Below are 72089 nucleotides of genomic sequence, written 5' to 3' on the forward strand. Positions count from 1 at the left end.
ACTATTATTATTATTATTGAGATTATTATTATTATTATTATTATTGAGATGATTATTATTATTTTTACTATTATTAATAATCGTTTCCTTAATAATAACAATAATAAAATTTATAATATTAATAATAGTTTCAATAATTACAATAATAATCTCTGAGAAGATCCCTCTCTATATATTAGGGATTTAAGTCTGTGTCGCAGTGTAACAGTGGCTTAGTTACCAAAAATCCTTAGATATATATAGCTCAGTGGATTGAGGCTCCTGTCTCTAGTGCAGAGGGTCCCAGGTTCAAATACTCAGCCTGGGCAAAAGTTTATTTAATTTAATAAAGAGCTTGTGTCTGGGGAAGCCCTGGAGACCATATATGGGCAGATACTGATCTGAAGCTGATGACGTGGTCCCTGCTCTCTCTGCTAAGCCGACACTTCTCTGAAAAGGATTCCCTGCCCGATGTCTGCTCTGGGGAACCCTAGGAGATGCAGTGACCATATATGGACAGATACAGATCTGACCTGATGACGGGGTCCCTGCTCTCTCCGCTAAGCCGACACTTCTCTGAAAAGGATTCCCTGCCCGATGTGTGTAGAAGCCATTCTTTACTTTCAGTTCTGGCTTTGAAAGTATTTACTATGCGGACACAACAGCGGGACCTGGGGGGAAAATCCGTGACAATCTCATAGCTGCCCGTGACGCGGGGCAGAGGTAAGAAAAACGGGACTTTCCCGGCAAAATCGGTACAGTTGGGAGCTATGAATGCACCTGTGTGACAACAGATTATCAAGGATATAACAAGCCATGCACCTGTGTGACAACACATGACCATGGACATAATGAGCTGTGCACCTGTGTGACATCACATGACCAGGGATATTACGAACTGTGCACCTGTGTGACATCACATGACCCAGGATATAAGGAACCGTGCACCCGTGTGACATCACATTACCATGTTTTATTCATTGGAAGTAAACAATGAAGCTTCCTGTAGAATGACAGCAAGCAGAGATCTAGAAAACCTCGAGGAATTGATACTGAAAGTCTATTGGAAAATTGTTTCTTCTAATGTGCATCATCTAATGTGAATGGTCACATACAAGACTGCTGACCCCAAACTCCACTGATCTGCATTTTATAACCTACCTCTACAATATTGTTAGTAATTACTTTTTTATTTTCTACATAAATGACATATAGGACTGCTGTGACCTCTGCCAAATATCTTTGTATAATGGACACTGTGACTTGCCTTTAGTCTTTGATTGTCATTTTCTAAATTTATACTTAATAAACTTTGAAAAAAAATATGTCTTTGACTTAAAGAGGACCTGTCACCAGATTTTGCGCCCCTGAATAACAATGCCTGCTGATAAAGGGTTACAAGTCCTCCCTACATCACCTAAAATTAGCTGCCAGTGGGGCTCTGTACCTTAATTACAGCCATGTTTCTCATATGCAAATGAGCTTTCTTGACTCACGTCTGGCGGGCCGCCGGATGATCCAACAGATTCGGACTAAGCGCGGGATTTAACATTTAAATTTGTGTTGCATCCAATGCACATACATACACCGGGAGGAAGATGGTGAACTCCGGCGGACCTGAGCGGGGAAGCGACAGAAGCAGGAAATTGGGCGAAAGATCTTCTTGAATCGCGGCAGATGTGCATTCTGGTGGACATTCTGGATCGGGGATCGCGCAGGACTGGGTAAGTAAATAATCTCCATTGTGTAAATTTATTTACACAGTGCCTTGTGTTACATTCCTGTCATGTGACCAGAGTGACATCATGACAGGTCCTTTAGCCTTCTAACAGTAGCAAACTGTACACCATGTATGTGATTACATGAAATCACAGCAGCCTCCATGGAGGATGGAGAGGAGTAGAAGTCCATGGAGGCTCCTGTGACTTCATATCGTTAAATACACGCATGGGGTAAAGTTTGCTATTGTTAAGAGTCTAAAGGACCTGAGATGATGTCACTCTGGACACATGACATGAACTGTGACCAGTAAGGAGGCATAAGGCATGGGGAGGATTAGATGGGAGGGGCCAGATGAGCAGGACACGCCCCTCTGATGCCAGGTAATATAAGATAAAAGGTGATTTATGTGGATGTAATGTAAACAATTTTTAGCTAAAAGGGAAAGCCGGGTGCTGGCGCTGGGCCTGGGTCCAGTGTAGCAGAGGGAATAATTTACCCTCTATGCGTACAAAAATTTCACTTCGACTTATAATTTGGAATGCTGTTTGCCCACACAGTACATGGTTATTTAGGATCATGAATCATAGAACCTATTAGTAACACTTTATGGGGACCCATCTAAAGCTGATCATACACTTTAATGTACATTTGGCTAACTTGACGACTTGGATGGGTGTAGCCAACCACCTCAAATGTTGGCGAACCTCTGGGATATGAGCCATGGCCAGAGGTATCTAGAGGCTCACTTCATTTCTAGAGCTTCTGGAGGACATAGAAGTTGTTTCTATGAACTGAAGATAACCCACCGCACAATGCTCGGGCTAGTGGTGGATCTAGGGGTCTTCTTCTGAGTGGTGAGAAGAGGATTGCTTGTAAGGCTTCATATTTTTCTGTGATTTCATGAAACCTATTAGCAGCACTTTTTGGAGACCCATCTAAAGCTCATTATACGCATTTGATGTGCATTTGGCAAACTTGACGATTTGGATGGGTAGAGACCACCACCTCGAATGTTGGAGAACCTCTGCGATATAAGCCATTGCTAGAGGTTATCAGAGGCTCACTTCATTTCTGGAGGACATAGAAGTTGTTTCTTTGAACTGAAGATAACCCACCGCACAATGCTTGGACTAGTGTTGGGTCTAGGGTTCTTCTTCTGAGTGGTGAGAAGAGGATTGCTTGTAAGGCTTCATATTTTTCTGTGATTTCATGAAATCCACAGTATACAGTACATTCTCAGGAAAAGACTGCCCAAGGTCAAACATCTGGAGCACAGTCCATGAAGCGTCTTCCACTGTACGTAATTTGCATTGGCTCATTATAATAAGTCCCCAATGCATCAAGGTTTCTACAACTCCAAAAACATTCTAATAAGATAAATGACCTCAGAGGAAATTGGTCTCTGAGGGGTTTGTGTGTGTCTTCTAATGTGCGTCATCTTATGTGAATGGTTACATGAAGCCACTGACCACAAACTCCACTGATCTGCACTTTATAACCTACCTGGAGGTAGTTGTCTCACCAGAAGTGTAAGTAATGGTCCATGTAACCTCGATCATTGCCTTCCAGCATCCAGTTAGTAATAACTTTTCTATTTTCTCCATAAACTATGAATCTCAGCCTAGGACTGCTGTGACCTGTGCCAAATATCTTTGTGGAATGAAAACTGAAACTTAATATTAGTCTTGGATTGTTGTTTTATTATTTTATGTTTACTGAAATGAGAAAAATGTGTCCGAATCTCAAGGGATCATCTTCAAAATCAAATCCAAATGGATTCTGCTGGAACAATAGGGTCCATTGTGCCTGGTACTCTGGTGGTCCATTATAAAGCTGGTTGTACACAATAGATTAGTATTGGGTAAACTCATTGATTTTGATGGTTTCGACCAAGCAATTAATATTTGTGAGACCTACTGATTAAGATGATTGGGAAATAAGGGTGGGGCAGTCAGATTTCAGTTGTCCTATCCTTGTGTTCTCTGAGAGCTTCACTCCTAGAGCTGCTGAAGGAGATTAGATGTGCATTCGGCAAATTTTAGAGATTTTGGTGGGTTCTGACAACCATCTTATGTGTATGAGGCCTCCTTTAGAGATGAGCGAGCACTAAAATGCTCGAGTGCTCATTACTCGGGTCGAACTTTTCCCGATGCTCGAGTGCTTGTATCGAATAACGAACCCCATTGAAGTCAATGGGAGACTCGGGCATTTTTCACTGAAAGAACACATTGAAAGAAGAACACTGAAGAACACATTGCAGATGTTTGCAGATGTTTTCACTGAAAGAACACATTGAAAGAACACAGTGAAGAACACATTGCAGATGTATTCACTGAAAGAACACATTGAAAGAACACAGTGAAGAACACTTTGCAGATGTTTCCGTACATCTGCTAACTTATCGGAAGACACGAGTGCAGAATGGTGTTCTTCACAATAGTATGTGAAGAACAATATGTGTGAAGAACACATTGCAGATGTTTCCATACATTTCTGCAATGTATTCTTCACACACATTGTTCTTCACATACTATTGTGAAGAACACCGTTCGGCGCTCGTGTCTTCGGATAAGTTAGCAGATGTACGGAAACGTCTGCAATGTGTTCTTCACTGTGTTCTTTCAATGTGTTCTTCACTTAAATGATCCTGTGTTCACTGTTTTCATTGTATTCTTCACTGTTCTTCACTGTGTTTTCTTAAGTAAATGTTCGATCTCGAGCAGGGGAAACACTCATCCGAGCAACGAGCCGTTTCGAGTACGCTAATACTCGAACGAGCATCAACCTCGGACGAGTATACTCGCTCATCTCTAGTCTCCTTAGATCTTGGCGAGGTAAGGATTGGCCAGTTGGATTTCAGCTGCCAGATCTTTGTAACCTCAGAGATAGACCTCAGATGGGGTCTTTGAGAGAGTTAATTCCCTCTTGGTGATGAGTGGAACCTTGATGATAATGATTTTGATGTGTTTGGCCAACAATCTAATCTGTACAAGCCTTCCTGATGTCGGGGATATATGGATTGGGTACTTGGATTTCAGTTCTCCAAATCTTCCTGATCTCTTGGAGATAAACCACATCCAGAGGTTTCTAGAGGTTCACCTGCCTTCTCGATGACATTAGATGTATATAGAACAAACTACCCAATATCTTTGGACTTGACCAACTATCTCATTTGTATCAAGGTCTCCTAACTCTAGCAGATCTTGGGGGTAATAAGGATCGGACAGTTTGCTTTTAGCTGCCTGATCTTGTGTTCTCTGGGGGGAGAGACAGAGACTTTGAGAGGTTGACTTCATGTCTAGTGTGCTGGAGGACACAGAAGTTGATTCTTTGTACCAATGATAACCCACCTGATGATGCCAGCACTAAAGGAAGTGGCATTTACTGGTGCAGTCACCTTCTCCAGTCAACTGCTGGAAGATTAGAAGTTGATCACCACCATTTTTCCCCGTTTGATATTTTCTACTGAATTCAGAAAGTTTACAGTTGATTTAAGTATCGCCAATAAAAATAGTAGTTCTATATCTGTGTACAGACATTACTCTATAGGAGTTAATAATAAGCTCTAAGCACAAACAACATCTGAGAATCCTGACTAATTTGAGAGTTACCATCTGATTGTTTATATGCACATTTCCCTGGTACATCTGCAGGAACAGGTGGATAATTCTAAGAAAATGAGTAAACTTCCATGAGAAGTTGTTTTCTGTAAGTGTAAACATCTAATTTTCTCTTCACTTGCTAAATAATACCATATGCTGAGAAATTAAGAAAGTGTGATGTGCTGAGAGATGTATCTATCTTCTATCTATCTATCTATCTATCTATCTATCTATCTATCTATCTCATATCTACGTATGGAAAGTTCAAGCAGCACATTCAGCAGGGCAATAGATGGGTGCACGCTGCATAAGATTGGGCCTCAAATCTTCAAGCAATAAAAAAGGAAATTGCGCAGCACACCGAATTGAGTGAAAAAAAAAAAAAAAAAAAAAAAAAAAAAAATTCTTGTGGTTTATTCCATATTCAATAACAATAGCAGCGACGTTTCGGCTACATGTAGCCTTCCTCAAGCCATTAAACAAGTGTGCAGGATGGACATATATACAATGGTGATAGGTCACATGACCTCATAAGTGCCGCCCATCCCATTAACATATTTGTGTTAAAAAACATATATATACATATAAATAGATATATAGCAATAAAAACACGTTCATAATACATAGTGCATCAAGTATATACATGTGATAATTAGGAATTACAATCAGATTACATGAATAAACATATAAAGTGCATGTGTGATGTATTCAAATACAACTAATCCCTCGCGGTAAAAGTGATCCAGTGTCAAAGTGCATGAAGTGTATCCTCTTACTGTGCAGAGTCCATGCGTCCCCGATTGAGCTGCGGATATATACTCTTAAAGATATAAGTTAAATTCCTTAAAATATGCAGACAAATCGAATGGACCGCACAAGTGGAACGCATGCCATTGAAGCCGAATGCGCATGCGCATCGGTTGTTATGGAGCAGAGCCAGCGTCTTTAGTGACCATTTGAAAAAATGTGTATTATCACGTGATTCATGGAAGGATCGCGGAAGGAGACATCAGCCTCAAGTCATCCCGGAGAAGCAGAAGACAGCAAAAAGAGATAAGAAGCTCTAGCTGTAGCTCGATTAGTTATAGTGTATGCAACTTCAGTCACAACTTCGAGGGATGCATATAGCAGGTAAGTAGGACCGGAACAGAGGTGAAATGATTAACCCCTCCCGGGGAAACCATCACCAGTGCGGGTGACCCAATCACAGGGCAACCCATCTTAGGGTGCACCCAAATGGGTCAACCAAATCCTTTATAGGGACAAGAATATATTGTAACCTCTAGCTGCCATGACTCGAGAAGTGCAACACTCAAGAGAAACAAAACCAATGAATAGATTCACTAAATGGCATCTGCTGATAAAAAATAGTTTGGCATGTGTGTCTAATGTTGTGTCGGCCATAACCTCAGAATACAGAAAAATGTATAGAAAAATATAAAGAAGGATTTTTCCGTCAGCTTCCTCGGGGAGACGACAGGGACCAGGCCAAAGTATCTGGAAAAAATAGAGATCGTAATGAGTACAAGTGTATAGGTATGTTCACACTTAATGTTATTGTATAACTATACATCAGGAAACAGGAAAAGACACAAGACCTTTGTAACATTCCTTTAAATAGCCCATAATTTAAAGTCCACATTAAGACCATTAGGTCTGAGTGTATTTAATGTGTGGATCCATTGAAGCTCCTTCTTTTTTAGAATTCTTTCCCTGTCCCCTCCACGCCTAAGTGGGGGCACATGGTCTATTAAACGGAATCTGAGTTGTTTTTCAGTATGTCCAAAATCCGTAAAGTGCTTCGGTACAGGAAGATCTCTACGGTTGGATCTGATTGTGTAACGGTGCTGGTTAAACCGTGTCTTGAATTCTAGTGTAGTCTCGCCTACATATGCCAACCCACATGGACAACTTAGAAGATAAATTACATAGGTACTATCGCACGTCAAGTAGTGGATGATGTCATATTTTTTATTGTTGTGCAAGAATGAGGAGCCTTTGTCCATATGTTTGCAATTGATGCATTTACAGCAAGGAAAGCTACCTTTGTTCAGCTGGCCTAATATACCTGTTTGTCTACTTGTTCTCGTCGGGCCTACATCCGCTCTGACCAGTCTATCCCCAATTTTCTGTGAGTTTCTGTAGGATAGTAATGGTGGTATCTGGAATTCCGGTACTACTGAATCACTACATGTTAATTTCGGCCAATGTCTCCGAATAATATTGGCCACCTTGTGGCTCTGAGAATTGAAATCTGAAACAAATGGGATTCTGTCAGAGTGATTAGACTGTTTGGTTCTGGAGAGTAGGTCCCCTCTAGGTATATTTTTGGCCTTCTGTAAATTAAGGTCAATAATTTTATGTGGGTAGCCGCGTTGACGAAATCTGAGTGACATATCGGATAAATTACTTTCAAGATTATGTGGCTCACTGGTGATTCTTTTTACCCTGAGGAACTGGCTATAGGGTAAAGATCTGATGGTGGTGCGTGGGTGGCTACTCTCATAGCGTACCAATGTATTTCTGTCTGTAGGTTTTGTATAGAGATCAGTCATGAAATGTCCATCACATAGTTTAATAGTCACGTCTAGGAATTGTAACTCAGAATCAGAAGATACCACTGTGAATTTAATGGTATCATCTATTGTGTTGAGAAACAGATGAAAGTCTTCCAAGTCCTGTCTGGTCCCGGTCCAAAGGAGGAAGACGTCATCTATATACCTCCACCACCTGAGGCAATGCTCAAAAAGTGGGGAGGCATAGATGACGTCCTCCTCCAGTACCCGCATAACAATATTGGCGTAGGTAGGTGCCATATTAGCGCCCATGGCGACACCCCTACATTGTAAAAAATACTGGTCACCAAATAGAAAGTAGTTGTTGTTAAGTATGAAGTCTAAAAGGGTAAGTATAAAGTCCTGTGTTTTGAATGAAAAATTCTTTGTAGCAATTTTTTTCTTAACCGCTGCAATGCCCCTCCGGTGGTCGATGGATGTGTATAATGAAACCACATCGAACGACACCAGAAGTATTTGTTGTGTCGAAGAAAATTGTATTTCATTAAGTTTGTTAATAAAATCGGATGTGTCCCTAATATATGAAGTACCTGTAGTAGCAAGATCTCTGAGTGCCCTGTCCAAAAATGTGGCTATATTAGAAAAGATAGATTCTGTACCTGCGACAATAGGACGGCCAGGTGGATGCATTAAATCTTTGTGAATTTTTGGTAACACATAAATCACAGGAGTAATAGGATTTTTGACAAACAGAAATCTATACATATCATCATCGATAATACCATCCAGTAATGCCTGATCGAGTATAATTTTAATCCTCTTAGCCAGAGAAAACTTAGGATCCGTGGGGATTTTTTTATAAACACCTGTGTCTGATAATTGTCTGTTGATCTCCGCCAAGTATGAGCTGGTATCCATGACGACGACAGCACCACCCTTGTCCGCAGACTTGATGGTGATGTCGCCGTCACGGGCCAGCTCACCCAGGGCTTCGATCTCACCCCTTGTAAGATTGGGGTGATCAAGGGTACCGCTACTGGACATGTTTTTCAATCTCATGATGTCCTTCCTGACGGCGGATGCAAAGGCCTCAATGTGTGGTGCCTCTACATCCGGAAAGAAAAGACTTTTGTTGCGCAACTGGAAATCATTAAGGCACAATTCAGACCTGCTACACTGGTCAATTCTTGGACGAGTATGGAAAAATTGTTTTAATTTAAGGGAACGTATAAACTTTTGTACATCTACTTCTAATTGAAACCAGTCAGGATGTGAAGATATACAGAAGGACAAACCCTTGGATAATACTGACATCTGATTGCTAGTAAGAGTCTTAGAAGAGATATTTACCACAAGTGATGTCAGGTTCTCTTTCTTAGTGCCATCTTCGGAGTGGACTGGTCTGTCTTGGATGATATTTGTCTTCCTATAGCGGTAGTGCTTGTGGCCCCCTCTTCTAGTCCTGGATCGTCTGATGTGTGGGCAGTCTTTGGGATCTCTAAAAAAGACTCGGATTGTTCCTTATTTTGTCTAGATTTGGAGTTTGACATTGTGCTCTTGTTTGTCGGTCCGCCTTTACGTCTGTTCATATCCCTCTGTTTCGGTTGAGAGTAATCACCTTGCCAACTGTAAATTTGTCCCTTTTTGTAGTCCTCAATATCTCGTAACCATTTGTTTCTCTTTGTAGCTTCTTGTTCCGTTTTATTGGTTTGTACTCGTGTCTGGATAGAAGTTGTGAAGGTAGTTTGTTCCTCAGCTGTAAGAACATTGTTTAATTGGAGCTCCGTATCTTGTACACACCTCTTAGTATTTTCAATTTCTGCACTTCAACCTTTTGAACACAATGGAACATGACAATCAGCATGATGGTTTCCATATGTTTACCTATTCATCTGAAGATGGGGAGAGGATTCTACAGGACCTGATATGTGACTCTACTTTCTTGACGACTCCCAGCACCATGGAGCTTAAACGTAAATATGAAAACTCTTCTAAAAAATTGATGTCTCTTCAACTGCACCTTACTACCCTGAGTGAATACTACAAAAATCATATGATCCCGAGAGGGATGCGTTCACGTGTCTCTCCTACGCTGTTTTCACATGATAAGGACTTTTGCACTAAATTTGCACAAATTTCTAACAAATACGCCATGGATCTTATATTACTTAATGTAGAATTCCTAAAAAGAGAAATTGAAAACACTAAGAGGTGTGTACAAGATACGGAGCTCCAATTAAACAATGTTCTTACAGCTGAGGAACAAACTACCTTCACAACTTCTATCCAGACACGAGTACAAACCAATAAAACGGAACAAGAAGCTACAAAGAGAAACAAATGGTTACGAGATATTGAGGACTACAAAAAGGGACAAATTTACAGTTGGCAAGGTGATTACTCTCAACCGAAACAGAGGGATATGAACAGACGTAAAGGCGGACCGACAAACAAGAGCACAATGTCAAACTCCAAATCTAGACAAAATAAGGAACAATCCGAGTCTTTTTTAGAGATCCCAAAGACTGCCCACACATCAGACGATCCAGGACTAGAAGAGGGGGCCACAAGCACTACCGCTATAGGAAGACAAATATCATCCAAGACAGACCAGTCCACTCCGAAGATGGCACTAAGAAAGAGAACCTGACATCACTTGTGGTAAATATCTCTTCTAAGACTCTTACTAGCAATCAGATGTCAGTATTATCCAAGGGTTTGTCCTTCTGTATATCTTCACATCCTGACTGGTTTCAATTAGAAGTAGATGTACAAAAGTTTATACGTTCCCTTAAATTAAAACAATTTTTCCATACTCGTCCAAGAATTGACCAGTGTAGCAGGTCTGAATTGTGCCTTAATGATTTCCAGTTGCGCAACAAAAGTCTTTTCTTTCCGGATGTAGAGGCACCACACATTGAGGCCTTTGCATCCGCCGTCAGGAAGGACATCATGAGATTGAAAAACATGTCCAGTAGCGGTACCCTTGATCACCCCAATCTTACAAGGGGTGAGATCGAAGCCCTGGGTGAGCTGGCCCGTGACGGCGACATCACCATCAAGTCTGCGGACAAGGGTGGTGCTGTCGTCGTCATGGATACCAGCTCATACTTGGCGGAGATCAACAGACAATTATCAGACACAGGTGTTTATAAAAAAATCCCCACGGATCCTAAGTTTTCTCTGGCTAAGAGGATTAAAATTATACTCGATCAGGCATTACTGGATGGTATTATCGATGATGATATGTATAGATTTCTGTTTGTCAAAAATCCTATTACTCCTGTGATTTATGTGTTACCAAAAATTCACAAAGATTTAATGCATCCACCTGGCCGTCCTATTGTCGCAGGTACAGAATCTATCTTTTCTAATATAGCCACATTTTTGGACAGGGCACTCAGAGATCTTGCTACTACAGGTACTTCATATATTAGGGACACATCCGATTTTATTAACAAACTTAATGAAATACAATTTTCTTCGACACAACAAATACTTCTGGTGTCGTTCGATGTGGTTTCATTATACACATCCATCGACCACCGGAGGGGCATTGCAGCGGTTAAGAAAAAAATTGCTACAAAGAATTTTTCATTCAAAACACAGGACTTTATACTTACCCTTTTAGACTTCATACTTAACAACAACTACTTTCTATTTGGTGACCAGTATTTTTTACAATGTAGGGGTGTCGCCATGGGCGCTAATATGGCACCTACCTACGCCAATATTGTTATGCGGGTACTGGAGGAGGACGTCATCTATGCCTCCCCACTTTTTGAGCATTGCCTCAGGTGGTGGAGGTATATAGATGACGTCTTCCTCCTTTGGACCGGGACCAGACAGGACTTGGAAGACTTTCATCTGTTTCTCAACACAATAGATGATACCATTAAATTCACAGTGGTATCTTCTGATTCTGAGTTACAATTCCTAGACGTGACTATTAAACTATGTGATGGACATTTCATGACTGATCTCTATACAAAACCTACAGACAGAAATACATTGGTACGCTATGAGAGTAGCCACCCACGCACCACCATCAGATCTTTACCCTATAGCCAGTTCCTCAGGGTAAAAAGAATCACCAGTGAGCCACATAATCTTGAAAGTAATTTATCCGATATGTCACTCAGATTTCGTCAACGCGGCTACCCACATAAAATTATTGACCTTAATTTACAGAAGGCCAAAAATATACCTAGAGGGGACCTACTCTCCAGAACCAAACAGTCTAATCACTCTGACAGAATCCCATTTGTTTCAGATTTCAATTCTCAGAGCCACAAGGTGGCCAATATTATTCGGAGACATTGGCCGAAATTAACATGTAGTGATTCAGTAGTACCGGAATTCCAGATACCACCATTACTATCCTACAGAAACTCACAGAAAATTGGGGATAGACTGGTCAGAGCGGATGTAGGCCCGACGAGAACAAGTAGACAAACAGGTATATTAGGCCAGCTGAACAAAGGTAGCTTTCCTTGCTGTAAATGCATCAATTGCAAACATATGGACAAAGGCTCCTCATTCTTGCACAACAATAAAAAATATGACATCATCCACTACTTGACGTGCGATAGTACCTATGTAATTTATCTTCTAAGTTGTCCATGTGGGTTGGCATATGTAGGCGAGACTACACTAGAATTCAAGACACGGTTTAACCAGCACCGTTACACAATCAGATCCAACCGTAGAGATCTTCCTGTACCGAAGCACTTTACGGATTTTGGACATACTGAAAAACAACTCAGATTCCGTTTAATAGACCATGTGCCCCCACTTAGGCGTGGAGGGGACAGGGAAAGAATTCTAAAAAAGAAGGAGCTTCAATGGATCCACACATTAAATACACTCAGACCTAATGGTCTTAATGTGGACTTTAAATTATGGGCTATTTAAAGGAATGTTACAAAGGTCTTGTGTCTTTTCCTGTTTCCTGATGTATAGTTATACAATAACATTAAGTGTGAACATACCTATACACTTGTACTCATTACGATCTCTATTTTTTCCAGATACTTTGGCCTGGTCCCTGTCGTCTCCCCGAGGAAGCTGACGGAAAAATCCTTCTTTATATTTTTCTATACATTTTTCTGTATTCTGAGGTTATGGCCGACACAACATTAGACACACATGCCAAACTATTTTTTATCAGCAGATGCCATTTAGTGAATCTATTCATTGGTTTTGTTTCTCTTGAGTGTTGCACTTCTCGAGTCATGGCAGCTAGAGGTTACAATATATTCTTGTCCCTATAAAGGATTTGGTTGACCCATTTGGGTGCACCCTAAGATGGGTTGCCCTGTGATTGGGTCACCCGCACTGGTGATGGTTTCCCCGGGAGGGGTTAATCATTTCACCTCTGTTCCGGTCCTACTTACCTGCTATATGCATCCCTCGAAGTTGTGACTGAAGTTGCATACACTATAACTAATCGAGCTACAGCTAGAGCTTCTTATCTCTTTTTGCTGTCTTCTGCTTCTCCGGGATGACTTGAGGCTGATGTCTCCTTCCGCGATCCTTCCATGAATCACGTGATAATACACATTTTTTCAAATGGTCACTAAAGACGCTGGCTCTGCTCCATAACAACCGATGCGCATGCGCATTCGGCTTCAATGGCATGCGTTCCACTTGTGCGGTCCATTCGATTTGTCTGCATATTTTAAGGAATTTAACTTATATCTTTAAGAGTATATATCCGCAGCTCAATCGGGGACGCATGGACTCTGCACAGTAAGAGGATACACTTCATGCACTTTGACACTGGATCACTTTTACCGCGAGGGATTAGTTGTATTTGAATACATCACACATGCACTTTATATGTTTATTCATGTAATCTGATTGTAATTCCTAATTATCACATGTATATACTTGATGCACTATGTATTATGAACGTGTTTTTATTGCTATATATCTATTTATATGTATATATATGTTTTTTAACACAAATATGTTAATGGGATGGGCGGCACTTATGAGGTCATGTGACCTATCACCATTGTATATATGTCCATCCTGCACACTTGTTTAATGGCTTGAGGAAGGCTACATGTAGCCGAAACGTCGCTGCTATTGTTATTGAATATGGAATAAACCACAAGAATTTTTTTTTTTTTTTTTTTTTTTTTTTTTCACTCAATTCGGTGTGCTGCGCAATTTCCTTTTTTATCTCATATCTATCTATCTCATATCTATCTATCTATCTATCTATCTATCTATCTATCTATCTCATATCTATCTATCTATCTATCTATCTATCTATCTCATATCTATCTATCTCATATCTATCTATCTATCTCATATCTATCTATCTATCTATCTATCTATCTATCTATCTCATATCTATCTATCTATCTATCTATCTATCTATCTATCTATCTATCTCATATCTATCTATCTATCTCATATCTATCTATCTATCTCATATCTATCTATCTCATATCTATCTATCTATCTATCTATCTCATATCTATCTCATATCTATCTATCTATCTATCTATCTATCTCATATCTATCTAACTATCTATCTCATATCTATCTATCTATCTCATATCTATCTCATATCTATCTCATATCTATCTCATATCTATCTAACTATCTATCTCCTATCTATCTATCTCATATCTATCTATCTATCTATCTATCTATCTATCTATCTATCTATCTATCTATCTATCTATCTCATATCTATCTATCTATCTATCTATCTCATATCTATCTATCTATCTATCTCATATCTATCTATCTATCTATCTATCTATCTCATATCTATCATATCTACTATCTATCTATCTATCTATCTATCTCATATCTATCTATCTATCTATCTCATATCTATCTATCTATCGATCTATCTATCCCCTATATATCTATCTCATATCTATCTATCATCTATCTATCTATCTATCTATCTATCTATCTATCTATCTATCCCATATCTATCCCCTATATATCTATCTCATATCTATCTATCTATCTATCTATCTATCTATCTATCTATCTATCTATCTCCTATCTATCTATCTATCTATCCATGTATCTCATATCTATCTATCTATCTATCTATCTATCTATCTCATATCTATCTCTTATCTATCTATCTCATATCTATCTATCTATCTATCTATCTATCTATCTATCTATCTATCTATCTATCAATCTATCTCATATCTATCTATCTATCTATCTATCTATCTATCTATCCATGTATCTCATATCTATCTATCTATCTATCTATCTATCTCATATCTATCTCTTATCTATCTATCTCATATCTATCTATCTATCTATCTATCTATCTATCTATCAATCTATCTCATATCTATCTATCTATCTATCTATCTATCTATCTATCAATCTATCTCATATCTATCTATCTATCTATCTATCTATCTATCTATCTATCTATCCATGTATCTCATATCTATCTATCTATCTATCTATCTCATATCTATCTCTTATCTATCTATCTCATATCTATCTATCTATCTATCTATCTATCTATCTATCTATCTATCTATCAATCTATCTCATATCTATCTATCTATCTATCTATCTATCTATCTATCTCATATCTATCTATCTATCTATCTATCTCATATCTATCTCCTATCTATCTATCTATCTATCTATCTATCTATCTATCTATCTATCTATCTATCTATCTATCTATCCCTTTGCCTAGTCTAAGGGCAAACCCCAACAATTATAGTAATGATAGTTGGGCTTTTGTTGTCTTTACTAGTTAAAGGGAACCTGTCAGTAAATGTAATCCCCTTTAAATAAACATACTATTAAAAACTGATATTAGAAAGCAGTGAAACCATCCCTAAATAGTTCCTCCTCATGCCTACAAACACCTTTGTGTGTCTACCAGGGTGCTGCGTCTTCCTCAGTCTGGCATATTAATAAGTCTTTTCCACAGCCATGCCTACAGTATGAAGGAGGGGGGGGGGGGGAATGAGGAAGCTGATTTCTCTTCAGTGAGTCAGACACAGACAACATCTCCCTCAACTTCCTCATTCCCCTCTCCCTCAAGAATTCTCCTCAGTTAGTCACACACAGCCAATATCTACCTCATTCCCCACTCCTTCATTCCCCACCCCACTACCTCATTCCCCACTCCATCAGGAATTCTCTTCAGTGAGTCACACACAGTCAACATCTCTCTCAACTCCCTCATTCCTCCCTCCCTCAGGAATTCTCTTCAGCAAGTTACACACAGCCAACATCTCTTTCTACTCCTTCATTCCCCCCTCCCTCAGGAATTATCTTCAGCAAGCCACACACAGCCAATGTTGCTCCCAGCTCCCTCATTCAACCTTCCCGAGTGATAAGAAAACATACCCCCGTGACTCTTGCAATCTCCTGGAATGTGTCAGCTACTCTTTAAAAAGTTATTTTAGCCACACAGTAAGCCGCACAAAGGCATTTAAGTGTGCCATAGCTGTATGCTCATATGGTCATGCCAAAGATCTACCCTTAAAGATTGGGCCACATTTAACACTTTTGTGCGCCTAAGTGTAGTAGTTGCGCCTAAATTCGGGCGCACTGTTTTGCCAGAATTATCACAAGCTACAACCATCTGTGAGAAGTATATTTTCTGCCTCTTATTAATCACTTTGGGCCACATTTATCACTTTTGTGCGCCTAAGTGTAGTAGTTGCGCCTAAATTCGGGCGCACTGTTTTGCCAGAATTATCACAAGCTACAACCATCTGTGATAAGTATATTTTCTGCCTCCTATTAATCACTTTACTTTAACACAGTTTAGGCGCAGTTTAGGCGCAATGTTAGATTCGGGCAGTTACATGTCATCCTGCTACAAGCTCCTCTCTGCTTCTCCCACAGCCCAGAATGAGAATAACACTCACAGCAGCACCCAGGTGTGTGACACCCTGCACCCAGTGACCTCCTCAGCAGTGGCTTCTCCTGGAGGGGATCCCCCAGTGCTGGTCTCCTGCTGCACCCCTGTAATTCTGCACAGTATCCCCCTCAGACACCGTGCAGAATTACACGGGGGACACTTGTATGTAGTATCTGCTGAATTCTGCAAACTTGTGCAAACTTCTCTTGCTCTTGCTGTGAGCTCAGGTTTTGCAGAATATTTTGGGCCACATTTATCACTTTTGTGCGCCTAAGTGTAGTAGTTGCGCCTAAATTCAGGCGCACTGTTTTGCCAGAATTATCACAAGCTACAACCATCTGTGATAAGTATATTTTCTGCCTCTTATTAATCACTTTACTTTAACACAGTTTAGGCGCAGTTTAGGCGCAATGTTAGATTCGGGCACTTACATGTCATCCTGCTACAAGCTCCTCTCTGCTTCTCCCACAGCCCAGAATGAAGATAACCCTCACAGCAGCACCCAGGTGTGTGACACCCAGCACCCAGTGACCTCCTCAGCAGTGGCTTCTCCTGGAGGGGATCCCCCAGTGCTGATCTCCTGCTGCACCCCTGTAATTCTGCACAGTATCCCCCTCAGACACTGGTGATACTGTGCAGAATTACATGGGGGACACTTGTCTGCAGTATCTGCAAACTTGTGCAAACTTCTCTTGCTCTTGCTGTGAGCTCAGCGTTTTGCAGAATATTTTGTAAATAGAAGGTGATGAACTGTAAATAGAGTCTGCAGCTCCTGTCTGCAATGTATCTAATGTATCTATTATCTGTTCCAGTGTCTGGCTGAGCTCTGCTGCTAGAAATGAGCTCTTCTGCAAAGGGGCTCAGTGCTTACTTCTCAGATAACGCCACCTTCGAGCAGGAGTGTTTTTGCGCCCGTTTTTGCGCCTAAATGCAAAAGTCGCACGTGATGAATATCATTAGGCGCAGCAAAACATCTGGAATTGAACGATAGATGGGGGAAAGGTGGTTATTTTAGCTGCGCGGCTAATTTGATGTTTAATCGCAAAAATGGCGCAAAAACGGTGCGCCTAAACGAAAAGGCGCAAAAACAACAGAAAAAACAAGTGATAAATGTGGCCCTTTACTTTAACACAGTTTAGGCGCAGTTTAGGCGCAATGTTAGATTCGGGCACTTACATGTCATCCTGCTACAAGCTCCTCTCTGCTTCTCCCACAGCCCAGAATGAAGATAACACTCACAGCAGCACCCAGGTGTGTGACACCCTGCACCCAGTGACCTCCTCAGCAGGGGCTTCTCCCGGAGGGGATCCCCCAATGCTGGGCTCCTGCTGCACCCCTGTAATTCTGCACAGTATCCCCCTCAGACACTGTGCAGAATTACATGGGGGACACTTGTATGTAGTATCTGCAAGCTTCTGCAAACTTATGCAAAGTTCTCTTGCTCTTGCTGTGAGCTCAGCGTTTTGCAGAATATTTTGTAAATAGAAGGTGATGAACTGTAAATAGAGTCTGCAGCTCCTGTCTGTAATGTATCTAATGTATCTCATGTATGTTCTAGTGTCTGTAATGTATCTAATGTATCTATTATATGTTCCAGTGTCTGGCTGAGCTCTGCTGCTAGAAATGAGCTCTTCTGCAAAGGGGCTCAGTGCTTTCTTCTCAGATAACGCCACCTTCGGGCTGGAGTGTTTTTGCGCCCGTTTTTGCGCATAAATGCAAAAGTCGCACGTGATGAATATCATTAGGCGCAGCAAAACATCTGGAATTGAACGATAGATGAGGGAAAGGTGGTTATTTTAGCTGCGCGGCTAATTTGACGTTTAATCGCAAAAATGGCGCAAAAACGGTGCGCCTAAACGAAAAGGCGCAAAAACAACAGAAAAAACAAGTGATAAATGTGGCCCATTGTCTGTTAGTTTAACACTTACAGGCAATAATGCTTTGGTATGATACGCACAGTAGAGTGTTATATCAGAGATCCAATGATCACATTGTATAGCTAGGAATAAAGAAAGTCAAAGGGGCTTTCCCATGAATTCAAGTTAGGCCCTATCCCCACGATAAGGCCTAACTTGCTGTTCGGTGTGAGTTTCAGTGATGAGACTCCAACAGATCACGAAAACGAGGGTCCGATGGGGTCCCAGGTACCTCAGTCAGACCCCTCGTCGTTTCATGAGATTAATGGAGCAGACGGCCGCACATGACCGTTCTGCTCCATTCATCTCTATGGAACTGATGGAGATCAACAAGAGCGTGAATTCATGGGAAGACCCCTTTAAGCAAAACCCAAAATTTAAAAAAAATTTATTTCTAACCGTTTTTTAATAGTTTTATTTTAAAGTGATGTTTTTAAGAGAAATTTTGTTCCAATGTTAAAAGAAATAGCAATACTCGATTGTCTCACGTGTACAATGTCCTAATACTGTCATTCATTCCGGAACTTAGGGAGGGGGGGGATGAGCAAGGGAAATAGAAATATGTAAATTTGTATGAGCCACGATAGGAGCTTCTCAAGGAAAATTGGATGTTTTAGAGAACTATAGGGGGTTATACATCAATGTCCAGGACAAATGGAGCAACATTGATTTAGACCAAAAAGTTAAAGATTTTGGAAAAAAGATTTTTGGATTATTCGCTCATCTCTACAGTACAAGCAGCACTACCGTAAATGATAATGATATTACTACTAGATTGTGCACAGTGCAATACCTTATTTCTCCTGTGGAGGCAGTGCAGGGAAATTAAACTGCTGGGATCTCCTACTGATTAGAGTTGTCTTCTTGCTATTTTACATCTGTAATCATAGACAGATGTACACATGGGCCCTTCTCTTTATATCCTCCATATTTCAGATACCTTCAAGTATAATTAGGGGTCTGACACTTTGGGGGGTATTTATTATTGACTTTCAAATGGAAAACTGACATTATTTTTTTTTGTCTTGCTGCGCCTGTTATTAAAGGGAACCTGTCATCAGGGACATAATTTTCACTAAAGTTAGGATTCAAAAGCCCATTACACCTACATTGCAAAGATGCCTTTGCCCCTTCTCCGAGCATTTTCACTTCATTATAATTGTGTATTTTAACTTACCTTGCTCTCTGCCAGAATCTGGTGCTGAGTCCCGGAGGGGCTTTGATTTGGATGTATATCAAAAATAAATACTTGTCTTGTCTCTGCCCAATCCCTCTTCCCTCATCCACACTCCTCAGCTCTCAGTATTTATTTTTTAAATTAATCCAATCCCCCCGGGACTCAGCACCGGATTCTGGCAGGGAGTCAGCTAAGTTAAAATACACAATTATAATGAAATGAAAATGCTCAGAGAACAGATAACAGCATCTTCACAATGCCAGTGTAATGGGTTTTTGTAACCTGTCGTTAGTGAAAATGAGGTCCCTGGTGAGAGGTTCCCCTAGGGTGCACAATTTTGGTGCTGCTTGGGAATCCCACACTTTCCCAATTTTTGACACACATTTAGAGCTGCAAAAAGTCGGTCTGTGGAGATTTATTTCCCCTTCTTGAATGTGGAGACAGTTCTGACCCTTTTTTGGTCATGCGCCACTTCATTAACCCCTTGCGCCACAATCTAACATAACAGTGAAAATTAAAGCATGAATTGTGCACCAAAAACAAGGACCCTGCACCAAAACTGATGACTTTTGGATAAAGCTGGAAACTCTGTCTGTACTTTGAATATACATAAAACTCTTCGCAAAGACGATGTATCTCATTTTAAATGTATTCATGAACATGTTCGGTGGCAACTGTGTCTGGTTGGTTAAACTGCTCTGATCAGTGATTATTTCTCTTTTTCTTGGGAGCGGGTTCCATGCGCACGCACAAGGCGATACACCCATCATTTCTCTTCCAGGAAAAACTGTTCCAATAAAAATATTGAGAACATGTTACAGTATAAAAACAACAGGAAAATATTCAATAAGATCAGGAAATTCTAATAAACGCAAACCACCAACAAAACTAGTCCAAAATGTATCAAAGGGATTGTACCAAGTTTATCTGCAGGATAGCAATCTGAAGGGTGATGGTCCGACTGTTAAACCCCCCACCCATCACAAAAACAGACACCCACCAGTTGATGGAGCAGAAGGTTGAGAACGCCTACTGACACTTCATTCCACACAATGGGGGCATTGCTGAGCACAGCGCATAGAAATAGCTTGGGAGGCCTGAAGATACCCAAGCACAGAGATCCAAAATTTCCAAGACTTCCATAGTATGGAATGGAGTGGCAGTAAGTACGCTCAACCTTTCACTCCATCAATTAGAAGAGTAGTGGTCCCACTATTACTAATTGATGGAGCAGAAGGTTAAGAACGCCTACTGAAACTCCATTCCATACAATGGGAGCGTTGGACATTGCTGAACACAGCGCATAGAAAAAGCATGGGGGATCTGGAAATACCCAAGCACAGAGCACTCACAAATTTCCAACACCCCCATAGTATGGGATGGAGTGGCAGTAAGTACGCTCAACCTTCCACTCCATCAATTAGTGAAAATGGAACCCCCATTCCCGCAATTGGTGGGATTCTGTTTTAGCGATCAGTGGTGACCCCAGAAGTCGGACCCCCACCGATTTAGATGTGGATAGGGTATAACAATCAAACTTGGTATAAGCTTTTTAAAGAGACATTGCAACCTACATCATTTATTACCCCTGCATCGGATAGGTAAAAAAGATAGGTAAAAAAATGGCATCTAACTACTAGACTCGGGAGATTGATTAATTGTTTCCTTAAAGGAAATCTACCATTAAAAATCCATCCTAATAAAGCAGGGACATTACTCATAGATCCAGGGACCGGGACTGCAGTAATCTCCTTATATGTGTTACCCATGGCCTCCTTCCTTCTAAAATCAACTTTTATAATTATGCTAATGAGTCAGAATGGCTCTGGGGGGAATTATGATTCAGTGCAGCAGATTCACTGGCTGTTACATTCTGGGGGAGCACTTCCCCCTCACACCGTGTGCTCACTGCTGCTGTGATTACAGGAAGTGCAGGGGGGAGGAGGAGACTGAGAATTGCTGCTGCAGTGTAACAGCCTGTGAAGCCAGAGCACAAAAGCCCTCCCAAATACAGCCGTAGCCCTACATGCTTATTATAAAAATTGATTTAGATGGAAGGAGACTGTCCATTAGTTAAGAATCCTTTTTTTGGCACAATATTAACAATGGAGTTTGATTACTGGACCCCCTTGTTCTTGAGAAGGAGGGTCTTGTACATTTAGACAACATATGGGTGGGATTTGTTTGAGTTCTATCCAATTTGTGGCTAATTTTCATTTCAAGCAGCGTTGAATCCACCACATCCACCAACCTCAAATTCTTGCCTCCACTCACATGGGTGCCGAAAAAAACCACAGAAAATCGGCATGTGTGACTGTGCCCCAAATATTTCATGTCTCGACCCACCTGGACTGTCTCGGTATGAGCACGCTCTCTCCGGCCATCAACGACCGAGCTTTTTCACCAACCGTAAGCATGGAGGCTCCTTCCTGTAATGGAGGATACGTGTTACTACAGCGTATACTATGGTTAGTAGAATATTGTTGTGCTAATAATTTTATATTGTAACATGAAGGGTGCAGAAGACCTTGTTGCAAATTTTTAATAATTTTTTAATAGCCTTCGTAATAATAATGGAGCTTATAGGCTCCACAGACATGACTTCTTCAGGATCTGAGATGCAATACCAGACACAACCAATGGAGGCATGTGGCGTTGTTTCAGAGTTGTCCACTTACCTTGGTCTGACGATTATTGCTTCAGAAACTGATGGAGACCACAATGGGGCGAATTGAGATGGCCCTATCTTTACTTCCTACATCTGGTACTAGAATTAAGATATTTGTGGTTTCAGAACCTTAGAAGGACCTTCAAAGGTCCTAAAATGGCTTGTGTACATTTGTATTAAGAGCATGAACAAATGTACGAGGATTTCATGGATGAAGGTCCTTCTAAGTATAAAATTTGTAGGTGGTTTGAGTGACCGTGGACCCCTTAAAATGCTTGGGCCCTGAGCTACTGCCCAAATCACTTATATTATAATCCAGTACCAGGATCACATTGGTGAGGGCCTCAATATTTTGGGGGATACAACACTTTAAGGGGTTGCCCATGAATTGGATGATATTGATGACCTATTCAATATCTAAGTGATCATCTCTTCAGGTCTGGTACAACACAATGCACAGAACTGGGAGCAGATGACACCGTGCACTGTGTAGTGGTCATGAGTTGTAACTACAGATTCTGATCCACTTGAATAGGAACCTAAATAAAAGCCCTCTGCTTTATTCGTTGTGTCGTGTAGGGCCTCGAGGGCTCATTTATATGGGTTGGATGCCAATCAGATATTGGTAGTCATCAATAAAAATAGTGGACTCCCCCTTTAAGGAAATGGAAAAAATAGTCTTCAAACTAAAAACATGACTAATTACTTGTACTGTATAATGATTCATTAGGATATTTTTTTACATATTGGTTGATTTACGATGAGTATTTCTGAACGCACCAGTTGCCAGACCCAGGTTTCGGCATATAACGTGCCCTCGGTTGTGTCTCCTGCTCCAAAAACTGCAGCCTGAAAAGAAAAATATAAGGGTCATGGGTCATAGGTTCTTACTACGTATATAATTGTTTTATCTTTCGGGACTTGTCTTGTTTAACAAATCCTGTCCTTGTGGATGAGTCCTGGTGGACCTATGGACTGTGGGTGGCGGAGAGAGGTAGGTATTATTTATAGGGGGGTGTAAAGTCTACAATTTGACAATTTTACCCACTTTTTTACATTTTTTTTGGATGCCAGATCTCGTACCTTAGTCTCAAAACGATCTTCAAACACATTTACATGTCGGTCGTTGTCTATATCCAAACGGTGTGAATCCAACCAGCTCTGGAAGGAAAATGGCTCCATGACTTTCTCAGGATTCAGCTGGAATGGCATTTTTTCCGGGATTTGGTCTTCAAGGAAACAAAACAATTGGAAGTTATAAGCAGAGGTACAACCAAACCAACCAAAGAGGGGACCAGGGTGAAGTGGTAAAGCATCATCAACCATCGCCGTGCCTGCAATCCCCCCCTCACCCCCCCCACTGCTGTGGATTTCCAGGCTACACCCAGAGTTTCTGGGGAATTTAGGAAGTGTGGGTCTGGATCCACTTCAGCAAATCAGTGAATTCCTTGGACCAGAAGAAGCAAAGGAATGACATCTATCCAAGGATAATACTCATTTGCTGAAGTCCAATAATTCTCTAGAACCTTCTGGCTGAAAACCTGAAGTGCTGGAACAATGGGGGAACTAGGGGCTGGAGCGGGGTAAATCTGAATTACAGCCACCTAAGGGTTTTCCAGATTTGTGGAAAACTCCTTTAAAGGGGTTTTCTCATCTTGGCAATTACATTTAATTGAATTCATCTCCCTTATATATACATTTCTTCACAAAACGCACCCGTTAACGCAAGCATTAACATTTGCGTTTTGTAAACGCAAGTGTTATCAACTGTTTAATTAGGCAAATCACTCTTCAGCTATTGCAATGCGTTTTTAAATGCAGGGACGTGTGACCACACCCTTAGAATTGGGAAGGAATCCAATTTGGGGAATCTATTAAGACTGGTGTTTTGAACACCAGTCTTAATTACTAGTTAACGGGCGGACAAGGAGTAGTAGATTCCCCCCCTACATCTTGTGAAGCCAACTTGTTACAAAATCATGAGATACTTAAAAAACCGAAGCTGCAATTCAAATATGAACCAGTAGGCGGCCACACAAATAGAGGTACAGCTTATCACAGTGAGCCCCAATATCACTAAACTATGGGAACTTAAAAAGTTGATCATTTTGAGGTACACGTATCTGGACATGTCCAGCTAAGAGGAAAGGTAAGGAAAGACGGAGCTGTATACTTGTATACACCATGGGTTTTGGAGAGGGAAATACCCTTTGAGGTCATCACTGTCACATGGAGCAGATGGAAATATTACAAGCATGAAAAAAACATATTGTGAGAAGATAAAACTCTAAGATTAGAAATGTTTGACCTAATTTCTACACATTAGATCAGTGCAGCATATGTGATCATATCCGTAGACATGGAGGCCTCGAGGGGTATATACAAATGGCGGGAAGGCCGTAGCCGGGGCGGACTTAATGGTAATCATCAATCAGCAAGATAAAATGAATAATTCAGCCTCCAATCACAGACGTTTCTAATATTCTGCTCCTGATTTACTGACCTAATATAATCTCACATCCTGATATTGAAGCCATGAAAACCCTGTGCCGATGTATCACATCCGAGTATCAACCAAAACGTTCTGAGACTATTTGTCAGTTCGGTCCAGCCTGTCAATCCCAAATGACATCTAAGCCCCTCCCCATTTGGACAGTCCCGCCTTATATAACCCCTTTTAATGCAAATATGCAAAAGCCACACCCATTAATTTGTAGAATTTAAGATAAGTAAAATAGTTGCCAGTTCCGGAATTCTCAGAGATAAGTCATTAAAGGGGTCATCAGGTCATGTTCTATTAAAGATAATCCCAAGTGCTCGTTATAACTTCCTGGGAGTCTCTTGAAACCATAAGAAATAAAAATCTGACCCTTATAACTTAAGACCGGTCTTATGGATCAATCCTTTGAAAAAAATGGACTTATCCGAAACATAAAACACCTCTGTAATAAAACAGCTGCCAGATAACACAGGATCACACCAAGCACTAAGGTAGTGGAGCCAATTCTTCTCCTCCCTCTTCTAGGACATGATGCTGAGCATTTCATAGCATTTTCCCACCTAAGGCTACATTCACACTGACATGTGCCCACCATACAATAGCACGGTGGGCACACGGAGGGCAGACAGGGGCTGCCGGGAGAGGAGGAGGGGAAGAGCGCTGCTAACCCCCGACCCCTCTCTATGGAAGTACATGGCGCACGGCATCATATTCCGAGAAAAGATAGGACATGTCCCATCTTTTTGCGGTGCATGGAGTGGTACGGTGCCGCACTTGCACTACACCGTACCTCTCCCATAGGGCGCCGTGCGCCCATTCCCGGCTATAGGGGACGTATATATGCGGTATATATACGTCGGCCATATATATATACGTCCCCCATACCGCAGTGTGAATGCAGCCTAAGTCAATATGACATTTTCTAAATTTCACTATTATATGATCAGGGGGGCTTCTGTAAAGTAAAATTAGGCTTTTGCATCAACTCGAGGAAGATGAAAGCCGCCATTATTATCATGTCTAGAAATAGACATGAACTTCTGCCATCAGGAAAGATTCTATCGGGAAGGGAAGGGAATAAAACAACACAAGTACCCGGAGCAGTATGGAGAGAATCGGGTATACTGACTATAGGATCACCGTGAAGAAAATCTACCCTCATGATAAACCAGGGACATGACTCATAGATCCGGGCACCGTGACTGTAATAATCTTCTTATATTTGTTATCCATGGCCTCCTTCCTTCTAAAATTGTTATAGATTGTATCCAGGGTTCCAACCCCCCTTCCTCAGTTGTAAGGTGATCTCCAAATTAGTTGTTGTAAGGGCAAACAAAATGGGGGTCATTTACTAAGGGCCCGATTTGCGTTTTCCCGACGTGTTACCCGAATATTTCCGATTTGCGCCGATTGTACCTGAATTGCCCCGGGATTTTGGCGCACGTGATCGGATTGTGGCGCATCGGCGCTGGCATGCACGCGACGGAAATCGGGGGGCGTGGCCGAACGAAAACCCGACGGATTTGGAAAAACCGTCACATTTAAGAAAAAAAAGGTGTCACGAAAATTACACTTACCTTCACCAGGTATAGGCCGGTGAATTTCAGGGCATTCCAGTGCGCCTCCGGGGAACTGCAGCGCAGCAGCGCCACCTGATGGACGGCGGAGGAACTGCCTTAGTGAATCCCGGCCGAACCCGAATCCACCGCAGAGAAGGCGCCGCTGGATCGCGAAACGGACCGGGTAAGTAAATCTGCCCCAATGTCTGCCAGTACTGGTGACTGAGTGCAGTTACGACCCCTGAGTGTCTTCTGTTATACTCCGTCATCACCAGTGACGGCAGCTATCTTGTTTTATTCTCAATCCAACTTGAAAAATTATCCTGAAAAGCCTGACAGACTCTAGGGGCATTTCCTGAGCCTCTCAATGCTGCAGCTTCACAGGCTGTTACAATGCACAGAACATGTTTCACCCTCCTCTCCCTCCCTCCCTCCTCCTCCCTCTTGCTCTGCTCATTGTAACAGATACAGCACTGAGAGACTCTGGAAGCACCCCACAGAGCCCTTTAGGCTCATTAGCATAATTTTAAAAGTTGATTTCAGAAGGTAAGAGGCCATGGATAACAAATATAAGAAGATTACTACAGTCCCGGTGCCTGGATCTGTGAGTAATGTCCCTGGTTTATCAGAATGGATTTTGATGGCAGATTTCATTTAAGTAGAGGTAATCAATTTGTAGTTTTGTAGATTCCATACGTAACTACCTTTTTCCGATTTACATCAAAGGAACCTTATATATACCATAATTACCAAAGTCTATTGGATCTGTTAAAATCTGTTACTGTCCGTTTTCATCACTTGCATTAGACTTCTGTTATTGTTGGTGTTATTTAGTGTAAAACATTTTAATTAAAAAAATAGTGTAAAAAATGTTAATTTTAAAAAAAGTGTAAAAAAAATTTACAAAACCAGATTTTTATCAAAAATAAAATCCGTGTTTCAGAAGACTAAGGGGTTATATCAACTTCCAGGACAATTAAATACACATCTGTTTTGACCTTTTAAGACTATACAGTATCTTAAGAACAAAAATTGGCGTAACTTCTACATATCAAATCTTTAGTGAATCGTTCAGCTATAGTAAAAAACTAAAACATCAGCGATGGTTTAATATCATCAATATTATCATCCAGTTCTCAACTTTTCACCCCTAATAAAATGTGGGTCACACAATCACAATTACCTGGGTCGGGTTTTCCAGTTTTATAGGCTTTTGAGTTGAAAAATCTAAAAGACAAAATAATCAAAGTGATTTATTATTGTGGTTATTATGTGATTGATGATCATATTGTTTTTCGGGTACAAAGTGTGTATACAGTATATAGTAAATCCGATATGTTAACGAAAAGGAAAGTCGTAAGTTTAGCGACACCTGCAGGTGAGAGGAGATCACTACAATCTACTTGTATACAGTAGTGAGAATTGATCTAACAGTAATGTTATGACAGGTCAGACACATACAGTAAGTTTTGGTAAGTGCATCCTATACTATTCTCTATTAACAACCAATCCCTTCTCAAAGTTTTTCCCATCTTGCGGTTAAAATAGTTTTTTAAGATGAGACTATCAGTTCCAAAATGTTTCTAAAACCAATAACAAGTGTCCTTCAATAGCAGCTAAAAGAGACCTTTGAGGCAATGGATATGCAAATCAGCTTGCAAGTGCACCAGGGGCGGGCCAGACTTACCACATTGGCCTATAGACAACAGTGACATAGTGACATCTGCTGGTAAGGATGCAGCATTGTCCAGAGATGAGATCCATAGTACTTGAGTCTTCATGTAAGCCAATGGTAATTTAGCCCCGCCCCCAGTGCACTTGAAGTCATAATTTGAATATGCATAAAAAAGGATGATTATCTCTGCATTGCTTCATCCATTTGTGGCACCCAATTAAAGGCCCCTATTATTGGTTTGTTTGGCATTTTGGAATCAATAGATCCCCACCCAAAATCTCATCCCCCTTTTTTGCTATTGCATTACACAGCTAAATTTCTACCCCCAAATCCAGATGGAAAATCTATGAACACCATCCACCACAACATACAGGGTAACATAACAGATGAGACTCACTCATTTATTATCGGTGCCAGTTGCGTTCCCAGATCTTCGCAGTGAAACCACTTTTCGAACAAAACTTCGGTAGAATTGTCGACGTAATACCTGCCGATAGACAATGGCATAACGGATGATGGATTGTTCAGGGATAAGAAACCTCAGGACAGAAACACATCCAGAAACAGGAAGAACCAAGGGCAAAATTATTACTGGCATTTCAAAGGCCTCCACCAGCACCCGTAGATTTGGGCGCTAGCACTGCCATGTTGGACCTGTTTAGGCTTAGGTCTGACCTGGTGGACATTTCTGCTACAGTCTCTGCTGTAATTATAGTAAATGTGTCTGGCGCGGAGTTCACATGCCCAGTAGTGGATTATAATATGGGTGGTTTGGTTGGTAGCCTGGGGCACAAGCCTTCTAGGGGGCCCTTGGCCACCCAACAAATATTATACTGAGAAGGTATGAAATCCTCATACATCTCCTGCTCTCAATACACATGTACACAGGAGTCATTTTGGGACCTTTGAAGGTCCTCCAAAGGTCCTCACACCGCAGATTGAAAGCAGGCAGAAGAGATACTGTACATCCTCCATTACCCAAGAAGTTGATTCTAGTACAAGATGTTGGAAGTGACTATAAGTGGAAGGGGCTATAATAGTCATACAGCTCAGGGCCCAGGGCAGTCTTAATCCACACCCGCACATGCGGGGGGTGCAAAATACCCAAAATTGGCATTGATGGGGAGATTTTCAAGCATTTCAAGGATAATAAATCCCTCCCCCTTAGTGTGGAAAGAATTGAATGGAATATGAGTACAAGGGGAAAAACATGAAGAAAAAAAAATGTGTTTAATTCTTGGGGGGTTGGGCTTGATGGCGTCTTTTGCCAACCTTATGTGTATAATGTGGTGAGGCAAGAGACTTAGGCCTAGTTCACACAGAGGATTGTGAAAAGCTGCATCAAATATAATCAAAATCCACTGTTGGGCTTATGGACCTAAAAATACAGTATATATATATAATGAAATTAATCGATATTATACGTAAATATGGCGACTGCTAGTTACCTCAAGCCATCTTTCTCCGTCTCCGATCTCCTCCTCTCAAACACCAGCCCCACCGTGTTCTCGAATCTTTGTGGAGAATGCGGGATCCGAGCAGGAAGCAGAAACATCTGTCCAGACAGAACGTGTCATTGTAGGAGACAGTTCACACACACACATAGAATTATCTGCGCTGTACTCCCCCCCCCCCCCTTGGATAATCCTTACACATGACAATTACTTTCACGCATAACCAAACAGATCTAAGAGACATAAAGAGACACTTTCCATGTCTTGCAGGTGTCTTGGCGACACTGATTATTTATTGTCTCCATTTACAATTATCCCAGGAGAAAGCGTCTTATAGCGCGTCAGGATCAGTCACTGAACAATGACTCATTTGCATATAAACGTTGTACGAGACTCTAACTCTGCTTAAAGGGAAAGTGGAATCTAGTGGAAACTTTTATTTACTAATTATAGAAAATCAGGGCAGTTGGGACACTAAACCATGAGCAGGATCAGCTGCTGGTCTAGTATCCCAACTGCCCCACATGATCACTGTCCAGGACCTGGATACCAAAGGATGAGTCCGATAAAATGCATCGAAACCATCTCTGCTGCTACTGGCGCCTGAGCTTCACTAAAGCTGGGGAAGCATCACCTCGGCTTCATTGCGCATGCGCTGATTCTGTGCTTCTTCACATTGGGACTCATTTACTAAGGGCCCCGCAGACCGCGCTTTCATCGGACATCCCAACGATTTCCGTTTTGCGCCGCTGGGACAGGGAGTTAAAAGGGGTTTTTGGCGTCCGCGATCGGATTTTGGCGCAATCGCGCCAGCTTTCATGCAACACAAATCGGGGGCCGTCAAAGGATTCGATGGATTCGGACAAACCGCAGGATTTAAGATGGAACTGCTTCTGGCTCGACTCTTGACTATTGTGAAATTTTTTTTGGCCCCCCTCTAATTAACTATTTTATTTACAATTTCCCCATTTTGTCTAATATACGATGATCCAAAAGCAGGGCATGTTGAAGTATAATTTTAATTTGTTTTGCACTGAAAAAAATAATGGGGCTTATTTACCAAGGTTACGCGGATCGCACTTTCGTCTGATCTTCCGACGTTTTCGGGATTGCGCGGCTGTGACAGGTATGTAACTGGGGATTGTGTCGCACGCGATCGGATTTTGGCACAGCTGCGACAGAAATCCGGGGGCGGCCCATCGGACGATCAGACGGATTCGGATTGAGCGCGGGATTTAACTTTCAAATTATGTCGCAAGACAATGCACTTACATGCACCAGGACAATGCACTTTCGTGAACTCTGCAGGACCGGGTAAGTAAATGTGCCCCAATGATTCTATGACCAAGCCAGGCCTATCTATGACTAGTACCAGGCTCAGGACTGGCCCACAGGTGAATCCCTTGATGGGAGATAAGTTCATCACAGGACCTTTATGAGTGGTGAATGATGGAAACGTGCACAATACTTCATACAATTTACAAATATTCAGCGTAAAGCATCTCAAATATCCCATTTACAGAATAATATGGAGATGCTACGAAATAAATTCTACCAAGGGAAGACCCGGTCAGGACCCCTGCTAGGACCATCATAGCCCAAGCCAAGTGATGGGCAGCAAAGCTTCTATTGGAATTTGTGTTGTCTATGTTCTAGGAACTTGTGAAGGCGTCAGGTAATATATTATGTTTGGATTTCTTTTTAAGAATGGATTTTATTGCTGGGCCCTAGCCATCCCAGTCCACTACAGACCAAGACTGCAGTCATGTGCTGGCTGCACCTTTTATCTCTATGGTGCTGATGGAGATAATCAAGTGCTGTTCTCATGATCCTTGGGGGACCGACTGTCGGTCGGATTCTTCTCATGAATAGCTTCTCTTGTCTGCACACTAGAGTGATCTCTGCCTCCTCCCCCCTGCATTACAAGACCAGCAAAGACACAGGCACTTCCTGCCGACGAGGAGCATTGTGCAGAAACTTACTTTTCAAGCTACAGAAAGATAAGGTTTTAATCCAAGGGAGGGGACAGGAGACATATAGCAGAGCTGACAGTGTCATTGTGTGTTATATCTATCTCATGGATCTCATCATCTCTCATCTTTGATCTCTCTGATCTCTCTTTTTTATGTGCTACATTCTACTAGAATGTTCAGAAGCTAAATAAAGTGTATATAAACCTGTACCCTCATAACCTAAGTACATTGTCAGCACACAGCATCTCCCAGCACTAGAAGGATCATGAAGTGTCTGCCTAAAGAGTCATCGGCCACAATCTGGTATATTACACAGACCATCACTGAGTGATAGGAGCTAAAACAGCTATAACACTACAATTACTAGGGGATTAAATTTTGGGAATTTTCATGGGAAAACCCCTCTAAGGAAAGTCAAAGAATTTAGATTGTCCGATTGTAAGATTTTTGCTTGTGGGCATCTAAGTTCACTTTTTTTCAAAAGTTTTATGTTCTGGGGAAACAAAAAAGTCTCAAAGTATCTTCAAAGTCACATAACTGTAGAACACAAACACAGCATCATCTCACCAAGGGAAATTTACTATAATTAGGCAGAATTAATGAGCTATTTAATCCTAATTGCCTTCCGCATTGGTGAAAGGGAAGAAAGTTCTGGTATTTAGAACAATTATCTAGTAATGGTTCCTAAAATTGTATTGTTATTTATTGTATACAGGCGGTCCCCTACTTAAGAACACCTGACTTACAGACGACCCCTAGTTACAAACGAACCTCTGGATGTGGGTTATTTACTGTTCTTTAGTCCCAGACTATAATAATCAGCTATAACAGTTATCACAGGTGTCTGTAATGAAGCTTTATTGTTACTCCTGGTTCTTATGACAACCCAACATTTTTAAAATCCAATTGTCACAGAGACCAAAAAAATTTTAGGTTGCAGTTACAATTATAAAATATACAGTTCTGACTACCAATTTCAACTAAAGAACAAACCTGCAGAACCTATCCTGTATGTAAAGGACAGACAAAGTTAATATTAGAATAATGATGAGTATGGCTAAAGATGAGTGATGCTCATCTTCATCGATCCTCCAGATAATCCCTATCTGGAGGTGATCAGGCCTGCATTGGTTTCCAATCCCACAGGAAATAACTCTCAGCCAATTACTGCTTAAAGGAAATCTACCATCAGGATCATGGATTATAAACCAAATACACTTACATATTGGTGTGTACCCCCTTTATCAGGATCTGTTCTTCTTTTGACTTCTTATGCCCTCGATTTTTAAGAAAATATGCTTTAAAAATTATGCAAATGAGCCTGAGGGGCTCCATTAACAGAGCATGGAGCCCCTCAGGCTCATTTTGAAGCATTTTTTCGTAAAAACTAAGGCATAAAAAGCTTAAAGAAGAGCGGATCCTGACAATGGGGTCACACACCAGCATGTAAGTGTACTTGGTTTATAATCCATAATCCTGATGGTAGTTGTCCATTAAGGTGGGTCACTGTGGCAGTCGATGATTGGCTGCGTTGGACTTTTCCAGGAATTTCTGTTCATCAAACAGGACTGTGATGTAGAGAGGACCAGAACAGAGTCCCGGGACTGGCAGGAGATAAGTGAGTGTCACTCACATTTATCGGCCTGTGCCAAAGTCATGAAACAGTTGGGAGCCGAAATGCGTCCTGAGATTAATGGAGGCTATTTGTATTATATGACAAATACCCAATTGCTGCCTCGGAGTCCCGGGACTATTCTATGTTTGAAAGATCTTACCCATAATGCACGGTTGCTATCCTTACCTCCCCTTCTTTAATGTAAATGTCCTTATGTTCTCCATTCTCGATGATCTTCAGGCACATGTCCCCCTCCAGCTGGTAAAATAACTGCAAGACAGGAATATTGGCACCAAGTCATCAGGTTGTGTTATCATGACAATGAGGTTATCGATGGCAACTACAGTGGATCATAGACATGAGTAGAGATGAACAAATACGAAACATACGGAACAGGGAATTTTTTAGGTGCCGAATCTGAATATTTTTTGATTTGCTTTGAACAAATTGTGTATAAACAGTGTCGGACTGGCCCACCAGAGTACCAGAGGATCCTCCGGTGGGCCCTGGCTCAACCCAATACTGAACCTCAGAGGTCCATCAGAAAACACCACAATTTGGAGGCTGCTACAGTATTTTTCCTGGGGGATAGTGAAGAATGGGCCCCCAAATTGATTTTTTCTGGTGGGCCTAAGCAAACGCAGTCTGACACTGTATAAATGATAAGAAGGGAAGTCTGACAGATCTGTTAAGCAGCTGTTTGATGGTTACCATTATTGTCCGTTGGCTTCCCAATATTACTGAAAATTTTTACATTTTTTACAAGGTGGGATTCGAACCCAGGACCCCAGCGCTGCAAGGCAGAAGTACTACCCACTCAGCCATTTACTGATGGAAGAAGACCCTGGATCACTTGCTTGTTACGTCTTCTAGGGGATGGAACCCCTGGAATGGCAAAAATCTTAAAAAATTATCAAAATGAGCTAGAGGTTCTTCAGTTTTCACGCCAATTGATCGTGACTAGTGATGAGCAGACCCTTGGCACTTACATTTAAATTCCGTTCCCAGAGGCATTTAAAGAGTTAAAGACTAAACCACTCAAAGGAGTTAATATAAGATGCATGTTGCAGGTTCGAGGCGATCCAAACCAACAAAGTGATAATCTAAGCACATTGTCAGCACACAGGATCTCACAGCACTAGAGGAATCATGAAGTGTCTGCTCAGAGAGTCCTCGCCCACACTCTGGGATCTTACACTGACCATCACTGAGTGATAGGAGCTAAAACAGCAATAACACTGATAAAATTGTAAAGTAAGGGGGTAAAAAATTATCTTTATTGTGAAAACATCACTAGGGGATTAAAATGAGAGAACTCATCCTGACAAATGAATCCTGTGTGGAGTAGAGGAAAGCAGTCAGAGGTCCTGGTATCTCACAGACTACATGATAATTTCATGCATCGCGCTAATTATAAATCTTCTCGGAAGTCGCGTCTCACATAAATACGAGGAACCTATAATTACATTATCTAATTATAAGGAGCCGGCAAAAAAGTGTTCATCAGCTCCGCTCCAGCAATTTCTAGTTTTATGGGAAATAATTTTTGGTGAAATCGCACTTTCGCTTGCCGGACCCCTGAGATGAAATTCGATTTTAGCTGAAAGAAGATTTGGTTTTTTTTTAACAACACGATAACATTAACTGTTTCACAGCCAGAGAGGTGAGGGAAGATGTCGTCTACCAGAATAAAGTTTGTCCAGGAAATTCAAAGTTTTGAGATAAGTTTTAAAGTTACCCCCTATCCACAGCATATGGGGGTCATTTGCTATCAAGGGGGACCCCAATTAATCAGGTGAATATAGAATCTTTTTTCTGATGTAAGAGTTGTCATATTTAAACCCAACCTTAAAGGGGTTGGCAAAAATTCTGAATTTATTTTGAAGCTATTTGTTGTCACCCATGGATCACAGGGACCTCATGTTAAAGGAAGTCAACTGTCTAAATCCATCATGATAAACCCTGACTAATAGATCCAGGCACCGTGACCGTAGTTATCCTATTATATTTGATATTCTTCTTAAAACAGCTTTAAAAATTATGCAATTGAGCCTAAAGGCATTGATGGGTGTTTCCAGAGCCCCTCGGTGCTGTAGCGCCACAGGCTGTTGCAATGAGCAGAACATGTCTCACCCAACCCCTTCTCCCTCTGTGTAATCTAGCAGAAGCAGGGAGTACAAGGGGAGGGGAGATTTGTTCATTGTAACATCCTCTGAAGCTACAACCCCTGGAGGGGCTCTGGAAACAAAAAGTTGATTTTTAAAAGGACGGAGGCAGGGGCGTAACTTGAGGGGGTGCAGAGCTTGCGGTCGCACCCGGGCCCAAGAGGTTTAGGGGGCCCTTGTGGTGTCACTTTCCCATATGAGAAGACTATTACTATAAACCATACATTATAGTCGAGGGGCCTGGCACTGACTTTGCATTGGGGCCCATCAGCTTCTAGTTACCCCACTGGACGGAGGCCATGGATCTATGAGTAATGTCCCTGGTTTATCAGGATGGCCATTGCTATCATAATGCTCCTCTGCATGTAGACTTTTAGGTAGTCTTCCTTCTACTATGGCCAAGAAGGAGTGTTCCTCATGAGGGAACCCCATCTATGGTATAAACAAAGCATTCACTTATTAACACGTGAAAAGTTTTTAAACTTTTGGTGATCTAGAGTAATGAGTGTGTGGTGAAGACACTAATTTTGGTTGAGAGGGGTCGAAAGATCATCCTTGGGGGTCAACAGTGTGAGCAGGGGATGGGAGTTGATGCTTGTGTATAAACTTCCTGGGGTTTGATGAGGAGGGCCTACAGTGGGAAAGAAGTAGCCAACTTTCTATTACCTTGGGTGGGAAAGTGTTGGGTCTGAGGAGTCTCTGGCCAGGAATGATGTTCTGTGGTCTGTGGAGGCCACCAATTGCCCCCCCATGTGGGGCAAGTGCTAAAGACCGGAAGCTGAATGGGGCCGAAGGAGGGTACTTTGATTTTTGGTGTCTTTGCCACCCGTTCCTCAGAACTCAAGAGGTTTTCCAAAATTCCTGGAAACCCGCCATAAGGCTAAGTGCACAAGTCCATGCGCACAACCGGGCCGGTGAAGATGGAGAAGGGGACTCTAGACCCTCCAATCTCCATAGGAAAGGAGATGCAGTAATAGGACCTGCTCTACAATTAGCGGCGCACCCCCTGCTGAGTCATGATGTGTTGACAGGGTGATCACTTGTGAAAATGCTCAATAGACCTCAATGTTGGGGTAGCAGTTGCCGCTTTTGCCCTCATATAAAGCCATGTGACTTTGTGTCAAAGTAGGAACTTATTCAGTTCCTACTTTGACACGACCCCTTTAATATCATGATCCACCCTATGTATCCACATTATATTCTACTAGAATTACCATGTAATGAGCATATAAAGGTGGTGCGCTACTTAAGGATACCCAACTTACAGACGACCCATAGTTACAGACGGACCCCTCTTCCCCCTGTGACCTCTGGTGAAGCTCTCTGGATGTTACTATAGTCCCAGGCTGCAATAATCAGCTGTAAGGTGTCTGTAATGAAGATTTATTGATAATCATTGGTCCCATTACAGCAAAAAAAATGTGAAACTCAAGTTGTCACTGGGGAAAAATTTTTTTTTTGTCTGGATCTACAATTATAAAATATACAGTTCTGACTTACATACAAATTCAACATAAAAACAAACCTATGGCACCTATCTTGTATGTAACCCGGGGACTGCCTGTATACAGATAACCACTGGAGGAGAAGACCCATTGCTTGGCATCTCCATTGGCTCCTGGCAGTCAGCTGACCCTCCCCTGCCCCTCCCTTTAAAGGGACGTTCTAAAGAAGCTTTTTACAAGCTAAGTGCGTCTTAATACCTCTTCTCCCTCTTCGATGTGATAATCTTTCCTCTGGTTCGGGCCTCCCACGAACATAACCGTCAGCTGATTATTGTGCCTGGGAAAAATAAATAGAAAATGAATATTAAATTATGAATAATAAAAAATAATAATAATAAAAAAATAATAGTAAAAAAAAAAAAATAATTTTAATTTTTTTAAAAAAAAATTCTTAATTATCTATTCTCCTGGCTGATTGTAAGTCCGACCACAGAGATAGATTCCTGATTGCTGTTGTTTTTGTTCTTATTGCATCTGAGCCCAAATTGCATCATGGGATATATTGGTAAATTAGGTATGAATGATAAAGATGGTGATAGGGAAGGGGTGCAGGGAGGTCTCCGAAGAACCATAATAAATATTCTCTCATAGTTAAGGATAGTAATTAAAGTTCTGTTTGAGTTCAGTGGTAAGAAAAAGAAAACTAGCGTTTAGTAATGTGGATGGATTACAGTAAATGAGTAAACGCTGAAAAACTTTATTTACTTTATGCCCCGGTGAGTTATCTATGAAACTACTATTGAAAGTTTATTATTAACTATTGATCTACCAGTGACGGGCACTTCACTGTACAAAGTGCCTCTTAAAGGGGACCCTTCACTACCTTCTGTAACTCGGACTCCTCATGTCCTTTAATAGGCACCGGTCCATAGATTCTGGCGCAGTTGTAATTTTTCCTCTAGCCCCTACCATTCCCGAGCAAGAGGGCGATTAATTTCTGCACCAATATGCTATTTAGGCTGACTACAGCAAGGTAGGCGGGGTCAGGGTGTCTGCTCCAGTTCAGGAACGCCCACCTGCGGCTTATTAGCATAAGAGGAACTGAAACTTATTCTCCTGATTGCTTAGGAACGGTGGGGGCTAGAGAAAAAATTCCAACAGCGCCGGAAGCAGTGGAGTTACATCTATTAGATGATATTAGGGATAAGATTCGGTGAAAATTTCTCTTTACATCTTTTTATCAGGACACCCTAAGAACTTGTAACTAGTTGCTGGTGCTTGTATGTAGAGGGTAAATATACAAGATGCATCAGGTTACGAATTTAGCTTATGCAGGGTTTCAGATCTGTAGGAGACAATTTAGGTGATAATAATGGGGCACCACTCATGGGCGCCAATGGGGAACCCAATCCACAATTCAGCAAAACTATGGAATAGGGTCATCAATGGCCGCCAGTAAATAATTTTTAACTAACACTATAGATGGGATCTTAGTGGCATTCGTTGCTGACACAGAGCTCCCCGTGCTGTAGTTTCTCAGGCTGTTACATTGTGCTTGTGAATGTCTCAGCTTCTCCCACTGCTCCTTCCACACATCCCCCTCCCTCTGCCTGCTATAATCTCAATGCAGCAGAGGAAGTTGCTGCACACAGTGGGGGTCATTTACTAAGGGCCTGAATCACATTTTTACGATGTGTTACCCAAATTTTTCAGTTTTGCGGCGATTTTCCCTGATTTGCCCCGATTGGATTGTGTCGCATCGGCGCCGGGTTGCACGCGACCGAAATCGGGAGGCGTGGCCGTACAAAAACCCAACGGATTCAGAAAAACCGCCGCATTTAAAAAAAAAAAAAAGTGTCGCTGGACATGCGCTTACCTGCACTCGGCCCGGCTTGGTGAACGTCAATGCATTCAGGGCAGCAGCGACACCTGGTGGACGTCGGGGGAACTACCTTAATGAATTGCCGGAAGACCCAAATCCGCCACTGGATCGCGAATGGGCAGGGTAAGTAAATCTGCCCCAGTGTGTGTGTGGGGAAGGGGGTGTTCCTGTGAAGCTGCAGCCCAGAGGGGCTCTGGTGACACCCCTCATATTTTACAGGATCATTAGCATAACGTAAAAAGTTGATTTTAGCAGGAAGGAGGTCATGGATAACAAATATAAGAAGATTCCCACAGTCCCGGTGCCTGGATCTATGAGTAATGGCCCTGGTTTATCATGATCAATGTTGATACTAGATTTCCTTTGACAATGGGGCACATTTACTAAGCGCCTTGCACCAGTTTTCTGTTAAAGGTGCACCAGAAAGTAAAGTGGTGCACTCTGTCAGAGCAGTGCAGGGGGCGTCAGATTCATGAAGAACGTGCGACACAGATCATGAATCTGGCGCCCCCTGCACACTACACAGGTAACTGCACCTAGTACAGACTGCACTGTTCTTAGTAAATGTGCCCCAGTGTGTCTAGTCTTTTGCTGTGCCAGATTCATTATTGCGATAATCAGCCTGAGACCACCAAATAACATTGTTTTTGAGGACCATCTTCACATTAAACTAAAAAAAGGCCCTTCGAGTCCCCAAATTTAGTTGTGCTCCACTTTATCTTTGTAATCTAGTATAAGGTTGGAGCAGGTTGGAGTCTGAGGCAGTATAAGACTGTCTGTTCCTACTTTAGACCCTTTAAATAAGGGATTAACTTATAAAGCAAGGGGTCAGGGGTGCACACTGAAGAGCAGAGAGCATTCACAGTGGAGAAATGTATTAGCGGGGACCCAGACATCACTTTCCATAAATTCTTCTGACACAACTAGCTCTTTCCATTCTAGGCAGCGTTGCAGTATCTATGAGGTGAGTTGAGCCTCTTGCCTCAGGCAGCACCACCTGCGGCAAGATGGGGGGCGGCAGGTCCTGACATGGGTCAGGCATGGGTCAGAGTGTAAGACACACAGGCAGCGGAGAGTTTAGATACATCCCTGATGCTAGGCCGTCTTATTCAGGGTGGAACAATCTTTGGGGGCGATTGATCCACAGATTTGATGCCCGGCCATACAGTATCCCCTGGACTTACATCAGTTTGTTGCACACAGGAGGCAGGAAATACGTCTTGTTATCTTGTATCCATCTGCCGACGTGAATGGTCTGGATCTCCATATTGGAAAGCTGATCTCCTTCCTATAGAGGGAAGTGGAGCTCGATATTATATAAAATCCAGTCTGGAAAAAAGCGGAGCGAGCATTTCAAGCCCCCTCCATGTTTACCGAGCAAAGGTCGGAAGGTGCAAAGGTAACGACAGGCAGAGATCAACAGGAATTTAAAGAAAACCCACGGATTTGGCTTAAGATTAACCTTTTCTGCATCTGGATGTAAATAGATACAATATACGACACATAATGGACTTTAAAATACAACTAGAACTCTGCTACATCGTGTAGATACATCCTGCCTGCATTCAGAGATCAGTACATGCAACCAGGGTGTAATCACATCTTACTGTGTACAACTGCTATACGTACTATACCAGAGAGGCGTCTACTATACATAGCCTGAGCTGCTGTATCTAAGCTGTTATTATATAGACATCCACCTTACATAGAGCTGAGCTGCTGTATCTAAGCTGCCATTATATAGGCATCCACCTTAAATAGAGCTGAGCTGCTGTATCTAAGCTGCCATTATATAGGTATCCACCTTACATAAAGCTGAGCTGCTGTATCTAAGCTGTTATTATATAGACATCCACTTACATAGAGCTGAGCTGCTGTATCTAAGCTGCCATTATACAGTCATCTATCGTACATAGTGCTGCTGTATGTAAGCTGCCATTATATAGACATCCACCTTACATAGAGCTGAGCTGCTGTATCTAAGCTGCCATTATACAGTCATCTATCGTACATAGTGCTGCTGTATCTAAGCTGCCGTTATATAGGCCTCCACCTTACATAGCGTTGAGCTGCTGTATCTAAGCTTCCTTTATATAGGCATCCACCTTACATAGAGCTGAGCTGCTGTATCTAAGCTGCCATTATATAGGCATCCACCTTAAATAGAGCTGAGCTGCTGTATCTAAGCTGCCATTATATAGTCACCCACCTTACATAGAGCTGAGCTTCTGTATCTAAACTACCATTATACAGGCATCCACCTTACATAGAGCTAAGCTGCTGTATCTAAGCTACAATTATATAGGCATCCACCTTACAAATAGCTGAGCTGGTGTATCTAAGCTGCCATTATACAGGCATCCACCATACCTAGAGCTGAGCTGCTGTATCCAAGCTGCCATTATACAGGCATCCACCTTACATAGAGCTGCTGTATCTAATCTTTCGTTATATAGACATCCACCTTACATAGAGCTGAGCTGCTGTATCTAATCTTTCGTTATATAGACATCCACCTTACATAGAGCTGAGCTGCTGTATCTAAGCTGACATTATATAGACATCCACCTTACATAGAGCTGAGCTGCTGTATCTAATCTTTCGTTATATAGACATCCACCTTACATAGAGCTGAGCTGCTGTATCTAAGCTGACATTATATAGGCATCCACATTACATAGCCTGAGCTGCTGTATTTAAGTTGCTTTGATAGAAAATACTTACTATTGATATTCTGTTTACAAAATACATATAAATTTTTGGGGAAAATAATGGTAATGGTTCTGGCAGCCAGTGCTACATCTATGGGTCTTATGAATTGCCACAAAGTACTGATGGGGATGAGAATAATTTTTAATTATTTTTTTTTTTTGGGGGGGGGGGGAGCTATGCTGCATTTCACCTTTAGCTATATCTCAAATTGAATACGATAACAATGTAACCAAAAAATTAACAGACTGCATAGCACATCACAACCACTGGGGGCAGTCACGTGCGGAATGTCACTTTGTGACATACTGTTAAACAAACACCAGGAACGTAATCACTTGTTGAAGTACATTTATAGCCAGGAGGAAAGATCTTATGAAAGAGGAGAGACAGTACTGGAACATATATATCTTACTGTGTGATATATAAAAAGATACAAAAATATAAGTTTTAAAACAAAAATACCATTTAGAAATCCAGATTCATTTGCACTATTATTATTACTACTGAAAACTAAACCAAATATCAACTTTTTGTATGCCCTTTGGTGCCCTCTAGTGACCGCAACCTAGTAATGCACTTGTTGATGATGTAATGTGTTATTTTTTTTCTTTTCCACAGGTGATGAAACTGCTCGGCTAAGGGTGAAGACACACGTACCACTTTGTCTGCGTTTGAAAATGCAGACAAAGCCGCACCCACCGGGGCGGGACGCAGCCCGATCGCATCGGGAATGAGCCGCCAGGGTTTTGCATTAATTTAATCTGTGTACTGTGACATCAATGTGTGTATAATCCTTGTACTGTGACATCACTGTGTGTATTATCCCTGTACTGTGACATTACTCTGTGTATTATCCCTGTACTCTGACCTCACCGTGTGTATTATCCCTGTACTGTGACATCACTGTGTGTATTATCCCTGTACTGTGACATCACTGCGTGTATTATCTCTGTACTGTGACATCACTGTGTGTATTATCCCTGTACTGTGACATCACTGTGTGTATTATCCCTGTACTGTGACATCACTGTGTGTATAATCCTTGTACTGTGACATCACTGTGTGTATTATCCCTGTACTGTGACATTACTGTGTGTATTATCCCTGTACTCTGACCTCACCGTGTGTATTATCCCTGTACTGTGACATCACTGTGTGTATTATCCCTGTACTGTGACATCACTGCGTGTATTATCCCTGTACTGAGACATCACTGTGTGTATTATCTCTGTACTGTGACATCACTGTGTGTATTATTCCTGTACTGTGACATTACTGTGTGTATTATCCCTGTACTGTGACATTACTGTGTGTATTATCCCTGTACTGTGACATCACTGTGTGTATTATCCCTGTACTGTGACATCACTGTGTGTATTATCCCTGTACTGTGACATCACTGTGTGTATTATCCATGTACTGTGACATCACTATGTGTATTATCCCTGTACTGTGACATCACTGTGTGTATTATCCCTGTACTGTGACATCACTGTGTGTATTATTCCTGTACTGTGACATTACTGTGTGTATTATCCCTGTACTGTGACATTACTGTGTGTATTATCCCTGTACTGTGACATTACTGTGTGTATTATCCCTGTACTGTGACATCACTGTGTGTATTATCCCTGTACTGTGACATCACTGTGTGTATTATCCATGTACTGTGACATCACTATGTGTATTATCCCTGTACTGTGACATCCCTGTGTGTATTATCCCTGTACTGTGACATCACTGTGTGTATTATCCTTGCACTGTGACATTGCTGTGTGTATTATCCCTGTAATGTGACATCCCTGTGTGTATTATCCCTGTGCTGTGACATCACTGTGTGTATTATCCTGTACTGTGACATCACTGTGTGTATTATCCTGTACTGTGACATCACTGTGTGTATTATCCCTGTACTGTGACACCACTGTGTGTATTATCTCTGTACTGTGACATCACTGTGTGTATTATCCTGTACTGTGACATCACTGTGTATATTATCTCTGTACTGTGACATCACTGTGCGTATTAACCTTGTACTGTGACATCACTGTGTATATTATCCCTGTACTGTGACATCACTGCGTGTATTATTCCTGTACTGTGACATCACTGTGTGTATTAGACTTGTACTGTGACATCACTATTTGTATTATCCCTGTACTGTGACATCACTGTGTGTATTATCCCTGTACTGTGACATCACTGTGTATTATCCCTGTACTGTGACATTACTGTGTGTATTATCCCTGTACTGTGACATCACTGTGTGTATTATCCATGAACTGTGACATCACTATGTGTATTATCCCTGTACTGTGACATCACTGTGTGTATTATCCCTGTACTGTGACATCACTGTGTGTATTATCCTTGTACTGTGACATTTTTGTGTGTATTATCCCTGTAATGTGACATCCCTGTGTGTATTATCCCTGTGCTGTGACATCACTGTGTGTATTATCCTGTACTGTGACATCACTGTGTGTATTATCTCTGTACTGTGACATCACTGTGTGTATTATCCTGTACTGTGACATCACTGTGTATATTATCTCTGTACTGTGACATCACTGTGTGTATTATCCTGTACTGTGACATCACTGTGTATATTATCTCTGTACTGTGACATCACTGTGCGTATTAACCTTGTACTGTGACATCACTGTGTATTATCCCTGTACTGTGACATCACTGCGTGTATTATTCCTGTACTGTGACATCACTGTGTGTATTAGACTTGTACTTTGACATCACTATTTGTATTATCTCTGTACTGTGACATCACTGTGTGCATTATCCCTGTACTGTGACATCACTGTGTGTATTATCTCTGTATTGTGATATCACTGTGTGTATTATCTCTGTACTGTGACATCACTGTGTGTATTATCTCTGTACTGTGACATCACTGTGTGTATTATCCCTGTACTGTGACATCACTGTGTGTATTATCTCTGTACTGTGACATCACTGTGTGTATTATCCCTGTACTGTGACATCACTGTGTGTATTATCTCTGTACTGTGACATCACTGTGTGTATTATCTCTGTACTGTGACATCACTGTGTGTATTATCCCTGTACTGTGACATCACTGTGTATTATCCCTGTACTGTGACATCACTATGGGGCACATTTACTTACCCGGTCCATTCGCGATCCAGCGGCGTGTTCTCTGCGGTGGATTCGGGTCCGGCCGGGATTCATCAAGGTAGTTCCTCCGCCGTCCACCAGGTGGCGCTGCTGAGCTGAAAAGCATCTGAACGTTCACCAAGCCGGACCAAGTGAAGGTAAGGGCGTCCCATGCGACACTTTTATTGTTTTAAATGCGGTGGTTTTTCCGAATCCGCCGGGTGCGTATTATCCCTATACTGTGACATCGCTGTGTGTATTATCCTGTACTGTGACATCACTGTGTATTATCCCTGTACTGTGACATCACTGTGTATTATCTCTGTACTGTGACATCACTTTGTGTATTTTTTAAGTCTTTTGAAAATGTTGTCTCCCAGTCTCAGCGGGGAGTATAGAGGAGGGTGTAGTGCACCATGTCATGCTCCTGGGGCTGGCTGACACTATCTGCACTGGTTAGGGATAGGTTTGGGTCTTGGGGAGACATATATTATAGTACACGGACACCAGTGACTGAAATATTCGGATCTGGATACTTCTCCTGGCTCATTCTCCGAGGGCCGGATCCTCAGTGTATTCTCTCATCTTCCTACTGACTGCCAGCTCTGTGGCCAAGGAAGAAGCCAGCCACTACCACACGGGCAGCATATGGCGGCACACATGAGGGCTCCGCTCTATGGGAAGAGGGAATGCACAATTCCAGAAATAACTTTTGGAAATCTGAGGGACACATTCTCTTATTATTTGTGGGAAGACAGATCTGAGACGGGATTTCTTGTCCTGACTGGATATGAAGGGTCCTGTCCCCTTCCATCACGCGGGACGCCGTCACGTCGGGATCCTTTCATTTCATCCTTTGATGTGTTTTTGGAACAACTGTAACAATACGTGATGTTGTATGACACGGAGGGGACATGTTTGTGCTTGGCGGGGGGCAATTATCCACAGACTGGAAAGTTTTAATGACTCTGGTTCTCATGGAGAAGAAAGTGCAGTAAAGCCGGCAGCTGCCTGAGGCGTGGAAAACCGAACCGTCACCCTGTAGGGGCACAACTTCAGCAGCAGCAACAATGAGCGCTGAAGCATCATGGGACATCGCGCCGACCTGCCATCACTTACAGGGGGCGACTGGAAGAATCAGTGCCATGTTATTCAGCAATAGGGATATTATTTAAGATATATTTATAGGTTATTTTTATTATTATTAAAGGTGCTAATCCCTTTAAATAAGCCTTAAAAGGGGTTGGCCCAGGCATCACACCAACTATTGGGACAACCACCACTTACAGTCTCTAATGAATCAAGACAGGTTGAACATGCGCTGCCCAAGACCTGTTACTCCATTCATATACACTCACCGGCCACTTTATTAGGTACACCTGTCCAACTGCTCGTTAACACTTAATTTCTAATCAGCCAATCACATGGCGGCAACTCAGTGCATTTAGGCATGTAGACATGGTCAAGACAATCTCCTGCAGTTCTCCCGAGCATCAGTATGGGGAAGAAAGGTGATTTGTGGCCTGTGAACGTGACATGGTTGTTGGTGCCAGAAGGGCTGGTCTGAGTATTTCAGAAACTGCTGATCTACTGGGATTTTCACGCACAACCATCTCTAGGGTTTACAGAGAATGGTCCGAAAAAGAAAAAACATCCAGTGAGCGGCAGTTCTGTGGGTGGAAATGCCTTGTTGATGCCAGAGGTCAGAGGAGAATGGGCAGACTGGTTCGAGCTGATAGAAAGGCAACAGTGACTCAAATCGCCACCCGTTACAACCAAGGTAGGCAGAAGAGCATCTCTGAACGCACAGTACGTCGAACTTTGAGGCAGATGGGCTACAGCAGCAGAAGACCACACCGGGTGCCACTCCTTTCAGCTAAGAACAGGAAACTGAGGCTACAATGTGCACAAGCTCATCGAAATTGGACAGTGGAAGATTGGAAAAACGTTGCCTGGTCTGATGAGTCTCGATTTCTGCTGCGACATTCGGATGGTAGGGTCAGAATTTGGCGTCAACAACATGAAAGCATGGATCCATCCTGCCTTGTATCAACGGGTCAGGCTGGTGGTGGTGGGGTCATGGTGTGGGGAATATTTTCTTGGCACTCTTTGGGCCCCTTGGTAAAACGCCACAGCCTACCTGAGTATTGTTGCTGACCATGTCCATCCCTTTATGACCACAATGTACCCAACATCTGATGGCTACTTTCAGCAGGATAATGCGCCATGTCATAAAGCTGGAATCATCTTAGACTGGTTTCTTGAACATGACAATGAGGTCACTGGACACAAATGGCCTCCACAGTCACCAGATCTCAATCCAATAGAGCATCTTTGGGATGTGGTGGAACGGGAGATTCGCATCATGGATGTGCAGCCGACAAATCTGCGGCAACTGTGTGATGCCATCATGTCAATATGGACCAAAATCTCTGAGGAGCTTCCAGCACATTGTTGTATCTATGCCACGAAGAATTGAGGCAGTTCTGGAGGCAAAAGGGGGTCCAACCCGTTACTAGCATGGTGTACCTAATAAAGTGGCCGGTGAGTGTACATCCCACCCCCCTAGCATAGTATAATGCCCCTTGCTGTTACCACGACCTCTATGGACCCATATATAATACCCCTTATGCCACCCATCAACATATAACACCTCATCATGTAATGCTCCACCTTTCTATGCCCCCCCCCCCCCACTGGTAATACCCCTCACATATAATAGCTACTATATCTTTGGTTCCCCACTTAGTGGCACCTTTTATTTATCTCCAAAATTATAACTCCCCCAGCTTTCTGTATTCCTACCCCTCCTCATATTGTGGCCCCTCTCCTTATCCCCATCACATTGTGGCTCCTCTCCTCGTCCCTCTTACATTGTGACACCTCTCCTCCTCCTCACATTGTGGCCCCTCACCCCATCCCAAATCCCATTTTGGCCTTTGTACTCCTTCCCCTTACGTTGTGGCTACTTTCCTCCTCCTCACATTGTGGCTCCTCTCCTCCTCCTCAGGTTGTGGCCCCTCTTCCCCTCCCAAATCCCATTTTTGTACTCCCCCCTCTTACATTGAGGTCCCTTTCCTCCCACTCACATTGTGCCCCCCCCCTCTTACCCCACTCAAATTGTGGCCCCTCTCCTCACATTGCAACCCCATTCCTCCTCCTCTCACATTGTGACCCCTCTCTCTTTTCCCCAACCCCCTATGCCCCCTCTCCCCCTCACATTGTGCCCCTCTCCTCCTTTCCCTTGCATTGTGCCCCTCTCCTCACATTGTGACCCCTCCCCTCCTTTCCCTTGCATTGTGGCCCCTCTCCTCACATTGTGACCCCTCCCCTCCTTTCCCTTGCATTGTGGCCCCTCTCCTCACATTGTGACCCCTCCCCTCCTTTCCCTTGCATTGTGGCCCCTCTCCTCACATTGTGACCCCTCCCCTCCTCCTCTGATTGTGGCCCCTCTCCTCACATTGTGACCCCTCCCCTCCTCCTCTGATTGTGGCCCCTCTCCTCACATTGTGACCCCTCCCCTCCTCCTCTGATTGTGGCCCCTCTCCTCTTCATGTTATAGTCCACCTCCTTCTCCTGACAAACTGATTGTGGCCCCTCTCCTCCTCCTCTGCTCCTATGTGTGTCTCTGAAGCCAGGGAGCACTAGGGAGCGAGTGGCCCCTCTTCTTCTTCCCTGTGGCCCCTCTAATCACATTGTGGCCCATCTCCTCCTCATATTATAGCACATCTCCTCCTCCTCATAATATGTCCGATCTCCTCCTCCCCTCACATTGTGGCCCCTCTCCTCCTCACATTGTGGCCCCTCTCCTCCTCACATTGTGGCCCCTCTCCTCCTCACATTGTGGCCCCTCTCCTCCTCCTCACATTGTGGCCCCTCTCCTCCTCCTCCTCACATTGTGGCCCCTCTCCTCCTCCTCACATTGTGGCCCCTCTCCTCCTCCTCCTCACATTGTGGCCCCTCTCCTCCTCCTCCTCACATTGTGGCCCCTCTCCTCCTCCTCACATTGTGGCCCCTCTCCTCCTCCTCACATTGTGGCCCCTCTCCTCCTCCTCACATTGTGGCCCCTCTCCTCCTCCTCACATTGTGGCGCCTCTCCTCCTCACATTGTGGCCCCTCTCCTCCTCCTCACATTGTGGCGCCTCTCCTCCTCACATTGTGGCCCCTCTCCTCCTCCTCCCATTGTGGCCCCTCTCCTCCTCACATTGTGCCCCTCTCCTCCGCCCCTCACATTGCTCCCCCCTCTGCAGCACACAGCAGTGACAGGGGCTCAAGGACGATGTTGGGAGCTAACGGCTCCTTGCATCATCATTACATTCAGCTCTTCCTGTATTCAGAGGATCCCTGGATCCGGGACGGTGGGGTAATAAGCTTTCATTGTAGATTGTATCATTGATGGGGGCAGTCCATTAGACCATCTGTGTCTGGATTTACGTGTCGCTTCCCATCATTACAGGTGGTTTTTGAGCTGCCATTTTGCAAGTGTCGTGTCTGCTGGCTAAAGATTTCTTGTGTCTATAGATCTTATAGCCATGAGGCCCTCTGGTTTGGGGCTACACTATATTTAGTCAGAGTTTGGGGCAAATAGGTAAAAAATACAAATTAAACCTGTCTAAAAGCAGAACCATAGATTTGTCTGTAGCAACCAATCAGCACGCAGCTTGTATGCCATAAACTGTGCTGGTAAAATAAAAGCTGGACTCTGATTGGACTCTTTTGTATAAACAGAACCTCAACCCCACAGTAAAATCCCCCTAAACAATATGATCCCCCTGGAGGCAGAAGTGTATAATAACCCCCCTGGTGACCCCACACTGTATAACTGCAGCGTTCCCTTACAACACAAGGGAGATTTTACAAGCGCAGTATCACAAGTGGCCGCTAGAGGTCAGTGCTGCAATGATTAGTTACCATGGATGAGGCTTGCACAGTATTCCAGGCCCGGGAGAGGGGGCGTGATCTAGGTCTGATACCTCTGCGATCCTCGGCCAGTAATCAGCCGCAGAATGCAAGAAGTAGGCGTGTCCTGTGATGTCATAGAGCCGCCCTTTGTGAAGGCTGATGAAGCGTTCTGCAGGCACAAGAGTCAGAGCTCCAGTGGCGCAATCGGTTAGCGCGCGGTACTTATACAGCAGTACAATGCAGAGCAATGCCGAGGTTGTGAGTTCGAGCCTCACCTGGAGCATGAATTTTTTTTTTTTTTTTTTTTTAAATGTGATCAAGCAGGATTTACCCAGTTGATAGAGCTGCCCCACACATGTGTGTGATATACATCATCCTGCTGTGTGATCACACATGGCTCCCAGGAGAGATATTACAGATAGGAGACACATCACACACATAGAACAATAGGAGATTATAGAGAAATGGATGATAGATAAATGTGATGTATCAGCATAAGAGACGCAAAGGATGAATAATAATAAGGATAATATCACAGTTCAGCACTGTGACTCCTATCCTGTATATATGGGCACAGTACTACTACTCCTAATCTGTATATATAGACACAGCACAGTACTACTACTCCTATCCTGTATATATGTGTACAGCACAGTACTACTACTCCTATCCTGTATATATATGCACAGCACAGTACTACTCCTCCTATCCTGTATATATGTGTACAGCACAGTACTACTACTCCTATCCTGTATATATGAGTGCAGCACAGTACTACTACTCCTATCCTGTATATATGGGCACAGCACTGTACTACTACTCCTATCCTGTAAATATGGGTACAGCACAGTACTACTACTCCTATCCTGTATATATGTGTATAGCACTGTACTACTACTCCTATCCTGTATATATGGGCACAGCACAGTACTACTACTCCTATCCTGTATATATGGGCACAGTACTGTACTACTACTCATATCCTGTATATATGGGTTCAGCACAGCACTACTACTCCTATCCTGTATATATGGGTACAGCACAGTACTACTACTCCTATCCTGTATATATGGACACAGCACAGTACTACTACTCCTATCCTGTATATATGGGCACAGTACTACTGCTCCTATCCTGTATATTTGGGCTCAGCACAGTACTATTACTGCTATCCTGTATATATGGGCACAGCACAGTACTACTACTCCTACCCTGTATATATGTATACAGCACAGTACTACTACTCCTATCCTGTATATATGGGTACAGCACAGTACTACTACTCCTATCCTGTATATATATGGGCACAGCACAGTACTGCTACTCCTATCCTGTATATATGGGTACAGCACAGTACTACTACTCCTACCCTGTATATATGTGTAGTATATATGTGTACAGCACTGTACTACTACTCCTATCCTGTATATATGGGCACAGCACAGTACTACTACTCCTATCCTGTATATATGGGCACAGTACTGTACTACTACTCATATCCTGTATATATGGGTTCAGCACAGCACTACTACTCCTATCCTGTATATATGGGTACAGCACAGTACTACTACTCCTATCCTGTATATATGGGCACAGTACTACTACTCCTATTCTGTATATATGGGCACAGTACTGTACTACTACTCATATCCTGTATATATATGGGCACAGCACAGTACTACTACTCCTATCCTGTATATATGGGCACAGCACAGTACTATTACTGCTATCCTGTATATATGAGCACAGCACAGTACTACAACTCCTATCCTGTATATTTGGGCACAGTACTGTACTACTACTCATATCCTGTATATATGGGTTCAGCACAGCACTACTACTCCTATCCTGTATATATGGGTACAGCACAGTACTACTACTCCTATCCTGTGTATATGGACACAGCACAGTACTACTACTCCTATCCCGTATATATGGGCACAGTACTACTGCTCCTATCCTGTATATATGGGTTCAGCACAGCACTACTACTCCTATCCTGTATATATGGACACAGCACATTACTACTACTCCTATCCTGTATATATGGGCACAGCACAGTACTACTACTCCTATCCTGTATATATGGGCAAAGCACAGTACTACTACTCCTATCCTGTATATATGAGTGCAGCACAGTACTACTACTCCTATCCTGTATATATGGGCACAGCACAGTACTACTACTCCTATCCTGTATATATGGGTACAGTACAGTACTACTACTCCTACCCTGTATATATGTATACAGCACAGTACTACTACTCCTATCCTGTATATATGGGCACAGCACAGTACTACTACTCCTACCCTGTATATATGGGCACAGCACAGTACTACTACTCCTATCCTGTATATATGGGTACAGCACAGTACTACTAGTCCTATCCTGTATATATGGGCACAGCACAGTACTACTACTCCTATCCTGTATATATGGGCACAGTACTGTACTACTACTCATATCCTGTATATATGGGTTCAGCACAGCACTACTACTCCTATCCTGTATATATGGGTACAGCACAGTACTACTACTCCTATCCTGTATATATGGACACAGCACAGTACTACTACTCCTATCCTATATATATGGGCACAGTACTGTACTACTACTCATATCCTGTATATTTGGGCTCAGCACAGTACTACTACTCCTATCCTGTATATATAGGCACAGCACTCCTACTCCTATCCTGTATATATAGGCACAGCACAGCACTACTACTCCTATCCTGTATATATAGGCAACGCACAGTACTATTACTGCTATCCTGTATATATGAGCACAGCACAGTACTACTACTTCTATCCTGTATATATGGGCTCAGCACAGTACTACTACTCCTACCCTGTATATATGTGTACAGCACAGTACTACTACTCCTATCCTGTATATATGGCACAGCACTGTACTACTACTTCTATCCTGTATATATGGGCTCAGCACAGTACTACTACTCCTATCCTGTATATATAGGCACAGCACAGTACTACTACTCCTATCCTGTATATATAGGCACAGCACAGTACTATTACTGCTATCCTGTATATATAGGCACAGCACAGTACTATTACTGCTATCCTGTATATATGAGCACAGCACAGTACTACTACTTCTATCCTGTATATATGGGCTCAGCACAGTACTACTACTCCTACCCTGTATATATGGGTACAGCACAGTACTACTACTCCTACCCTGTATATATGAGCACAGCACTGTACTACTACTCCTATCCTGTATATATAGGCACAGCACAGTACTACTACTCCTATCCTGTATATATGGGTACAGCACTGTACTACTACTCCTATCCTGTATATATAGGCACAGCACAGCACTACTACTGCTATCCTGTATATATGAGCACAGCACAGTACTACTACTCCTATCCTGTATATATAGGCACAGCACAGCACTACTACTGCTATCCTGTATATATGAGCACAGCACAGTACTACTACTCCTATCCTGTATATATGGGCACAGGACAGTACTACTATTCCTATCCTGTATATATAGACACAGCACAGTACTACTACTCCTACCCTGTATATATGGGCACAGTACTACTACTCCTATCCTGTACATATGTGTACAGCACAGTACTACTACTCCTATCCTGTATATATGTGTACAGCACAGTTCTACTGCTCCTACCCTCAGGTGGTTGCAGGGTGTGTGATCGGGCCCGGTGCTGGGGAGGGCCTGCATCTACCTGAGAAAGGCACGGGCCCTCTTCAGCACTTACGGAGGCAGTGATGCAGGCGCTGTCACCGCACCGGCCGCCTCAAGAAGGACCCATGCGGAGCTCTTTCATCCAGGAGCATGTGATGGTGTATGGGTCATAGAGAGGGGCCCGTGTATACTGGGCAGAAGAGGAGCAGGGGGAGGAGAGGAGGAAGCAGCTGCGTAACTACTGATTTTATTATTTTTATAATGAGCACTGATAAGGGGGTTATTTTATGAATTGTATATGAAAGGGGCGATGTGCTGAATGTATCATGAGTGGGGGGGGGCTTTATCAATTTATCATGAGTGGGGGGCTTTATGAATTTATTATGAGTGGGGGGGCTTTATCAATTTATCATGAGTGGGGGGGCTTTATCAATTTATCATGAGTGGGGGGCTTTATCAATTTATCATGAGTGGGGGGGCTTTATCAATTTATCATGAGTGGGGGGCTTTATGAATTTATTATGAGTGGGGGGGCTTCATGAATTTATTATGAGTGGGGGGGCTTTATGAATTTATCATGAGTGGGGGGCTTTATGAATTTATCATGAGTGGGGGCTTTATGAATTTATCATGAGTGGGGGAGCTTTATGAATTTATCATGAGTGGGGGGCTTTATGAATTTATCATGAGTGGGGGGCTTTATGAATTTATTATGAGTGGGGGAGCTTTATGAATTTATTATGAGTGGGGGGGCTTTATGAATTTATTATGAGTGGGGGGGCTTTATGAATTTATCATGAGTGGGGGGGTTATGAATTTATCATGAGTGGGGGGGCTTTATGAATTTATTATGAGTGGGGGGGGCTTTATGAATTTATCATGAGTGGGGGGGCTTTATGAATTTTATATGACACGGGGGAGGTTTTATTAATTTTATAGGACAGGATGGGGCTGCTGTTATGAATTTTACATGACGGGTGGGGGGCATTATGAATCTTATATTATGGGGGTTTGCTGTTATGTGATTTATATGACCGCGGGAGCCTGTACATAATTTTATATGGTTGGGGGGGCTGCTGTTTAAAATTTTATATAACACTGGGGCTACTGTTATTAAGTTTATATGACATGGGGGGCTTTTATTAATTTTATGCATGATAGGGGGGCGGCTATTATTAATTATATACGACTGGGGGTCCCTGTGTATTATGTGACATCTATAGGTGGCAGCAGTGGCGTTGCTAGGGTCACAAAAGATCTGGGGCACGGGCCCCAATGCATACGTACCAAATTCTCAGTTGAGTCCCCTTTTGTACACCCCCCCCCCCTATATGCTTCCACCTGAAAAAACTGCGTTACAAAAAACACAGTAGAAATGCTACCTATTATATCCAGAGCAGTAGTTGTTCTTCATGTTCTCCATTAAGCCGCCATCATTTCTCTTTATGCAGCCATGCGCTGTGCCTATGGAGATTACCACATCTTATGTTCTACACTTTTCTATCGTCCCTAAATTTTTGTCCCCTAACAGTGTTATCATTCTTCTACCCCTAAAACTCTTCAACTAAATAATGTAATACAGCTGCACACAAAGTCCTAAAAAAATACTAGTAATGCAGTGTAACACATTATGAAATCCACCTTTCTAAGCCGCACATTTTACAATTAAGCCACAATTATGGCCCCACTCTGTATGCCACCACACCCCTATCTTGTGGCCCTTACACTTACTAAAGCCCCCACATTGTGCCACCCACCTAATAATGATCCCTAAATGTGGCCTGACATGTAACAATGCCACCTACACTCAGTAATAGAACCTCACACAGTAAGTGCCCCACATACTCACTCATAACCCCCTATACACTTTGTAATAACCTCACAAACTCACTAGTAGCCCCCCCACACTTAGCAATAGCCCTTCCATGCTAACAAATAGCCCCCACATCCAGTAACAGCCCCCTCACTATTAGCCCCCCCCCCACTAACAGCCACTTATAACCCCACTACTAAAAGCCCCCATATTTAGTAATACTCCCCACACTTAGTAGTAGCCCTTCACTTGCTAATAACCCCCTACACTCAAAAATAGCCTCCATACACACTAATAGCCCCCACATTCAGTAACATAGCTCTCCACTTTCTAATAGCCCCCCTACACTCACTTATAGGCCCCACATTTAGTGATAATCCCCTTACACTAACTAAAAGACCCCTCATAGCCCCGTCACACTAATAGATCCCCACATTCAGTAATAGCTCTCCACTTGCTAATTGCTTCTATACACACAGAAAATAGCCCCCACACTCACTAATAGCCCCCCACACTTACTTATAACTCCCACACTCAGTAATAGTCCCCTTACACTCACTAAAAGACCCCACATATCCCCCTCACACTAATAGCCACAAACACACTCAGTAATATTATTAGTAATATTATAGCCTCCCACTACTCAGGAATAGCCTCTACATAAAGTAATGACCCCAAAACCCCATATGCACACTGTATTATTAAAAAAGAAGAGTTAAACTTACCTCTCTTCACTCATGATTTCCTCTTCCCCTCCACCTGCAGGACAGGATGCTGTGACGTCACTACACAGCGCCTCCGGCTCCAGGCTGCTAGAGGGAGCTGCTTGAAGCAGGAGACGCGATGTCATCGTCTCCTGCAGCTCTCACTACAGCACAGAACTGCTGTATGTACTCTGTAGTGGAGCAGGATGCTGACGGCACCCTGCTCCACTACAGTAATCATCTCTATAAGCATCCAGAGGATGCAAATAGAGATGAAAGTAGAGGGAGCCAGCTGACAATATTCGGGGCACCAGTCAAAAGATCCGGGGCTCGTGCCCCGGATCTTTTGACCTAACAACGCCCCTGGGTGGCAGTGTGTTCAGTTGTATGGAGTGTTATTTAGCAGCATGGGGCATAGTAGTTATCCAGGAGAAAGTGGGGCACATTTACTAAGGGTTTTGTAAATTTTATACTACATGACAGTACGCTGTATGCATTTTATACTACATGGCGGCACATTGTATGCATTTTATACTACATGGCAGTACGCTGTATGCATTTTATACTACAGCGCGGCACGCTGTATGCATTTTATACTACATGGCGGCACACTGTATGCATTTTATACTACATGGCGATACGCTGTATGTATTTTATACTACATGGCGGTACGCTGTATGTATTTTATACTACATGGCGGTACGCTGTATGCATTTTTTACTACATGGCGACACGCTGTATGCATTTTATACTACATGGCGGCACGCTGTGTGCATTTTATACTACCTGGTGGCACGCTGTGTGCATTTTATACTACATGGCGATACGCGGTATGCATTTTATACTACATGGCCACACGCTGTATGCATTTCATACTACATGGCGGCACGCTGTGTGCATTTTATACTACATGGCGATACACTGTATGCATTTTATACTACATGGCGATACGTTGTATGCATTTTATACTACATGGCGATACGCTGTATGCATTTTATACTACATGGCGATACGCTGTATGCATTTTATACTACATGGCGGTATGCTGTATGCATTTTATACTACATGGCAGTACACTGTATGCATTTTGTATTACATGGCGATACGCTGTATGCATTTTATACTACATGGTGATACGCTGTATGCATTTTATACTACATGGCGATACGCTGTATGCATTTTATACTACATGGCGGTATGCTGTATGCATTTTATACTACATGGCAGTGCACTGTATGCATTTTATATTACATGGCGATACGCTGTATGCATTTTATACTAAATGGCGATACGCTGTATGCATTTTATACTACATGGCGATACGCTGTATGCATTTTATACTACATGGCGGTATGCTGTATGCATTTTGCATTGCTTTATTTTTACACCAAACCAATATGATGGATCTTGTCCGGACACTCCCTGATATCTTATATTATAAGCTCCACCCCTCCATAACCCCACCCCATATGACCAAGGCCCCGCCCCCACCGGGCCATGGAAAACTAGTCTAGCTTAAAGCCGGTCCCTGGTGCAAAAAAGGTTGGGGACCTCTGCTCTATGGAGTCTGAAAAATAGTAAAAAGAAATATAAAAAAAAGTTAAAAAAAAAATTATAACAAAAAAAAATCTTAAAAATTCAAATCACCCCCCTTTCTCTAGAACTGACATAAATATAAATAAACAGTAAAAATCATAAACACATTATGTATCAACGCGTCCGAAAATGCCTGATCTATCAAAATATATAAACGGTTTTTCAATGTGTTTAACCCCGTAACGGAAAATAGCGCCCAAAGTCAAAAATGGCACTTTTTTGCCATTTTGAAAAATATAAAAAAATTTATAAAAAGGTCATACAATCCTAAAAATGATATCATTGAAAATATTATCAAATTTCACAAACAATGACACCACCCAAAGCTCTGTAGACCAAAGTATAAAAAAGTTATTAGCGCCAGAAGTTGGCAAAATCAAAAAAATAATTTTTGTACAGGTTTTAATTTTTGTAAATGTATGAAAACATTATAAAACCTATACAAATTTGTTAGCCCCATAATCGTAACGACCCAAAGAATAAAGAAGACATGTCATTTGGGGCGCACAGTGAAAAACGTAATATCCAAGCCCATAAGAAAATGGCGCAAATGCGTTTTTTCACCATTTTCACTGCATTTGGAATTTTTTTCCCGCTTCCGAGTACATGGCATGGAATATTTAATACAATCACTATGAAATGCAATTTGTTACACAAAAAACAAGCCGTCACACAGCTCTTTACGTGTAAAAATAAAAAAGTTATAGATTTTTGAAGGTGGGGAGTGAAAAGTGGACATGAAAATACAGGAAAGGGCCCGGTCCTTAACCAGTTAAGTCCGACCCTGAATGTACAGCTTGTAGATGTGGTCACTGTGGTCCTGGTCAGATGGAAGGGACAGAATGTGGATGTCACTACATTGTAACATCCATTTACACTGCTGTTGTGTTTGATGTTCCTGGCTCTGGTTGTATTCTGCTTCTTGTCCAGCAGGTGGCAGCGTTGTCTTCTCTATGTGGAATGTTCCGTAATTATTCCGTTTCCCATTTCTGGAATATTTTAATGCACATTAAATGCTGGGACAGAATAATGGGAAACAAATGTTAGGACGTGTAATTTACATCGCAGAAAGTCGCTGAACAACATGTCAGCGCAGAAGAAGTAACGAAACTGAGATGAAATGGATACTATGAAATATTTAGTGAAAGTGATGAGTCAGTCATACATGTCCTTGTATGTCAGAAAGATCAGGAAAGCTTCCTGTGTTATAATCATGTATAAAGGCTCAGGGGCCCCAGAACAAAGATTTTTTGGGGGGCCCAAACACAAGTTTTCCTCAATACAATCAATACGTGTAGTAGCTCACATGACACATTGATGCAGGACCCATAGTTAGACTCATTGGCTAATAATAAATAATCATTTCTTTATTTAAATAGGTCCTAAAATATTAGGGAGACAAGTCCAAAAATGCGTTCCCCTCAAAAAATGTAATTGGAAAGGCTGTTTAGATACAGCAGCTAAACTCTATGTAATGCAGATGTCCCCCACAGTCCTCCCAGTAACGTCTCCCACAGCCCCCCCCCCAGTAATGTCCCCTAAAGCTCCCCATTAAAGTCCCCCAAGGCTCTTCACAGCCCCCCCAGTAATGTCCCCACAACCTCCCCACAAATGTCCCCCACAGCCCCCTAGTAATGTCCCCCACAGCCTCCAGTAATGTCCCCTACAGCCCCCTCTAGTAATGTCCCCCACAGCCTCCAGTAATGTCCCCTACAGCCCCCTCCAGTAATGTCCCCTACAGCCCCCTAGTAATGTCCCCCACAGCCTCCAGTAATGTCCCCTTCAGCCCCCTCTATTAATGTCCCCCACAGCCCCCCACCAGTAGTCCTCCATAACCCCCAATAAAGTTCCCTACAGAGCCCTAGTAATGTCCATTACAGCCCCCTCCAGTAATGTCCCCCACAACCTCCAGTAATGTCCCCCACAGCTTCCAGTAACATCCCCAACAGCCCCTCCAGTAATGTCCCCCACAGCCCTCCCCCCCAATAAACTCCATAACCCTCCAATAAAGTCCCATACTTAGCCCCAGTAATGCCCCCACAGCCTCCAGTAAAGTCCCCAACAGCCTCCAGTAATGCCCCCACAGCCTCCAGTAATGCCCCCACAGCCTCCAGTAAAGTCCCCAACAGCCTCCAGTAATGCCCCCACAGCCTCCAGTAATGTCCCCCACAGCCTCCAGTAATGTCCCCCACAGCCTCCAGTAAAGTCCCCAACAGCCTCCAGTAATGTCCCCCACAGCCTCCAGTAATGCCCCACAGCCTCCAGTAATGCCCCACAGCCTCCAGTAATGTCCCCCACAGCCTCCAGTAATGCCCCACAGCCTCCAGTAAAGTCCCCAACAGCCTCCAGTAATGTCCCCCACAGCCTCCAGTAATGCCCCCACAGCCTCCAGTAAAGTCCCCAACAGCCTCCAGTAATGTCCCCCACAGCCTCCAGTAATGCCCCCACAGCCTCCAGTAATGCCCCCACAGCCTCTAGTTTTGTCCTCCACAGCCTCCAGTAATGTCCCCCACAGCCTCCAGTAATGTCCCCCACAGCCTCTAGTTTTGTCCTCCACAACCCCCAGTAATGTCCCCCCAGCACTTCCCAGTAATTGCTGATTGGAGCAGGAGTTGCGGTGTAATGACATCACCGTGTCTCCTACTCTACGTAGTGAAACATGGAGCTCATGTAGGAGGACAGAGTATGTTGTCTGTAAGGGGGATCAGAAAGCAAGGAAGAATCTTACATACTTGTTACATAATGTTGACAAGTGACTAGATTGCCAAAAGTTACAGCTCTGTAAAAAAAATAAAAAATAAAAAAATTGTCTGAACTTAATTCAATACATAGAATAAAGGAATAGACCACTGCAAAACAGTACAGTAGCTAAACTGCCCTATTATAGAGAGACTTGTACAGTACAGTAACAGCTGCACAGTACTCTCTATCCCCTCCCTTTTCCAATCTTTATGAATAGCACAGAGAAAACCTGGACAATGTATGGACAATGCTGGAGCTGGAAGAGGTGAGTATACATAGGTAGAAGCATTTATCCGATCTACATGGGATCTTAAGATTTGATAGATGTAGATGATCCCTACATTACACCCTTCACTGCCCTGTCGTCCTCGACCCACAGCATCCATAAGACACTGATACAGTGTAAAGTTGTTACAGAGCAGCATGCAGTAGACTCCCTGCTGTACTGCTCAGGCCGGAGTTGACTATTTGGGGTCCCTCCAGATATAACTTTTCTTGGGGTCCGAGATATACCAGTTCCATCCCTGTATACGGAGAAGAACCAGGGCCCCAAGCAACTGCCTCCAATGATGCCTGTACTATAGTCAAAATTCGTCAGACATCCAAGATCAGTGCCGGCACCGATGGCGGGTGTTAACTATTTAAATGCCACAGGCAAAGTTACCAGCGTCACGTGACCGCACTAACATCCCGCAAGCTCTGCAGCCGCCATTTTAGGTAAGATCAATGCTCCCGATGACGTCATTGGGGAGCGACCATCCTCTCCAAAATCTCCATCGGTACCCTAGTGCCGTTACACGTGACCACAGTCGAATAAACGCTGCTGCCGAAGTGTAAGCCAAGAGTTAGCACCAATCTTGGACGTTACCGGATGGGGGAATTAGGCTCTAACTTCTAATAATGTTTGGGTTGGGAAGGTGGAACCCAAACTTGCAAAATTTGGTACGAACCCAAACTTTTTGGTCCGCTCATAACTAAGTCTAACCTTACACCTTATGTTATAGAGAAGTAGCACAGATTTACTTTTACTCCAAGCAATGATTGACCCGGGGCGAGGTTTTCTCTACGCGACGATCTCTCCTCCTGCGTTGCGTATTCTACAATCTCTTTATCCATCATCTCCCGAGCCGGCGTGGATACTTCAATGCATTTATATTAATTAAAGGTAATTAAAAGCGTGGTTAGACGGAGTCCGACGAGAGGCAATGATAAATATTGTAAGCATTATCTATAAATGCATGAGGCCTGCGCTATAAATAACAGGATTTCCAGGAAGGAAGGAACACTTAATGGAAAGATTAGCTGTACCGAGAGCTCATTTTCCCCAGGCATTATACAGTCGGAGCATATTCCGAGCCTGGGTTTTTGATTTCGACTGTCGGGCGTTTAGGGGGGGGGAGGGGGTTACCTCTGTCGCAGCTTATTTCAAGCTGTTTATTTCATAGGGGTTTTGTTGGAATAGGATTTTAGCGGTAACAATAGCCGCCCCACCTTCTAGTGTCCTATTATACCTATCGCCTCAAAGCACAAGATTGAATTGCAAATGTTGGGTAGAAGTTGTATTTTGCTTATTGAAACAACATAAGGAATTAGTTCTTAAAGGGGTTTTCAGGTACTCGGGAGGGATGTCCAAAGGTTCAGCCACGACCCTTGGTCTTTGAACCATTCCTGACCGGATGTGCGGATGTAACATAACCAATAAAGATGAGCAAATAGGGGAAGATTTATCACAAGTGTCTGAGTCAGAACTGTTCTACTTGCCCACGACAACCAATCAGAGGGAAGCTTTCATTTTCCCACAGCTGTTTTTAAAATGAAAGCTGAGCTCTGATTGGTTTTTATGGCCACCTAGAACAGCTCTGTTCTCAGACACTTCCTATTTGTCTTTTTCTATTGCTCAAAGTACAGGCGGTCCCCTACTTAAGGACACCCGACTTACAGACAACCCATAGTTACAGACAGACCCCTCTGACCTCTGGTGAAGCTTTCTGAATGCTTTACTATAGTCCCAGGCTGCAATTATCAGCTGTAAGGTGTCTGTAATGAAGCTTTTTTGATAATCCTTGGTCCCATTGCAGCAAAAAATGTTTAAACTCCAATTGTCACTGGTGCCAAAAAATTTTGGGTCTGGATCTACAATTATAAAATATACAGTTTCGACTTACATACAAATTCAACTTAAGAACAAACCTTCAGACCCTATCTTGTACGTAATCCGGGGACTGTTAAATGACCCCCTCTAGTCCTCTAAAACACAGATATTTCATAAAAATCTTGTTTCATTCATTGTCTACAAAGTTTCTCATTACAGTTAATCCTAAATCTAAACCTAACACTTATCCTAATAAAAAAAAATGTAAAAAAACAACAAAACAAGAAAAAACTGTGTTATATACCAATTTCCAAAACAATTGGAGCAACATTGTTTAGACCAATTCCATTCATAAATAAATCAAATTAGGTGAAGCTTCAGCCGATCAAATCTTGAATGATTCGCTCATCGCTAGTGACCCCTGGGCCAATTCTTTATTCAAAATTTCTGGTCCAGAGAGACCAGAAGTATCAGAGAACAACCAAGATAACACTATTACCACTATTAAGTTGATTGTAACCATAGATTTGGTAAATCTTCCAGTTTCGGTGTGAGTGCTGGGTACTCAGCCTTGACACTGATGAGATAGGAAGTGAGAGTAAAGGGTGACAGGGGGTGCACCAGGGTCCCAGCACTGAATGGACTGAACTTACTGGATCCAAGCACTGCGGGTAAGATAGCATTGCCATTCTGTAAGATCTGTCAATACTGTCTACTATATAGTCTGCGTAGACTTTTGTGTCCTCTTGTGAGTGAATGAGCTTGTACCAACATGCATGCTTCATGGTTCTTGAATTGTACTAATATTGGTGTTGGTTGGTTGCACTGTTGAGAAAGAAAGGTACCCAGATGTCATCTCGTATACAGAGACGAATTACACCGGTGAATGCAACAGAACGGGACTCAGAGACCAGGTCCCACAAAGTGGTGGGATGCAAGTTCATCGGAATGGCTGTTAAGATAACAGCCGATTCGGGAAACTAGGGTGAAGTCAGATGACCTCCCCCAATCCTCGTAGTCTAGTTTTCTCACCTCCGTTAAAGCCAGAGGAGAAGAAACTAAACCTAGGGAAAAAGGAAAAGAATGACAAAGGACAGAGTTTAGCATAAGGGCAAACCAGAGACTGAAATTTGTTCGGGGATGCCAAAATGCCAAATCCACCTGGAGATGGTGTAAATAAATGGCAGTTCGCTAGCAATTTTCGATTATTTTGGGGCTTTTACACCAGTTTTCTGTCTTAGAAGCCCTCATGAATTCTCCCCTTACTCTTAGTCTTGAGATTTCTGTCTCTGTGTGCTGCTACCAAAGAGATTGCTGCCATGTTGCTTATGCAGAAGAGCCCACCTGGCTCCACAGAAGATTATCCCAGAGAAACTGACCACTGGTCCACGCTGACATTCCTAAAAGCCAACAGCTCCCATTATAGCCACAGCCAACCAAATCTACAGCCTGCAGGAGATGGACCTTGGCATTGTCAGAATAGTCGTGAATATGAGATCAATGAATATGATTTTTTTTTTTAATTTTGAGACATGTTTTAGTCCAGATAATAAAAAAAAAACTTTTTAACCCTATCTGCCCAGGCTACCCTTACAAATCCATTCCAGCTGACCCCGACACGTAACGCAAAATCCAATAATTTGTCATTTTAAGTAGAAACCTGACAAGACACTTCATTTCCCACCATAATAAAAGACTGCGAGTTTCCAGATTATATTCTGCTTTAATTTGAAACCCAAACTTTTCCTAATTGGGATGTAATTGCTTGTGAAACTCTGGATGAGCCTCTTGTACGTAGTAATTGCAAACAGAACCTGCCCGTCTGCGCGCCAGCCCCCGCTTCACCTCCGCAGCAGAAGTGTCGTGGCTAAAAATGAAATCTTTGACATCTGCCTCTGACTATGACATGGATCATCATTAAGGAAATGGAAGATGGCAGGTGCTGGAAAAGTCACCGAGCCCCGAGGAATTAAAGGCAAATACATAAACAGAGCCCGGAGGTCATGTAATCCCCTACAACAATAAACATGGCATCCTATGAATGTACATGTCAGTGAGCGTGTGGTGTGGGGAGACTTGATTGAGGGGAACGTCCACGCAGGAACATGAATAATAAGTATAATACTTTTCAGGTTACCAAAGATCATAAACTTAGTTTTATCATCAGGTTTATCATCTATTTGTTTACAGATGTAGCAGGGCTCAGCCCGTCATCTCACCCATCGAGGTGCATTGCTTGATGATAAATTGATTAAAGGGAATGTGTCACCTATATTTTTCGTGTTCTCCGATTTATGGCTGTTTATAGTTTCAGTTTCTGATCTGTATGTGATTTGATGGGCGGCCATCTTGGCTTATCAACTGTTAACAACATTTCGGGATATGCTTTACAGCTCAAAAGTCTTTATATTTAGGATGATAAATTTGGCACCATGAGCACAACCATGAAATCCCATGCACCCCTTCTTGTTGGGGGGCTGGATTTTTTTTGCTCTATCCACTCTGCCCCCTCAGCCATATTAGCCGCCAGATATTAGGCAAATGTATGTGCTCAGCTATCCTATGGTAATCCCAGGCTACCCACTTAAGAGCCACCCTTACCTAAGTGTTCAGCTATCCTATGGTAATCCCATGCTGCCGTATACCATCCAGGGAGAGTGTTAGTACATGAATTTAATTCTGTCTTGTTAAACATGGTTAAACATGCTTGATGTAACTTAAAGGTCATTTTTTAATCTTTACCTGAGGTAATGCAGGCTATTTATTGGCTAGCTCCCTGGAACCTTCCAGAGGCTGAGGTTTAGCCATGGGGTTCAGGGTTTCTGTCCTGCAGTGCAGAACAGATTACTGATCTTGTGCTGCACATGCAGCTGAGCCGACCTGGCTCCTAGTAGATTGATTCAGCCTAACAAACTACTGGTCAAGGGATGAGCTACTTAATACTGTTCCCTACAACAAGGAGATCTACTGAACTTCAGCTTGTCAACTGAACAACCTGTTACTATTAGTTTGCAAGTTCTTTTAATAAAGGATGTGTAAGTTTTAGTATCATTTCCGAGTCCCTGGTAAAAGTTGCTAGCATCACGAGTCTTATCCTTACCAGATCTGTTACCTACACTGTCACTGCCCCAGGGGAGCCATATTATCACGCGACTCCCTCTCTTTTTACTTCACCCTGTTGGTCCAGTGGATGAGGCCTTCACTAGGAAGGGCCGTACCCAAGCCAGCCGCTCCTAGTATACATCTGCACCGGGTGGGGTGTTGCATTAAATCCAACACCTTTGGTCTCACCAGTATAGTATATCCGTTGTGTGACCGTGCAGAATGCGCTAAAGTTTTTGAAACATTTTTACACAATTTGGCTCAAATATTTGAATGCACTGGTAACATTTATGTGCATTTCCATCACTATACTAATTATTAATTTTTTTTATTCTTCCTTTTTTGTCCTTCTGGACATGTCTATTATTTCCTCTGTGTCCAGAATAACATTGGTGTCTTGTACGCGGCGCAGTTGCCCTGATGTGGGCTGTTACTCTCCATACATGCCTCGTACATATTTATATAGGCCGAGCGCTGAATGTTATCTCGCTGATGTCTGCTTATACCTTTGTTTGTTCAGGTGCAAGGACTCCATCGCAATGAAAGAATTCATTCATCGGCCGCTCCGCTGTGTATAGTCTTAAATGCTGAAAGTACAGGATTTACTGCTAGATTAAGTTATACAAACACCACGCGGGATTTTTTTGGAATCCATCACTGCTGAGATTAGTATAATGGGATTTTGATGCCTCGTTCTTCTCTCTTCGGATTCTTGAGCCTGTAAAAACACAATTTGTTTTAACTTCAAGTGTCACTGCTTGTAATGATAGTGGATGGATCCAAATTCTAACAGTGTAATCTGGAGAAGCAGGCCTGCCATTACTGACCGAAACCTGGGGATACAAGACTTTGTATATAGTTAAGGTAACTGTTCTAAGAAGGTCAGGTGTGTGTCTGGCCTATGGCCCTTACTACAGGTTCCAACAAGAAGATGGCACCGATAGACGGGTCACTCTTAGTACTTGCTTTAATGGTAAAACATTGGAGCACATAGAAGCGGAAAACACATTTATTTATTTATTTAATGGTAAAAGGCTCAAGACTTGGTGGTTACAGACAGAATAAGGCACAAGGCTTGTTGGTTATAAATGCATTGTCTGGGTTAGGGGTGACCGCAAACCCAGACAATGTCTGGGAGAGTCAGGGGATCAAGTGAATGGTTTTCTTCTTTACTGAAATTCAGGTGCAAAGCAATACAAGCAAATCAAAGAGAGGACTTCTCCAATCTCCTCCCTGGCAGAAGAAGGGTTAATGCTGCAGAAAGGTCTGGGCTAGCAAGGCTGGTATACTGGTCACAGGCTGGAGCTCAGGGTCTATACCAGTGATGGCAAAAATTTTAGACACCGAGTGCCCAAACTGCAACCAAAACCCACATATTTTTCGCAAGTGCCATTGCGACAATTTAAGCAGTAATTTATTACTCCCTGCTCTTTCACAGGTTTAAATTGTATAGGCACCTGAGGACACCAATACGATAGAAAGAAGGAGAAGTCCAGATTATCATTGTAGCTTCTTTCTAGGGTCCTGGGCTGCCTGGGACTGCAAGAGGCCTTGAGTCCTGTCTGGCGAACCCTGCCTTGGGGTGATGGCGCGGGTGCCCATATAGAGGGCTCTGAGTGCCACCTCTGGCACCCGTGGTTCGCCACTAGTCTATAGCAAAATATCCCTGCTCTGCTTCTTCTTCTGGTTGCTCAGGTAGACGGGCAGTCTCCTCCCCCAAGATCTGTTCCCTAACTGCAAGACACTAAGGACTGGGACTATTTTACTGAGATATTTTCCACCAGGGGAGGAAAAACAAGAACAATGGCAAAGGGTTCTCCCATAGACTTGCATTGGGTACCCATCATATTCCATTGCAGCAAGATTCTAAAGTGTAAACAACTTTCCAGACATCACCTGTCATTCTAAAGGTCAAACTGTCTGCCTGTCTGGTAAACAAGCAAAACAATATCCACTATAGCTGGAAAATGACTGGCTTCTTTTTAGTTAGAGATACCCAGTCAGAAATGTCTTTCAATGTTCCTTTTCCCTTTCTACTAGTCTATACAGATACAGTACTAATAAACAGAATATATATAACAAACATTGTAATAACAGATTAATGTAAGTTAACACCCTCTTTTCCGAGGCCACACCCCTTCTGTCTTACTACTCTGAAAAGTGTCTAAAAACTGTCTAAATCTCTTTACAAATGTGGTGCAATACATTTTATAAATTTTTGGAAATTTAGACAGACATAACAAAATCATTTCCATCACTTGTGGCAGTGATCCAGACCCGAAATCCTCTATTGTCCCTCTGAATTAAGGAGGTATGACTACACATAAGGATCCCTACCATGGTTCACACTTTTCAGCAGGACATTTGGACACTTTAAATACACCCTAGTAGCCTTATTCCTGAGGATTCCTGTTTTTACCAGTCTTGGTGACCTTTGGCTATCCCCACTAGGAACGTGCCTGATGGAGATTTTGTAGAGCATCGGGCACCGGGCCACAACACGCAGGAATAATGCTGTGAATCACAATGTACTAGACAATATTCCAGCAAGTAAATCTGATGTCCTCCTAGACCTATACTAGTGCCATGTACAGTAGGTATATTTCTTAGTAGCTGTATGAATATTATAGCCCCTACAAGTCCGGAAGTCACTACATATGGTACATGAATCAAGCTTCTTGGGGAATGGAGAATGAGTGCCTTCTGCCTACTTTCAATCTGCTGTTTCAGGACCTTTGGAGGACCTTCAAAAGTCCTGAGATGGCTTTTGTGTACATGTGTTTTTAGAACAGATGTATAAGGATTTTGTGGGTGTAGGTCGGTCTAAAATTTGTTTGGTAGTTTGGATGGCCAATGGCCCCCTTGAAGACTTGGACCCCAAGCTACCCCCTGAACCTACTATATTACAATCCACTACTGCCTAGGATACCCCACAGCTCTGCATCACTTCTTTGAGAGCCATGGGTGCAGTTACAGCCTTCGGCCACCACGTGTGTTGCGGGAGCCAATACGATCAGAAATTGGAAATCTATTCTAAAGATATCAAAGACGTTTACCGAGTGGTCAAACATCTTATGTCACAAGGGGTTGCCATTTACATGCTTCATGGAGGTCCCAGTGGTCTAAAGCTGTGACAGCATCTAGACTCTCCAACACTTCTATGAGAGCCATGGGTGCAGTCACGGTCTCTGTCCACAATGCTCCGTGCAGGAGCCAATACGATCAGACAGTGAAAGCCTATTCTGAGGATATCTCTGTTGGTCCCATAGAAGTTGACAATGTGGCCAAACATGTGGGGGCACAAATGGTTTATCATTCTCATTCCTTGTGGGACCTACACGAAATTACTGACCATTGTAATAACTGGAATACCCCTTTAAGAATTTAGGAGACAACAATTGTGTATTTGCCATACAAATGGATGATAAAAAGTTACTGCATCGCCCTTGACCTCTACATTGTGTAGGATATATAGTAACAGAGCCGCCATGAATACTGTGTATAACAACACCGCTACAAGACTGATTGATAAGCGACCATTGACCTAGACCATGAGGATCACACAATGTTGAAAAGAACCTCTCAGGTTACGAAGGAAGCGACATGAGGCGGCTATAAACACACACGATGTCACCTCGGGTGAGCGGCTCTCTGAGGAGGGATGAAGAGTGGAGTTGGCGTTTAATCCAAGCAGAGCAGAACCGCTTCCTCTTCTCAGATGACACCATTTGTATTTTTTTGGTTCCTAAAACATCCTCTCCATAACATCTCCACAACCCGCCGTGTCATTCAGCAGAACCGGAGCATGAAGTGTAACCGAGGAATATTGTACAAACAATGGCGCTTGTTTTCATATGTTCTTCATGAGGTCCCTTTAGGCTACTTAGTATGGAGCCAATGGGAAAATCTAGGTCTGTGTTGTAGCTCAGAGAAGGGTACGGTAAGATCAGGTTGGGGTATTGCCTTGGGCCCACTAGTTATATAGGATTGTCTTCTGCTGGACCTTTGGGTGTCCCGTTATTGTTCAGAACATGGCACAATGGTGGATCTTCTGGTTCTTTCATCAGCCATCCCAGTGCCAGTCTATTGGTAAAGAAACAAGATCCTCCAGTTAAATGGGACAGTACGAATGGGTCTGGAGCTGCCAGGCTTTAGTCCAGGACTCGTTTTGAGGAAATTAAAAGTTAAGTAATCCTGTCAGTAGAAAGTGACCTAATGAATCACTACCAGTATGTTGTCAAGCATCCAAACACCTTCCAGATTTTGTTTCTTTCATGACCCAGTGTGGTGGCATCATTGAGAAAATCAACTTTGAAGGGAGATGTAAATTGGTTGTTTAAAGTCAAGGAGGATGAGAGTTTAACACTGAAGTCAAGCTCTCTCCTCCTCAGTAAGCCCTTTCACTGTAATAATAGGTCCTGCATCAATAAACATCACTAACCAGATCTCCTGGCGTTCAAAGCTCCACGCCTTGACTTCAGTGTTAAACTCCTCCTCCTTGACTATATACAACCAATTCACATCTCACTTCAAAGTTGATTTTCTGGATGATGTGACCACACTGGGTCAGGTAAAAAAACAATTACTAGAATACACTCACTGGCCACTTTATTAGGTACACCATGCTAGTAACGGGTTGGACCCCCTTTTGCCTTCAGAACTGCCTCAATTCTCCGTGGCATAGATACAACAAGGTGCTGGAAGCTCCTCAGAGATTTTGGTCCATATTGACATGATGGCATCACACAGTTGCCGCAGATTTGTCGGCTGCACATCCATGATGCGAATCTCCCGTTCCACCACATCCCAAAGATGCTCTATTGGATTGAGATCTGGTGACTGTGGAGGCCATTTGTGTCCAGTGACCTCATTGTCATGTTCAAGAAACCAGTCTGAGATGATTCCAGCTTTATGACATGGCGCATTATCCTGCTGAAAGTAGCCATCAGATGTTACAGGGTACATTGTGGTCATAAAGGGATGGACACGGTCAGCAACAATACTCAGGTAGGCTGTGGCGTTGCAACGATGCTCAATTGGTTCCAAGGGGTCCAAAGAGTGCCAAGAAAATATTCCCCACACCATGACACCACCACCACCAGCCTGAACCGTTGATACAAGGCAGGATGGATCCATGCTTTCATGTTGTTGACGCCAAATTCTGACCCTACCATCCGAATGTCGCAGCAGAAATCAAGACTCATCAGACCAGGCAACGTTTTTCCAATCTTCTACTGTCCAATTTCGATGAGCTTGTGCAAATTGTAGCCTCAGTTTCCTGTTCTTAGCTGAAAGGAGTGGCACCCGGTGTGGTCTTCTGCTGCTGTAGCCCATCTGCCTCAAAGTTCTACGTACTGTGCGTTCAGAGATGCTCTTCTGCCTACCTTGGTTGTACCTTGCGATTTGAGTCACTGTTGCCTTTCTATCAGCTCGAACCAGTCTGCCCATTCTCCTCTGACCTCAGGCATCAACAAGACATTTCCGCCCACAGAACTGCCGCTCACTGGATGTTTTTTCTTTTTCGGACCATTCTCTGTAAACCCTAGAGATGGTTGTGCGTGAAAATCCCAGTAGATCAGCAGTTTCTGAAATACTCAGACCAGCCCTTCTGGCACCAACATCCATGCCACGTTCAAAAGCATCAAATCACCTTTCTTCCCCATACTGATGCTCGGTTTGAACTGCAGGAGATTGTCTTGACCATGTCTACATGCCGAAATGCACTGAGTTGCCGCCATGTGATTGGCTGATTAGAAATTAAGTGTTAACGAGCAGTTGGACAGGTGTACCTAATAAAGTGGCCGGTGAGTGTATGTTATGCTGCTGGACGATATTCTGGCAGTGGTTTCCTTTAATTGTATCTAAAAATTTTGAGAAGCTTTGCAGAAATCAGTAGTCCAGTGTGTAAAGGAGTAGTTACACTATTTCTAATCACTTTGTGACCACTTCTCATCTCTGCAGTTTCTACCTGTAGTTTGGAGATCTCTCTGTGCTGGTGGGAGGAGATCTAGCTGCTCTAATCCCCCTCCCCTCGCCATAGACTTCTATATAATCTGACACCTCCGTGAGCTTCTTTCCATTGTTAGCAAGAACAATTTCAGCAGAGATTTCAGAGCTTCTATGTAATCTGAAAGTTCATTGAGATTCTGTCTATATTGCTAACAAGACGGAATTCAGTAAAAATTTCAATGTGAAAGTCCGTTTCATCAGGCAGGAGGGAGCCAAAGGAAGAGCCATAACAGCCAAAGTAATTGGAAAAAAGCGCTTTCCCCTGCCAAAATTGTTACTTACTAAGGCTCCGCGGACCACATTTTTGTTGGGTTTTCCGACTTTTTCCTCTTTGCGCCGCATTTAACTGGGGTTTTTGGCGCATGCGATCGGATTTTGGCGCAATCGCACCGACTTTCATGCGATACAAATGCCATGCACTTACATGCACCAGGAAGAAGAAGGTGAACTCCGGCGGACCTGAGTGGGGAAGCGACACATGCATGATATGGGGCGCACGATCTTAGTGAATCGTGGCAGCTCCGAATCCTCGTCGGCCAACTCACCTCGGGGATTGTGACAGGACGGGTAAGTAAATGTGCCCCAAAGTTTCTTGCAGTCACCTGCACTTTCAATTAATGAAAAGCTTGTTGAAAAGTTATTAGTAATAGTTTTATTTTCCGATTTTGGAAAATTTACCTTTTGCTTTACCATTAGGGGCCCCTAAAGATCCCTGATGAGAGGTTTCCTTTAAACTCTGTTGTGTTTTGCTGTGGTCCATTGAGAACAGGTGAGGGGAGCAGCGTCCGGTGGCCATTGTGTTGTATCCTCTGGTTCCTCTAGTATCATGTTATTCAAGCCCTCGGCTGTGTTATTCCATAGGAATCCC

General features: G+C 42.7%; 1 protein-coding gene and 1 non-coding gene across 2 annotated transcripts; one reads left to right on the plus strand and one right to left on the minus strand.

Moving 5' to 3' along the window:
* Positions 1–20198: 20198 nt before the first annotated feature.
* On the minus strand, positions 20199–49598 carry HAAO (3-hydroxyanthranilate 3,4-dioxygenase). Its single transcript, XM_072139473.1, has 11 exons — positions 49491–49598; positions 39920–40023; positions 37112–37190; positions 33430–33513; positions 29650–29756; positions 28599–28688; positions 27710–27753; positions 23551–23696; positions 23248–23316; positions 22146–22228; positions 20199–20586 (listed from the first exon to the last, which is right to left on the minus strand). Exons 1-11 carry the CDS (start codon positions 49491–49493, stop codon positions 20502–20504), a joined length of 894 nt encoding a protein of 297 aa, XP_071995574.1. The 5' UTR covers positions 49494–49598; the 3' UTR covers positions 20199–20501.
* Positions 49599–49670: 72 nt separating this feature from the next.
* Positions 49671–49764, plus strand: TRNAI-UAU (transfer RNA isoleucine (anticodon UAU)). Its single transcript has 2 exons — positions 49671–49708; positions 49729–49764. It is a non-coding gene; the product is annotated as a tRNA-Ile (tRNA).
* Positions 49765–72089: the final 22325 nt, after the last annotated feature.

Source organism: Engystomops pustulosus, chromosome 3 (assembly GCF_040894005.1).
Source record: "Engystomops pustulosus chromosome 3, aEngPut4.maternal, whole genome shotgun sequence".
NCBI lineage: Eukaryota > Metazoa > Chordata > Amphibia > Anura > Leptodactylidae > Engystomops > Engystomops pustulosus.

Bases quoted from the DNA above. Each gene is read 5' to 3' on its own strand.
- HAAO (XM_072139473.1), bottom strand. The intron at 23,697-27,709 runs GTAATTGTGATT...GTTTCCTTGAAG, and splicing joins AACTGGAAAACCCGACCCAG to ACCAAATCCCGGAAAAAATG. The intron at 20,587-22,145 runs GTGGGTCGAGAC...TTATTGGAACAG, and splicing joins CTCATACCGAGACAGTCCAG to TTTTTCCTGGAAGAGAAATG.